General features: G+C 44.0%; 1 protein-coding gene across 1 annotated transcript; it reads right to left on the reverse strand.

Moving 5' to 3' along the window:
* Window positions 1-31,230: 31,230 nt before the first annotated feature.
* LOC123731937 (tripartite motif-containing protein 16) lies at window positions 31,231-40,390 on the reverse strand. The gene is made up of 6 exons (XM_045711310.1): window positions 39,681-40,390; window positions 39,167-39,262; window positions 34,064-34,297; window positions 32,225-32,384; window positions 32,040-32,099; window positions 31,231-31,803 (listed from the first exon to the last, which is right to left on the reverse strand). The coding sequence occupies exons 1-6, from the start codon at window positions 40,275-40,277 to the stop codon at window positions 31,292-31,294; spliced, it is 1,659 nt and encodes a 552-aa protein (XP_045567266.1). The 5' UTR covers window positions 40,278-40,390; the 3' UTR covers window positions 31,231-31,291.
* Window positions 40,391-60,543: the final 20,153 nt, after the last annotated feature.

Genomic DNA, 60,543 nt, shown 5'->3' on the forward strand with positions numbered 1-60,543 from the left:
TATACACATGTCGAACCATAGTAAAAGTTATACGAATCCTTTAACTTCTTTGGGCTAGGGGGCAGTATTTTCACATCCGGATAAAAAACGTACCCGATTTAATCTGGTTACGACTCCTGCCCAGTAACTAGAATATGCATATAATTATTGGCTTTGGATAGAAAACACCCTAAAGTTTCTAAAACTGTTTGAATGGTGTCTGTGAGTATAACAGAACTCCTATGGCAGGCAAAAACCTGAGAAGGTTTCATGCAGGAAGTGGCCTGTCTGACAAGGTGTTGTTGTTCTTGCTTCTGTGTATTGAAGAGTCAGGATCTTAGCTGTAACGTGACATTTCCTAGGCCTCCAATAGGCTCTCAGAGCCCGGGAAAACCTGAACGATGACGCAGGCAGCCTCAGGCTGAAACACATTATCGCCTTTTCCAAGTGGCCCATCAGAGGACAATGGAATTAGGCGCGTGCCCGATTCGACCCGTGCAGTATTTTCCTTCGGCTGTTTAGCTAATTGCAGATTCCCGGTCGGAATATTATCGCTTTTTTACGAGAATAATGGCATAAAAATTGATTTTTAAACAGCGGTTGACATGCTTGGAGTACGGTAATGGAATATTTAGAATTTTTTGTCACGAAATGCGCCATGCGTGCGACCGTTATTTACCATTTCGGATAGTGTCTAGAACTCACGAACAAAACAACGCTGTTTGGATATAACGATGGATTATTTGGGACCAAACCAACATTTGTTATTGAAAGTAGAAGTCCTGGGAGTGCATTCTGACGAAGAACAGGAAAGGTAAGACCATTTTTGTTATAGTAAATGGGATTTTGGTGAAGGCTAAACTTGCCGGGTGTCTAAATAGCTAGCCCTGTGATGCCGGGCTATCTACTCAGAATATTGCAAAATGTGCTTCATCCGAAAAGCTATTTTAAAATCGGACATATCGAGTGCATAGAGGAGTAATGTATCTATAATTCTTAACCTGTTGGGTCTAGGGGGCAGCATTTGCACGTCTGGATAAAAAAATGTACCCGATTTAATCTGGTTACTAATCCTACCCAGTAACTAGAATATGCATATACTTATTATATATGGATAGAAAACACTCTAAAGTTTCTAAAACTGTTTGAATGGTGTCTGTGAGTATAACAGAACTCATTTGGCAGGCAAAACCCTGAGACATTTTCTGACAGGAAGTGGATACCTGATGTGTTGTATTGACTTTAAACCTATCCCATTGAAAAACACAGGGGCTTAGGAATATTTTGGCACTTCCTATTGCTTCCACTAGATGTCACCAGCCTTTACAAAGTGTTTTGAGTCTTCTGGAGGGAGATCTGACCGAACAAGAGCCATGGAACGATGATGTCCCATTAGACACCTGGCGCGCGAGTTCATGTTGGGTACCCTCGTTCCAATACGTTATAAAAGAGTATGCATTCGTCCACCTTGAATATTATTCATGTTCTGGTTAAAAAAGGCCCTAATGATTTATGCTATACAACGTTTGACATGTTTGAACGAACGGAAATATATTTTTTCCCCTCGTTCATGACGAGAAGTCCGGCTGGCTTACATCATGTGCTAACGAGACGGAGATTTTTGGACATAAATGATGAGCTTTTTTGAACAAAACTACATTCGTTATGGACCTGTGATACCTGGAAGTGACATCTGATGAAGAGAATCAAAGGTAATGGATTATTTACATAGTATTTTCGATTTTAGATCTCCCCAACATGACGTCTAGTCTGTATCGCAACGCCGTATTTTTCTGGGCGCAGTGCTCAGATTATTGCAAAGTGTGATTTCCCAGTAAGGTTATTTTTAAATCTGGCAAGTTGATTGCGTTCAAGAGATGTAAATCTATAATTCTTTAAATGACAATATAATATTTTACCAATGTTTTCTAATTTTAATTATTTAATTTGTGACGCTGACTTGACTGCCGGTTATTGGAGGGAAACGATTTCCTCAACATCAATGCCATAGTAAAACGCTGTTTTTGGATATAAATATGAACTTGATAGAACTAAAAATGCATGCATTGTCTAACATAATGTCCTAGGAGTGTCATCTGATGGAGATTGTAAAAGGTTAGTGCATCATTTTAGCTGGTTTTATGGTTTTGGTGACCCTGTCTTTGACTTGACAAAACATTACACACAACTCTTGTAAATGTACTGTCCTAACATACTCTAAATTTATGCTTTCGCCGTAAAACCTTTTTGAAATCGTAAAACGTGGTTAGATTAAGGAGATGTTTATCTTTCAAATGGTGTAAAATAGTTGTATTTTTGAAAAATTTGAATTTTGACATTTATTTGGATTCAAATTTGCCGCTCTTGAAATGCACCTGCTGTTGATGGAGTGCACCACGGGTGGCACGCTAGCGTCCCACCTAGCCCCAAGAGGTTAAAATAATTGTTATGCTTTTTGTGAACGTTTATCGTGAGTAATTTAGTAAATTGTTAGTAAATTCCCCGGAAGTTTGCGGGGGTATGCTTTTTCTGAACGTCACATGCTAATGTAAAAAGCTGTTTTTTGATATAAATATGAACTTGATTGAACAAAAAATGCATGTTTTGTATAACATAATGTCCTAGGTGTGTCATCTGATGAAGATCATCAAAGGTTAGTGCTGCATTTAGCTGTCTTCTGGGTTTTTGTGACATTATATGCTAGCTTGAAAAATGGGTGTCTGATTATTTCTGGCTGTGTACTCTGCTGACATAATCTAATGTTTTGCTTTCGCTGTAAAGCCTTTTTGAAATCGGACAGTGTGGTTAGATAAAGGAGAGTCTTGTCTTTAAAATGCTGTGAAATAGTCATATGTTTGAAAAATTGAAGTAATAGCATTTCAAAGGTTTTGAAAATCGCGCCACAGGATTCAACTGGCTGTTACGTAGGTGGGACGAATTCGTCCCGCCGGTCCCATAGACGTTAAAGACATATGGTTATTCAACATAAAGTTCAACTGGGTTCTCCTGATCAACACCTCGGTGCTTAACTGTGTGACAGTAGCAATACTGTCAATGTCTTCTTCCTCACACCCCTCTGAAAGCCTCAGCCCATGGATGAGTTTTGTGTATATGTCCCAGAGTGTTGGTCCATAGAGTATGGTGATTGAGAGATGTCCAGTGATTTCACCTATGTTATCAGAGGGGCTCTGGATCAAGACTTTGACGTGAGGCCTATTTTCGTCTACAATGGCAATGTTGTCCGGCGTACTCACTCATGGTCTGGTACACTGCGGTGACGTATTTCATCCGCATATGGGATGACAATGCCCCACCATATATGTGTCTATGAGGGAAAGATGTACAGTCGAGGTCTTGGAAGGCTCGCGGGCTTGCCATTGCCATCTCCTGAGTGACTCTGTGGAGAATCCCAAGGTCGTCAAGGCAGGCAGATCGCAAAGAGCTAGGACATTTCTGAGAGCATCATAGTCCTTGTCAGTGCTGAGGTGATGAGAAGGTATGCAGACGTAACTGTCTGCACACTGGGGAAAAGAAAAGGATGATATTCCACTGGGTCCCATGATAACCCTGGCAAGACCTATTGTTGAACACCTGTGCGGCATGTGAATTGAAACTCCCCTCGGGCAGAAGCAACTAGAATGTCTAAAGCTCCTTTTGCGCTGTCCGATGCCCAGAGACTGTTTGACATCATGAAGGCTAAGACATTGATGAGAGCCTGCCTGTTGTCGTCATCATACACAGATAGGGTTCGATTGAAAGGAACTGTGTCTGTGCCAGCTATCTTGATACAGGAGCCACCGTTAATGTCAACGTTCCACTGGGATGAACGTTTAGATGGATCGTTAGTCAGGACCCTTGTCTTGTTGTCATTGAGGACAGTGAACTTGGCTGGTATTTTGTCGAAGGTGCCTTGCTTGTATGCGGTAACTGTCATGTTGTCAATGATGAACAGAGTGCTGCAGTCTCCAAAGGGTATGAGCCCTTGCAAGTCAATCTTGAACATGGTAGGCTGATGTGCTTCACTGACCTTGTACATTGTGTGGGTGAATACATACTCCTTCTGACTGAAAGACATCTTTATCCGTGCTTGGGATGCTAAAGGTAAACTATCACCAGTCTGTACTCGATGCATGTATACGAAATGGTATATACGGTAATTTTTGTCTCAGTCTACGTTCAGGCAAATGTTGAATAGTGTCACCGTTGAGGAGAGCGATGAGCAATGCCAGGCCGGGTAAGGATCACGAGAGCCACCGTCTTTCATTGACAAACCGTCTTATCCGTCTCTTCTTGTCTTCGCCGTAGACACGCTGGATAAGCCTGTGAACGGGGATATTGTTGGTGAACAGGTCCTTGTAGAAGTTTTTACAACCTGTGCAATGATACGTAACCACCCTGCTGCAGTCAGAGAGAGGACGGCTCCTCTTTCCGAGCTTAGCCCGGACAGGGGCGATCCACTTTTTCTCTCTAAATGTCTCGATCCAGGTTCTCATGACTTTTGTGTCGGCGCAACAGTACGGCATGATGCAAAGAACAGATTCTGGGTACATAACGGGCCCAGAGCTGAAAGCGTCAGGGGTCTGTATCTGCAACATGAGTACAGTCTGATACAGAAGGCCTGCCAGGTCAACTAGAGTCCTCTCGCACAGCTCGCTTCTCACTATGGAAATCCTACCGGTAGTAGAGTATGTGATCCCAGCGTCTCGCAACATGACAATCGGCAATGAAAGCAAGATGGAGGCGGCAGAGTAAGAGTCGTTGTCGACAAGGGACAGTATGCCTTCCGGTATGGCTTCCGTGAGCCTTTCCCCAAGTGAGGCACTTAGGTTCCTGTAGACATCGCTGGGCTGTAGGGATATGTCCTTGGTGATTACATTGCTGCAGACCTCGAGTTTCTCACCGGGCAGACGCACCACCATTTCCCTGTTTATCCTTAGGTGCTCCAACTCACTAGTACCGCAGACGGGTATCATGTTTTCGGGGCAGTTGTTCATAACCGAGTTGAAAGCCATGGTTGCCCTCTTCAACCTCTGTCTGACTGAGGTGATTGAGGTGAGCAAGTGCTCTTTGCAATCGTCCAGGCTGTGGGAGCCAAGGGCAGAACTGTACATGTAGCGGGGTAAGCAGTAGTCTATAATGCAGTGAGCTAAAAGCTTTCCAGATCGGTTCACCAAGGTACAGTCTGCATAGTGAGCTATCAGCACCCTGGATTTGGCGAAACATTTGTTGAAAGGCTGGTAGGGGTGTGAAATGATCTCTGTGTAAGACGAGGAATCGATTTGGGTTAGGGGGACCTGGTTGTGATGATCCTCCGTGTTGGCATCTCTAACGTGAGTGGAGCCATGTTCATTATCACCGTCAGACGCCTTGCTTGTGTCAGAACGCTTGGCCTCGCATATGAGCGATCCACCGAACATGGCCGTGATACACCCTGTGTTAGCCTGGAGGTTCAAGGGGTATCTGTAGAAGGCTGCTTCGCAAGGGTTACACTTGTGATACTCGGGGCATTCGACTGGCTTGACAGAGAGTCCTGTAATGTGCTGTAGTCACGTCTTCACCGTTTCTAGGTAGGTCGTTTTAACACTGGAGTTGGCTACCTTCAAGCGATCCAGCGTTTGTTGACTAAAGTGCTTGTTCTTTGCTGATTTGATGAGACTGCTCCAAGGAAATAACCCGGCTGCCATCTTGGACGAGATGAGTTGCGATGCTTTGCACGCTAACAGGTCTCTGAGGATGGCTTCCTTGCGCGAGAACATGTGGTTCATGCAGTATTTCCAGTCCTTGTACAGTGTTCTCACTGTGATGGTGTCGCTCGACGCAGACCCGTAGCCCTGTACGTGGACCAGTGTCGTAGAGACAGCAGAGAACCCAGAGTCCAGCTTCAAGGTTATAACATCGTCCACTCTGTAAGAGGTGAGGAAGGAGCTAGCTCGATGTAAGTCTAACCACTGCCCGACATCGTCCAGGATCGGTTCCCTCTCCAGGTATAAGATTACATCTCCGGCCTTGAGCTGGTGCCAGGGAGAGGTTGAAAAGCAGGATACCATGTCAGTCTCCAGTTTGACACAGTCTCCCCTCATCACGCAGGATATGAAGGTGTCCGTCACGGCAGAATCACAAGGGGAGCGCATACTTTTGAAGGCCGACAGCCCCTGACCTTTACGTAAATCGAAGACAGAGCACCCTTGTCGTCTAGGTTGTGACTGGGAGCCACGTAGGTCTCCTTAGCTACGTGACAGTAGACCGAGCAACTGTTTTCATACTCCAACTTGACTCTCCTGTCTTTAACGAAGGGCCCTGTTATGTCCGCAACTTCTTCGGACCCAGGGACTCCTGCCACAAAGATGGGATATCCTTCCTTGGTGAATGTTCCTTTCGGGTCTCTGACTACATTTCTGTGTGTGTTACCTCTGCATATCATGTACATCCTCCCGAGAGTGTCCTCAACCAAGGCAGTGTGCAAGTAGTCCAGAGAGGCAGGCACCTGGGAGCCAGCCCTCTTAACCTGTTGGGGATAGGGGGCAGTATTGAGACGGCTGGATAAAAAACGTACCCGATTTAATCTGGTTACTACTCCTGCCCAGTAACTAGAATATGCATATAAGTATTGGCTTTGGATAGAAAACACCCTAAAGTTTCTAAAACTGTTTGAATGGTGTCTGTGAGTATAACAGAACTCATATGGCAGGCAAAAACCTGAGAGGATTCTATATGGGAAGTGGCCTGTCTGACAAGTTGTTGTTCATCTGGGCTCTTTTTATTGAAGACTGAGGATCTTTGCTCTAACGTGACACTTCCTACGGCTCCCATAGGCTCTCAGAGCCCGGGAAAAAGCTGAACGATATCGAGGCAGCCTCTGGCTGAAACACATTATCGCTTTTGGCAAGTGGCCGATCAGAGTACTATGGGCTTAGGCGTGTGCCCGAGTCGACCTCATGCTTTATTTTCTTTCATCTGTTTACCTAAATGCAGATTCCCGGTCGGAATATGTTCGCTTTTTTACGAGAAAAATGGCATAAAAATGGATTTTAAACAGCGGTTGACATGCTTCGAAGTACGGTAATGGAATATTTAGAATTTTTTTGTCACGAAATGCGCCATGCTCGTAACCCTTATTTACCCTTTCGGATAGTGTCTTGAACGCACGAACAAAACGCCGATATTTGAACATAACTATGGATTATTTGGGACCAAACCAACATTTGTTATTGAAGTAGAAGTCCTGGGAGTGCATTCTGACGAAGAACACCAAAGGTAATAACATTTTTCTTATAGTAAATCTGACTTTGGTGAGTGCTAAACTGGCTGGGTGTCTAAATAGCGAGCCCGTGATGCCTGGGCTATGTACTTAGAATATTGCAAAATGTGCTTTCACCAAAAAGCTATTTTAAAATCGGACATATCGAGTGCATAGAGGAGGTCTGTATCTATAATTCTTAAAATAATTGTTATGCTTTTTGTGAACGTTTATCGTGAGTAATTTAGTAAAATGTTAGCGAATTCCCGGAAGTTTGCGGGGGTATGCTAGTTCTGAACGTCACATGCTAATGTAAAAAGCTGGTTTTTGATATAAATATGAACTTTATTGAACAAAACATGCATGTATTGTATAACATAATGTCCTAGGGTTGTCATCTGATGAAGATCATCAAAGGTGAGTGTTGCATTTAGCTGTCTTCTGGGTTTTGGTGACATTATATGCTGGCTTGAAAAATGGGTGTCTGATTATTTCTGGCTTGGTACTCTGCTGACATAATCTAATGTTTTGCTTTCGTTGTAAAGCCTTTTTGAAATCGGACAGTGTGGTTAGATTAACGAGAGTCTTGTCTTTAAATAGCTGTAAAATAGTCATATGTTTGAGAAATTGAAGTAATAGGATTTTTAAGGTTTTGAAAATCGCGCCACAGGCTGCAAGTGGCTGTTAGAGGATATGTTTGAGAAATTGAAGTAATAGCATTTCTAAGGTATTTGAATACGCGCACACAGGATTTCACTGGCTGTTACGTAGGCGGGACGAAATCGTCCCACCTACGTAACAGCCAGTGGAATCCTGTGGCCCTAGAGAAGTTAAATAGCAAGGTCTGTTCCTAGGATATGAACACACTTAGCCTGTCTCAGCACGGGGAAGAACAGCAAGTGTCTATTGGAAATGGCTGGAATGTAGAGTCACTGGGTGACAACTGGTGGGGTTCTGTGTCTGAGCAACAAAGTACATCTTTTCTGAATAGACCCGATGTGAATGCTGGAGCTTTTGCCATATCGGAATACTGTGGAGCGGTGCCCGGAGGAGTGTGTTCATGTATGATGAAGACAGATGATTATGTTATTATCTCATTCGGCATATATGTCATAGGAGGTCGTTACAAATGTACCGACTTCCTAAAATGTGAATACAGTCAACCTGCAAACATTATAGAGGACATGATTGCAAAATACCCAGGAGGGTACCTGATGGCTAGACCGAGATCCATACCTGGTGGTCAAAGTGAGTTCCCTTGCATACGTGTAGTGGAAGAGATGCATGCCATGATACAGTCACTAAGGAGTGCATGGTGGGGACTGTCTTTTGGGCAGTCACCAAATGGAAGGTCCTCAGGGTCATGTGAGCACACTGCCTTGTTAAACAACCTAAAAAGTATGCAAATGGAAAAAGCAATCCTGCTGCAGCAATATGTTACATGGATGAACACTGCTCTGGATACCTCTTTGACATTGTAACAGGGAAAGGAAAGGGATACAAAGTGATGTTCGACAGGTCTGGGTTTTGATGTGGGGCCAATCTACACTTCTCCAATATACGAGAGTTGATGGACTACATGACAAGGGCTAAAAATGTACAGTCGAGGTCTTGGAAGGCTCGCGGGCTTGCCATTGCCATCTCCTGAGTGACTCTGTGGAGAATCCCAAGGTCGTCAAGGCAGGCAGATCGCAAAAGAGCTAGGACATTTCTGAGAGCATCATAGTCCTTGTCAGTGTTGAGGTGATGAGAAGGTATGCAGACGTAACTGTCTGCACACTGGGGAAAAGAAAAGGATGATATTCCACTGGGTCGCATGATAACCCTGGCAAGACCTATTGTTGAACACAGGCCGCATGTGAATTGAAACTCCCCTCGGGCAGAAGCAACTAGAATGTCTAAAGCTCCTTTTGCGCTGTCCGATGCCCAGAGACTGTTTGACATCATGAAGGCTAAGACATTGATGAGAGCCTGCCTGTTGTCGTCATCATACACAGATAGGGTTCGATTGAAAGGAACTGTGTCTGTGCCAGCTATCTTGATACAGGAGCCACCGTTAATTTACATTTACATTTAAGACATTTAGCAGACGCTCTTATCCAGAGTGACTTACAAATTGGTGCATTCACCTTATAATATCCAGTGGAACAACCACTTTACAATAGTGCATCTAAATCGTTTAAGGGGGGGGTAGAAGGATTACTTTATCCTATCCCAGGTATTCCTTAAAGAGGTGGGGTTTCAGGTGTCTCCGGAAGGTGGTGATTGACTCCGCTGTCCTGGCGTCGTGAGGGAGCTTGTTCCACCATTGGGGTGCCAGAGCAGCGAACAGTTTTGACTGGGCTGAGCGGGAACTGTGCTTCCTCAGAGGTAGTGATGCGAGCAGGCCAGAGGTGGATGAACGCAGTGCCCTTCTTTGGGTGAAGGGCCTGATCAGAGCCTGAAGGTACGGAGGTGCCGTTCCCCTCACAGCTCCGTAGGCATGCACCATGGTCTTGTAGCGGATGCGAGCTTCAACTGGAAGCCAGTGGAGAGAGCGGAGGAGCGGGGTGACGTGAGAGAACTTGGGAAGGTTGAACACCAGACGGGCTGCGGCGTTCTGGATGAGTTGTAGGGGTTTAGTGGCACAGGCAGGGAGCCCAGCCAACAGCGAGTTGCAGTAATCCAGGCGGGAGATGACAAGTGCCTGGATTAGGACCTGCGCCGCTTCCTGTGTGAGGCAGGGTCGTACTCTGCGAATGTTGTAGAGCATGAACCTACAGGATCGGGTCACCGCCTTGATGTTAGTGGAGAACGACAGGGTGTTGTCCAGGGTCACGCCGAGGCTCTTAGCACTCTGGGAGGAGGACACAAGGGAGTTGTCAACCGTGATGGCGAGATCATGGAACGGGCAGTCCTTCCCCGGGAGGAAGAGCAGCTCCGTCTTGCCGAGGTTCAGCTTGAGGTGGTGATCCGTCATCCACACTGATATGTCTGCCAGACATGTAGAGATGCGATTCGCCACCTGGTTGTCAGAAGGGGGAAAGGAGAAGATTAATTGTGTGTCGTCTGCATAGCAATGATAGGAGAGACCATGTGAGGATATGACAGAGCCAAGAGACTTGGTGTATAGCGAGAATAGGAGAGGGCCTAGAACAGAGCCCTGGGGGACACCAGTGGTGAGAGCACGTGGTGCGGAGACAGATTCTCGCCACGCCACCTGGTAGGAGCGACCTGTCAGGTAGGACGCAATCCAAGCGTGGGCCGCGCCGGAGATGCCCAGCTCGGAGAGGGTGGAGAGGAGGATCTGATGGTTCACAGTATCAAAGGCAGCAGATAGGTCTAGAAGGATGAGAGCAGAGGAGAGAGAGTTAGCTTTAGCAGTGCGGAGAGCCTCCGTGACACAGAGAAGAGCAGTCTCAGTTGAATGCCCAGTCTTGAAACCTGACTGATTAGGATCAAGAAGGTCATTCTGAGAGAGATAGCAAGAGAGCTGGCCAAGGACGGCACGTTCAAGAGTTTTGGAGAGAAAAGAAAGAAGGGATACTGGTCTGTAGTTGTTGACATCGGAGGGATCGAGTGTAGGTTTTTTCAGAAGGAGTGCAACTCTCGCTCTCTTGAAGATGGAAGGGACGTAGCCAGCGGTCAAGGATGAGTTGATGAGCGAGGTGAGGTAGGGGAGAAGGTCTCCGGAAATGGTCTGGAGAAGAGAGGAGGGGATAGGGTCAAGTGGGCAGGTTGTTGGGCGGCCGGCCGTCACAAGACGCGAGATTTCATCTGGAGAGAGAGGGGAGAAAGAGGTCAGAGCACAGGGTAGGGCAGTGTGAGCAGGACCAGCGGTGTCGTTTGACTTAGCAAACGAGGATCAGATGTCGTCAAACTTATTTTCAAAATGGTTGACGAAGTCATCCGCAGAGAGGGAGGAGGGGGGAGGGGGAGGAGGATTCAGGAGGGAGGAGAAGGTAGCAAAGAGCTTCCTAGGGTTAGAGGCAGATGCTTGGAATTTAGAGTGGTAGAAAGTGGCTTTAGCAGCAGAGACAGAAGAGGAAAATGTAGAGAGGAGGGAGTGAAAGGATGCCAGGTCCGCAGGGGAGGCGAGTTTTCCTACATTTCCGCTCGGCTGCCCGGAGCCCTGTTAATGTCAACGTTCCACTGGGATGAACGTTTAGATGGATCGTTAGTCAGGACCCTTGTCTTGTTGTCATTGAGGACAGTGAACTTGGCTGGTATTTTGTCGAAGGTGCCTTGCTTGTATGTGGTAACTGTCATGTTGTCAATGATGAACAGAGTTGTCAATGATGAACCGTGCCACTTTACTATTAGATACCCCCTTTCCCTTTGTTTGCCTAGTCCAATGGTCATCATAATTTCCCTTTACGAGAGTGGTCTTCCTACACTTGGCGCAAGACGCAGATGATATCTTACGTAGAGTCTTGCACACATCAGGGTTGACAAAGGAACTGCTGCATACCACACAGCCCTGAGTCAACATCTCACTAAGGCCACACAGATCCTTTTGTGTGAACTCGCCAGGCTTAAGCTTTTCCAACAGCGACATCAAACTGCTTTCCAGCCGGAGTCCCTCCTTGGGATCCATAATGCACACCGTGATCATTCCGAGCAGGCAGCATACAGCGATGCACTTCCAACTCTTGAAGCGTAACAACCTAATGTCCAATGCACATTTAGAGAACAGCTTGGCAGCTACCAGTTTGACACTTTCATTCAGCACATGGATAGGTGACAGGGTACGGGACGTGTGTTCTCGAACATGTTCCAGGATGAGATACTTGCACAGTATACTGATCATGTTTTTACTGTGTGCGGGGAAAACGGATCCTTTCAATTTGGTAATTATCCACTTCTCGGCCTCTTCTATCCCTTGTACATCTGACAAGATGTACACGTTGAATCTGGAAGATTCTGTAACACATGCCTTGTTTACCCAGTCCCTGTGCTTGACAATTCCCTTTAGATTACAAATTGTGTTCACACTATGCATCTTAATCGAGAGCGATAGGCATGCAGCTCGGATGTTAGAGATGTTTGTCAGCAGCTGATACAGGTCCTCTCCGAGGTCTACACAGGTGGTTATGTATCGGTCCATGACATTCACAGCCGGCATAAAGACAGAGTGGTGCTTCTGGGTGTAGATCATGTCGACCGGTATCATGTTAGCAAACCAGCTAACGGCCGCTAACCGATGGTTCTGGTTGTCGGTGAAGGTATCATTGGTTAGCTCCTGTGGATTAGGGTGATCCACCCCTGTCTCGTTTGCAGTGTTTGTACTGTGCAGAGACAATTGGTCCACCAAGGCTCGCTCCAGTTCAACCTTACCCATCTCTGGCATACCAAAGTCTAATTTTGGAAATTTGAACACGTGGCGATCCAAAGGGGTGAACGGAGTGCAGTCTTGCTCGTACCTGAACAGCATACGGGGGACAAGGTGCTGTTTCCTCCTGGACTTGATCTGAGTAACTGTTGTTGTTGTTGCAGTTACAGTACAAGACTGTGCTTGTTGACAATATCCATTAAGGGGTTCCATTTCAATATCATCAGACCAGGTGATGTTGAGTGTAAGATCTAGTTCACATCCTCACCCTTTATAACCATTTTGGATATTTCATTTTACCAGTTGCATCAAGCAACGACTAGCCCTTCCGACCTCGAGCTACACAGCCGACCAAGCCTAATGGCAATAACCTCTGGTTCAGATAGACTTGTGAATGTCTGAGGGACGATGTGTGTTGCCTCAGGACTTGGAATTGTCCTTGTACTCTGTTAGTGTGTCAGGGGCTGTGACATAGCAACTACGGCTATTCCCCACTAGCAGTAGGAAATGATATGTACTCAATGGGACTACCAACACAGAAAGGAATAAAGACATGTCACAGGTCTACATTGAGTCACAATTTCTTTATTCATTGTACAAAGCATTGTATAAACTAACTTAAATGCATATACATGCCACAAATAACATAGGTGAACAGCATATCTGGTTCAATAAAGATTCAAAGGTTACACAGAACAAGTAAACAAATCATCTGTGAGGTTAGTTGTTAGTTACAAAACATGGTGCAAAATCACGCCTGGTTAAAGGGTTATCGGGCTCCCTTTTGTGATTGCAGCATTCCGTCATCGTCACACGGGACCATGGGATAGATTTTCCAATGATAGAGAATATGGAGCCCCTGAAGGTCTGCAGGGTTGTATAATCTGCGGCCGTGATATACATCCCGAGAGCCTATATGATGTTCACGGCAAGGTCCTTATTCTGACCCTTAAACCTCTCGACATTGTACATGTCCAGCCAGGTTTTCACATTTGTGTGTGCCGTGTTTCTTTCGAATATACAGGCCAAGCCATCGACGATTGCTTCCACCAGGTTCATATCGTCGATCTCATCCTGATGAAAGTGCTCAGGGTGATGGGGGTTCTTCTCATAATGGTGCTTGAATCCAATGTTTGCCATGGCTGACATGTCATCCGTGTTGTCAATATACAGCTTCTCCAGTGAGCATGCTTGCACTACTTCTTCGGTCTGGTTACCTCTGTAACGTTTGTTGAGCAGGATCCGTTTCTTCTTGTTTACAGCCGCGGCTTCCTTGTCCATGTGTACGGCCATGATACCAGAGTACGCAGCTGCTTCAATTGCACTTGTCTTGCTAGAGTCGTGACACGCAATGCTTCTCACATAGTAGCGATCGGCAAGCAGGTCCAGAGTGTCTTCACAAGTCCTGGTTGCTTGTTCTAGAGCTCTGGCAACCACAGCGCCGATCACGGTCACAAACATGTTGTGTGAGAGGAAGGCTTTGTGGTGTTCTCTCAAGGGGAGACTATTCACCAAGGCTTTCTCACATTCGGGCTCCAGACGTTGGCATCTGAAGCGGCGCACAGGACATGCACCAGTTTGACAGTGCCGTACTTGGTCGTAGGGATCTCAATCTTCACCTTATTGGCACGTGCTCTCGTTACGATGTCATGTACGAAGGAATTCATCGGGGCTGGCTTGTAGACATATTTGTTATGCTCGGGGATCAAGGGTAGTGGGTTCGGTGGTACACCAGTAACCTTAGCAGGGGCTCTGTTTCTGGCATTAGGAGGTTTAGCAGAAGCCATTCTATGTCTCCCGAGTGGAGTCCTAACAAGATGTAAATGTACAAGTCAGGGACGCAGGTGGTATCTTATGCAGGATACGGGAGTTGAAGCTAGCAAGGTTAATAAATAGAGATGAACCAAACTATAGGTCCTATAGCCAGTGGGAAACTGGCTGCTGTCAGACGTGGTGATGTGTTTACAGGGGCAAACACATTAACATGGGCAAAAACATTAACATGGGATCCAATGTGTACTTTCCTCGCAACGGTGCAATTTGAAACAGAGAAACTGTGCACTTCATTGATGTAGCCCACTCTAGCCGACCTCTTACACTGGTAGGTTGCAGTGTGGTTGCACGTGTCACCATATATCATTAAGGTGTCTTTACTTGTTACGTTATGGGTAACCTTCATCCCTGACTGTATATTGAACCAGTCCTTCTATTTGGAGACATGGCCCCGTTGCTCGATGCGATATAACCTGTACATTATGTCCTCCTCTGTCAAGATAAGCCAGCTAGTGGTCATAAAGTGGTGAGGATTCGAGTTTGGACATACAAGTTGCAGAGGTGTAGCAGTGCGGTTGGGAAGAGCCTTAATCCTTGGGACTGAAGTGAAAGTAGTAGAAAGAGGCTCGGTGGTAACATCCTTGATCTTGGCCTCTGTGTGAGGTGTAAGGAAATTAAGGGCCGTGGCCATATCACCACTGGCATCCACAGTCTCAGTTGTAGTGCCAACATTCCAAGGTCAGGTTGTAAAGGCTGCATGTTTGGTTACTGCCATACTAGGCCTAATTGCTAGATACCCATATGTGTTGGGTAATGAAGTAGCAGAGACTGGTAGCTGATCCTCTGCAGACAGGATCGTGGCAGTTGATAGGGTAACAAGTAGATAGCTCAAGGGTATAGCTGACAATGCCATGGTTGTAACAACCAACACTGGAGATGATGTGGATACCTCAGACCCGTAATAGGCTAAATATGGATATACCCAATACCCCTCTAACTACTACTTTAGATATACAACCTAGTTTCTCTGACATATCAGTCTTTGGATGGAGCAATAACAAGATGGTCCGTTAACCTCTCTAGGCTAGGCGGGACGAATTCGTCCCACCTACGTAACAGCCACTGCTATCCTGTGGCGCGATTTTCAAAACCTTAAAAATCCTATTACTTCAATTTCTCAAACATATGACTATTTTACAGCCATTTAAAGACAAGACTCTCGTTAATCTAACCACACTGTCCGATTTCAAAAAGGCTTTACAACGAAAGCAAAACATTAGATTATGTCAGCAGAGTACCAAGCCAGAAATAATCAGACACCCATTTTTCAAGCCAGCATATAATGTCACCAAAACCCAGAAGACAGCTAAATGCAGCACTCACCTTTGATGATCTTCATCAGATGACAACCCTAGGACATTATGTTATACAATACATGCATGTTTTGTTCAATCAAGTTCATATTTATATCAAAAACCAGCTTTTTACATTAGCATGTGACGTTCAGAACTAGCATACCCCCCGCAAACTTCCGGGGAATTCGCTAACATTTTACTAAATTACTCACGATAAACGTTCACAAAAAGCATAACAATTATTTTAAGAATTATAGATACAGACCTCCTCTATGCACTCGATATGTCCGATTTTAAAATAGCTTTTTGGTGAAAGCACATTTTGCAATATTCTAAGTACATAGCCCAGGCATCACGGGCTCGCTATTTAGACACCCGGCAAGTTTAGCACTCACCATAATCATATTTACTATTATAAAAGTTTGATTACCTTTTGTTGTCTTCGTCAGAATACACACCCAGGACTGCTACTTCAATAACAAATGTTGGTTTGGTCCAAAATAATCCATCGTTATATCCGAATAGCGGCGTTTTGTTCGTATGCGTTCCAGACACTATCCGAAATAGTAAAGAAGTGTCGCGCGCATGGCGCAATTCGTGACAATAAAATTCTAAGTATTCCATTACCGTACTTCGAAGCATGTCAACCGCTGTTTAAAATCAATTTTTACGACATTTTTCTCGTAGAAAAGCGATAATATTCCGACAGGGAATCTCCTTTTCGGCAAACAGAGGAAAAAATCCCAAAGGCGGGGGCGGTCGGGGTCACGCGCATAAGCCAGTGTCCCTTGATCGGCCACTTGAGAAAGGCGATAATGTGTTTCAGCCTGGGGCTGGGATGACGACATTCTGTTTTTTCCCGGGCTCTGAGCGCCTATGGACGACGTGGGAAGTGTCACGTTAGAGCAGAGATCCTTAGTAAATGATAGAGATGGAAAACAAGTTCAAGAAATGGTCAGACAGGCCACTTCCTGTAAAGGAATCTCTCAGGTTTTGACCTGCCATTTGAGTTCTGTTATACTCACAGACACCATTCAAACAGTTTTAGAAACTTTAGGGTGTTTTCTATCCATATGTAATAAGTATATGCATATTCTAGTTACTGGGTTGGAGTGGTAACCAGATTAAATCGGGTATGTTTTTTATCCAGCCGTGTCAATACTGCCCCCTATCCTAAACAGGTTAATCCAACTGAGCTTAATGATGAATCACTTAACCGTTTGGTAAAACTATAGATGTTAAACTGGTCTGTCTGCTATATAAGGATGTAGAGACCCTACAGTAATAAAATGTGTTTAAAGTAGAAACATGTAGATGACATGTATGATACATGGTAACATACATAATGAATACTGGTTATTGATCATTGATCCACATAGTGGAACCACAACAGGTCAGTGTTGTAGAACACGCTGTATTACTTCTACAACTAATAGAAGGACAGTAACTAAGGAGACGGGAGTAGAAACTAACGTGGCCATTGTTTCATCACAGGACAAAACATTCCAAGGATTCCAATGTACATAAGCAGGGGGGCGTTACAGGTGCCCTAAAGGGACAAACTACAATATCAATATACAGTCACCGTATATAAGGGTTGTGCTCTTATTGTCTCTGTTGAGCAGTATCTGAGTATTCAATATATATGTTGTGTATATGATGTCAAAACCATTACATGTGACCATGTTGTCTGGACTGTCACACTCTGACCAGGTGAACTCGGGTATTTTGGGTCAGGGTGTGTCATGTTGGGTATTTTTCCTTGGTTTGTTTTCTATGTTTGCGTTATAGCCTGGTGTTAGCTCTATGTGGTTTATTTCTATGTTGGGTTCTGTCGATTCCCAATCAGAGACAGCTGTCGCTAGTTGTCTCTGATTGGGATCACATTTAAGTTCCTTTTTCCCCCACGCTGTTTGTGGGGTGTTGCCTCTTTGTGTTTTGAGCAGTTAACGTATCGGCATTTTCTTGGTTTTGTGTACGTGTTTATTTCAGTGTGAAGAATAAACATGTGTTCGCTCCCAGCTGCGCTTTGGTCCGCTTCCTCATCACCCGACGACGATCGTTACAGAACACCCCACCAAACCAGGACCAAGCAGCGGGAGGATAAGGAGCACGAGAGATGGGCTCGCGAGTGGAAGGAGTTCTGGACCTGGGAGGAGATCATGTCGGGGAAAGGACCCTGGCGGAAGGATTCCCAGGTCGAGGAGGTAATGCCAGCCGGTGGATGGAGTCGCAGGCGGCGGTCGAGGAGGCCCGGAAGACACCCCCAAGAAAATGTTTTGGGGGGGCTAATGGGGTGGTCCGGAAGGGCAGTATAAGAGCCCAGACCACTGCTCTCGTGGGGGATGACGGCGGAGGAGGAGACGAAGATGAGGCGGTTGATTGAAGCCAGTGGTGCGTGTTCCCAGTCCGGCCCGGCCCGTCCCTGCTCCCCGCACCAAGTCAGCGGTGCGTGTCCCCAGTCCGGCCCGGCCCGCTCCTGCTCCCCGCACCAAGCCAGTGGTGCGTGTTCCCAGTCCGGCCCGGCCCGTCCCTGCTCCCCGTACCAAGTCAGTGGTGCGTGTCCCCAGTCCGGCCCGGCCCGTTCCTGCTCCCCGCACCAAGCCAGTGGTGCGTGTTCCCAGTCCGGCCTGGCCCGTCCCTGCTCGCCGCACCAAGTCAGTGGTGCCTATCCCCAGTCTGGCCCGGCCCGTTCCTGCTCCCCGCACCAAGCCAGTGGTGCGTGTTCCCAGTCCGGCCCGGCCCGTCCCTGCTCCCCGCACCAAGCCAGTGGTGCGTGTTCCCAGTCCGGCCCGGCCCGTCCCTGCTCCCCGCACCAGGTCAGTGGTGCGTGTCCCCAGTCCTGTCCGGCCCATCCCTGTTCCCCGCACCAAGCCCACGGTGCGTGTCCACAGTCCTGTCCGGCCCGTTCCTGTTCCCCGCACCAAGCCCACGGTGCGTGTCCATAGTCCTGTCCGGCCCGTTCCTGTTCCCCGCACCAAGCCCACGGTGCATGTCCACAGTCCTGTTCAGCCCGTTCCTGCTCCCCGCACCAAGCCAGTGGTGCGTGTTCCCAGTCCGGCCCGGCCCGTTCCTGCTGCCCGCACCAAGCCAGTGGTGCGTGTTCCCAGTCCGGCACGGCCCGTGTCCGGTCCACCGGTGCCCAATCTTGTTCCGGTCGACGGCTCAGCTCCGGAGCCTGAGCATGCCGCTCCACAGTGGTCCAGCCCGGGCCAGAGGGGTAGGGCTAAGGTGGAGGCGGGGGAAAGAACACGCCCGGGGCCAGAGCCTCCACCGAGGGTGAGGCGCCCACCCGGGTCCCCCCCCTAATAGACTTAAGTTTGATTTCACAGAAGTGTGATTGACTTGGAGTTACATTGTGTTGTTTAAGTGTTCCCTTTATTTTTTTGAGCAGTGTATATATATATAAATTTAATTTTCATACATTTGCAAAATATTCTAAAAATCTGTTTTGCTTTGTCATTATGGGGTAGTGTGACGTCATTATGGGGTAGTGTGACGTCATTATGGGGTAGTGTGACGTCATTATGGGGTAGTGTGACGTCATTATGGGGTAGTGTGATGTCATTATGGGGTAGTGTGTAGATTGATGAGGAAAATTATTTATTTAATCAATTTTAGAATAAGGCTGTAACGTAACAAAATGTGGAAAAAGGGAAGGGGTCTGAATACTTTCCGAATGCACTGTATGTATGTTAATAGAATTTGTTCTCCCCAATAGTAAAGTTTGTCCAACTATTTTTTTTCGATACCTCTAAATACCATCTTATTAGATGGAGACATTTCCCCCCATTAGTTTGGGATTGAGACCTGCAGTCATCTTGATTTCAGACCACTTTGGAGACATATACATACAGGAGTGAAACCTTACTCCTGCTCTGACTGTGGAAAGAGTTTCTCTCTACTGGAAAACTTAAAAAGACATGAACATATACACACGGGAGAGAAGCCTTAGTCCTGCTCTGACTGTGGAAAGAGTTTCTCTCGACTGGCCCAGTTAAAAAGACACCAAGGTAATCAGAAAGGAGAGAAGCCTTATCACTGATCTGACTGTAGATTTAGTTTTTTATCAACAGCTGAACTAAAAGGGTCATCAGAGAACACACAGAGGAGAGAAGCCTTACTTCTTCTCTTAATGTGGCAAGAGTTTCTCTCGATTGGGCAATGTAAAAACACACCAACGGATACACACTTGAGAGAAGCCTCATCACTGCACTGACTGTGAGAAGAGATTCTACAGATTGGTGTCTTTTTAAATGGCCCAATGTATACATAAAGCAGAGAAGTCTCATCAGTTTTCTCAGACCAGCTAAGATTAGTCACTCCACTTAATTCTCATCCCATAAAATAATTGTCAACTTTGAATTGGATCAGATGAAGAAAGCGTAGAACACTCTTGTAATCCTGTTGTTTTCACTGTGAGAACCGTGCAGAAAAAAGGGATCATTCTAGAATGTTAGTCTCTCTTCTCTTTACTGATCAGCACCTTGTTGATATTGACATCTTGGATTTGCAATGATGGTTGAATATCCTCTGTGAGGCGTCTCACAATGGAGTCTGATGGTTGACTGGGTGGTACTGCTTCCCTCTGCAGTTTTCTGTGGGAATGAGCTTGTAGACACAACATATACTGAGTGTACAAAACATTAAGGACACCTGCTCTTTCCATAACATAGACTGTTTCTGTACAGCACTTTGTGACATCGGCTGATGTAAAACGGGCTTTAGAAATACATTGTGATGATGATGATATTAGCAAACTTACCAAGTGACCTGTGATGAAATCTATTGTAGAATAAATGGAACCTGGATCCATTTCAGTCTACTAACATGGTTGATGTGTGTTATAGCAGTAATGGGGTTAAACTGATATTAAAATGACAACTCCATAGGTGGTACCAGGTCAGGGGAGATCATCTCTGCTCCCAGCATCCCTGGGACAGTACTGATCAACATAGCTGACCTGATGCAAAGGTGGACCAGTGATGTTTTCCTCTCAGTGGTGAGACTTGCCCTTCCATTTGAAACACCTTTACCTGAGATCGTACAAGACGTTACAGGCTTATTGCGTGTGGAAACAGACCTGCGTTCAATTACTATTTAAAATAATGTTGAATACTTAATAAGCAGTGGTTGATTGAGTTTGTTGTAATGGAACCAATAGAAACATCTTAAAAGTACAAACAAACCCCTCCCACCTGGAGGACTAAAGGAAATGCTCAAAGTATTTGTAAGAATTCAAATTGTATTCGTTAGGGCACACTGTAGCAAAACATTTAGCAACAGAAAATGAAAACATTTATTTTCTTAAGTTCAGTTAGTCCCTCCCTGTTTGAGTTCAGTTTGGTGCCTAGTGAATATGACTCAGGTCTCTGTGGAAACATCAATATAAATTCACCTTTGATTTATACTCCTCACTTTCTCTTTCAGGTCCATAGGGTTTTACTGCCCCCTGCTGGAGACTGGAGCACACTGCAGTCCCTGGCTTTGTGCAGCTGGACCAGGAGGCCTTCATCACCATTTCAGTGGCAGTTCTAGACCATTTCAGCTGGGGCCAGTTGTACTGTTAGAGCCCCCCCCCCATGACCGCTAGTGCACCAGTTGTGACGGGTCCAACAAATATTCCCCGGTGAAGGCAGGGTCCTATCTCATCCAACACTTCAATGACTCTTACAGGAGGAAGAGAGCCTTATCTATCTAACATGAATTATGTTGTGTAATTACTTCAGTGATAAAGAATGTCAGTAATGAGAGAATAAATAAGTAAAACCTTTTGATGTTACCATACTCTCTCTACGTTAACAAAGGGCTTTCCAAGAGTCCACTCTGTAGAGTGGAGAGAAAAGGGGGAAAGGTATTTATGGGGGGGTCATAAACCGCCCCCAACAGGGCAACTTCATGACAGTATACAGCAAGAAAGCTACATAGACATGCTTCATTGTTTTGGTTCCTGTCTGGCACCGTCTCCTATCTTATAGAACATGCTTCACAGGGTTGGTTCCTGTCTGGCACCGTCTCCTATCTTATAGAACATGCTTCATTGGGTTAGTTCCTGTCTGGCACCGTCTCCTATCTTATAGAACATGCTTCACAGGGTTGGTTCCTGTCTGGCACCGTCTCCTATCTTATAGAACATGCTTCACAGGGTTGGTTCCTGTCTGGCACCGTCTCCTATCTTATAGAACATGCTTCACAGGGTTGGTTCCTGTCTGGCACCGTCTCCTATCTTATAGAACATGCTTCACAGGGTTGGTTCCTGTCTGGCACCGTCTCCTATCTTATAGAACATGCTTCACAGGGTTGGTTCCTGTCTGGCACCGTCTCCTATCTTATAGAACATGCTTCATTGTTTTGGTTCCTGTCTGGCACCGTCTCCTATCTTATAGAACATGCTTCACAGGGTTGGTTCCTGTCTGGCACCGTCTCCTATCTTATAGAACATGCTTCATTGGGTTGGTTCCTGTCTGGCACCGTCTCCTATCTTATAGAACATGCTTCACAGGGTTGGTTCCTGTCTGGCACCGTCTCCTATCTTATAGAACATTCTTCACAGGGTTGGTTCCTGTCTGACACCGTCTCCTATCTTATAGAACATGCTTCACAGGGTTGGTTCCTGTCTGGCACCGTCTCCTATCTTATAGAACATGCTTCACAGGGTTGGTTCCTGTCTGGCACCGTCTCTTATCTTATAGAACATGCTTCACAGGGTTGGTTCCTGTCTGGCACCGTCTCCTATCTTATAGAACATGCTTCACAGGGTTGGTTCCTGTCTGGCACCGTCTCCTATCTTATAGAACATGCTTCACAGGGTTGGTTCCTGTCTGGCACCGTCTCCTATCTTATAGAACATGCTTCACAGGGTTGGTTCCTGTCTGGCACCGTCTCCTATCTTATAGAACATGTTTCATTGTTTTGGTTCCTGTCTGGCACCGTCTCCTATCTTATAGAACATGCTTCACAGGGTTGGTTCCTGTCTGGCACCGTCTCCTATCTTATAGAACATGCTTCACAGGGTTGGTTCCTGTCTGGCACCGTCTCCTATCTTATAGAACATGCTTCACAGGGTTGGTTCCTGTCTGGCACCGTCTCCTATCTTATAGAACATGCTTCACAGGGTTGGTTCCTGTCTGGCACCGTCTCCTATCTTATAGAACATGCTTCACAGGGTTGGTTCCTGTCTGGCACCGTCTCCTATCTTATAGAACATGCTTCACAGGGTTGGTTCCTGTCTGGCACCGTCTCCTATCTTATAGAACATGCTTCATTGGGTTAGTTCCTGTCTGGCACCGTCTCCTATCTTATAGAACATGCTTCACAGGGTTGGTTCCTGTCTGGCACCGTCTCCTATCTTATAGAACATGCTTCACAGGGTTGGTTCCTGTCTGGCACCGTCTCCTATCTTATAGAACATGCTTCACAGGGTTGGTTCCTGTCTGGCACCGTCTCTTATCTTAATTGAAGATATTCTGGGCGTTCTGCCAAAAGGTCTGAGGAGGAGGTCATGACCGTCTCCCCGTCATATCTTTACCCTGCACCTACAGGAACCAATGATTGTGTGAGACAAGTTGTACAATTAATGGCTATATATTCAGACAACAACATTTCTGTTACACTGTGAAAACTGTAAAACATGGATACTTCCTTGAATGAACTTATCTTGTAAACTGCAATTATGTTATTTAGATAGAAGAAGTCATTAATGAGAGAATAAATAAGTCCAGTCCAACCATTACCTCTCTCCTCTTTCACATCCCTCTATCATCTCTCCATGGGGGAGTACAACCATTACCTCTCTCCTCTTTCACATCCCTCTATCATCTCTCCATGGGGGAATACAACCATTACCTCTCTCCTCTTTCACATCCCTCTATCATCTCTCCATGGGGGAGTACAATCATTACCTCTCTCCTCTTTCACATCCCTCTATCATCTCTCCATGGGGGAGTACAACCATTACCTCTCTCCCCTTTCACATCCCTCTATCATCTCTCCATGGTGGCGTCCCAATAATCTCTCCATCCTCATGAAGTGTAGCTTTCCTTCTCTACTCCTCACACATTTCAAATCATTGGATTGGTGTTGACATGGAGTAGAGGGAGTTTACATATACCAGTCATTTCCTTTAAATCCATGAAGGGAAGTGGAAGAGAGAGAGAATCAGATAAAGTTGTGGAGATAAAGGAATATGTGAGCAGAAACCCTCCAGGTACAGATACTGTATGTAGAACCATAGTAAAGCCCAGTATGGACTATCAATACAGATACTGTATGTAGAACCATAGTAAAGACCAGTATGGACTATCAATACAGATACTGTATGTAGAACCATAGTAAAGTCCAGTATAGACTATCAATACAGATACTGTATGTAGAACCATAGTAAAGCCCAGTATGGACTATCAATACAGATACTGTATGTAGAACCATAGTAAAGCCCAGTATGGACTATCAATACAGATACTGTATGTAGAACCATAGTAAAGCCCAGTATGGACTATCAATACAGATACTGTATGTAGAACCATAGTAAAGCCCAGTATGGACTATCAATACATATACTGTATGTAGAACCATAGTAAAGCCCAGTATGGACTATCAATACAGATACTGTATGTAGAACCATAGTCCATACTGGGCTGTACTATCAATACAGATACTGTATGTAGAACCATAGTAAAGCCCAGTATGGACTATCAATACAGATACTGTATGTAGAACCATAGTAAAGCCCAGTATGGACTATCAATACAGATACTGTATGTAGAACCATTGTAAAGTCCAGTATGGACTATCAATACAGATACTGTATGTAGAACCATAGTAAAGCCCAGTATGGACTATCAATACAGATACTGTATGTAGAACCATAGTAAAGCCCAGTATGGACTATCAATACAGATACTGTATGTAGAACCATAGTAAAGCCCAGTATGGACTATCAATACAGATACTGTATGTAGAACCATTGTAAAGTCCAGTATGGACTATCAATACAGATACTGTATGTAGAACCATAGTAAAGCCCAGTATGGACTATCAATACAGATACTGTATGTAGAACCATAGTAAAGCCCAGTATGGACTATCAATACAGATACTGTATGTAGAACCATAGTAAAGCCCAGTATGGACTATCAATACATATACTGTATGTAGAACCATAGTAAAGCCCAGTATGGACTATCAATACAGATACTGTATGTAGAACCATAGTAAAGTCCAGTATGGACTATCAATACAGATACTGTATGTAGAACCATAGTAAAGCCCAGTATGGACTATCAATACATATACTGTATGTAGAACCATAGTAAAGCCCAGTATAGACTATCAATACAAAGTGACCATTTAGAATGAGGCCCAGTTCAATGAGAGGAAGTCTTAACAGAACTGGGGGATGACAGACATGAAGTGGGAGGGTAGAGATCTAATATTTTTTTGTGCCAAACACTAAAGCATGTTATTGTAATAAATCTACACCCTCTTCCCTATGTAGAACACTACTTTAGACCTGGTCAGAAGCACCGTAGTGCACTACGTAGGGAATAGGGAACTGTTACGGCTACAGGCATCCTGTGTGTGTATTTCTTTTCTCTCCTTCTCCCCTCACAATAATCATTCCAATCAGTCACCAATCAGAAGACACCTGCTCCTTTTGACTTACCCTATCACAGCACCTTTCCCTTGGTTTAAAAACCCAGCCAGTTGTTTTCTCAACAATTCAATCTCTCTCTGGAGGCTCAAGCTCTCTGAACTCAAGCTTTCTCTCGCTCTTTCTTTCCGTATGCATTGATCTCTCTTTTGGTTTTAGGGCCTACATGTCACTTTGTCCCCACCTGAGTATTGTTGTTGTGCCTGAATGTTTGTTTGTTGGTGGGAAAAGGGGATAATAGACAAGTCGCCCATGGTCCTACATTACCCGGGAAAACAAAATAAATACACTAGTTAGAACTGGACCACCCACTGTATGTTTTTGGTTAGCTAGCTGTTTTTACAGCAGGCTAGACTAGCTTTGGGGTTGGTTTGGATACTGCAGGGCCAAAGGGATTCGTAACAGGAACCATTTGCAACAGAGACACTAACTCCTGTATGAAAATCTTTCTCTCCCTAATCTGTCTGATATATCTGCCCATTTCCCCTCCTATCCTCCCTTTTCATTCTATGCTATCAGCCACACCACTAGCTCACCTCCACACAATCCATTTACAAGTTAAAGACACACCTTGGAATAAATAACAAAGGAAAACTATTACTAGATGAAGTTTAGTGTTGTATTTTTATTTCCCATCACCATAAATCATATTTAATCACTGAACAGTAGCAGACCTAACTTCATCTGTTCCTGACTCTGGATAGTGGATTAAAAAGACCATCATTCTCCAATGATATTAAAGTACTATTCTGAACATTACTGATATACTGAGTGGCAAGTCAAGATATCTGCTGGTTTTATTGTTTGGTCAATAGCACCACCTGCTGGACAGGTTTAATGTTGCTGGACTGAGCAGTATGGGAGGATGAAAGATGACACATTTAGGGCCGGTTTCCTGGACATCTACATTGAACATGCTTTTTAGTGCAGGACTAGGATTAATCTGTGTCTGGGAAACCAGACTATATACTTTAGTAGAAAGTAAGTGATTCCAGCTTGTAGTGGGCTGACTAGTCCTGAATTGTCCTTTTGTTCCTGGACCATTTTCCATGCAGCTCCAGGTGACAGAGAACACATCAATTAGGGCCGAGCCTACAAGCTGATCAATGATACTGAGGAGAATTACATAGAGACAGAGAACCAACTGAGAAAACATATCAATGGTTCTGAATGACAACCAATATACATCAACACCATACATCATGATTCATAGAAATGTACAGATTAAAACATTGTATCATATATGAACACCTTAAAATTCAAATCAGTCAGAAAAATCAAAGTGAAAATATATATGTACAATTCGAAATGAAAGTATTGAATTTTAATTCAGAACATCTGAAGATCAAATCAGTTATAGACTACACCAGCATGACTAGTATCTATGTGGACCCTACTACAGTTTAACCAGCTCAGCTATAGACTACACCAGCATGACTAGTATCTATGTGGACCCTACTACAGTTTAACCAGCTCAGCTATAGAATACACCAGCATGACTAGTATCTATGTGGACCCTACTACAGTTTAACCAGCTCAGCTATAGACTACACCAGCATGACTAGTATCTATGTGGACACTACTACAGTTTAACCAGCTCAGCTATAGACTACACCAGCATGACTAGTATCTATGTGGACCCTACTACAGTTTAACCAGCTCAGCTATAGACTACACCAGCATGACTAGTATCTATGTGGACCCTACTACAGTTTAACCAGCTCAGCTATAGAATACACCAGCATGACTAGTATCTATGTGGACCCTACTACAGTTTAACCAGCTCAGCTATAGACTACACCAGCATGACTAGTATCTATGTGGACACTACTACAGTTTAACCAGCTCAGCTATAGACTACACCAGCATGACTAGTATCTATGTGGACCCTACTACAGTTTAACCAGCTCAGCTATAGACTACACCAGCATGACTAGTATCTATGTGGACCCTACTACAGTTTAACCAGCTCAGCTATAGACTACACCAGCATGACTAGTATCTATGTGGACCCTACTACAGTTTAACCAGCTCAGCTATAGACTACACCAGCATGACTAGTATCTATGTGGACCCTACTACAGTTTAACCAGCTCAGCTATAGACTACACCAGCATGACTAGTATCTATGTGGACCCTAATACAGTTTAACCAGCTCAGCTATAGACTACACCAGCATGACTAGTATCTATGTGGACCCTACTACAGTTTAACCAGCTCAGCTATAGACTACACCAGCATGACTAGTATCTATGTGGACCCTAGTACAGTTTAACCAGCTCAGCTATAGAATACACCAGCATGACTAGTATCTATGTGGACCCTACTACAGTTTAACCAGCTCAGCTATAGACTACACCAGCATGACTAGTATCTATGTGGACCCTACTACAGTTTAACCAGCTCAGCTATAGACTACACCAGCATGACTAGTATCTATGTGGACCCTACTACAGTTTAACCAGCTCAGCTATAGACTACACCAGCATGACTAGTATCTATGTGGACCCTACTACAGTTTAACCAGCTCAGCTATAGACTACACCAGCATGACTAGTATCTATGTGGACCCTAGTACAGTTTAACCAGCTCAGCTATAGACTACACCAGCATGACTAGTATCTATGTGGACCCTACTACAGTTTAACCAGCTCAGCTATAGACTACACCAGCATGACTAGTAACTATGTGGACCCTACTACAGTTTAACCAGCTCAGCTATAGACTACACCAGCATGACTAGTATCTATGTGGACCCTACTACAGTTTAATCAGCTCAGCTATAGACTACACCAGCATGACTAGTATCTATGTGGACCCTACTACAGTTTAACCAGCTCAGCTATAGACTACACCAGCATGACTAGTATCTATGTAGACCCTACTACAGTTTAACCAGCTCAGCTATAGACTACACCAGCATGACTAGTATCTATGTGGACCCTACTACAGTTTAACCAGCTCAGCTATAGACTACACCAGCATGACTAGTATCTATGTGGACCCTACTACAGTTTAACCAGCTCAGCTATAGACTACACCAGCATGACTAGTATCTATGTGGACCCTACTACAGTTTAACCAGCTCAGCTATAGACTACACCAGCATGACTAGTATCTATGTGGACCCTACTACAGTTTAACCAGCTCAGCTATAGACTACACCAGCATGACTAGTATCTATGTGGACCCTACTACAGTTTAACCAGCTCAGCTATAGACTACACCAGCATGACTAGTATCTATGTGGACCCAACTACAGTTTAACCAGCTCAGCTATAGACTACACCAGCATGACTAGTATCTATGTGGACCCTACTACAGTTTAACCAGCTCAGCTATAGACTACACCAGCATGACTAGTATCTATGTGGACCCTACTACAGTTTAACCAGCTCAGCTATAGACTACACCAGCATGACTAGTATCTATGTGGACCCTAATACAGTTTAACCAGCTCAGCTATAGACTACACCAGCATGACTAGTATCTATGTGGACCCTACTACAGTTTAACCAGCTCAGCTATAGACTACACCAGCATGACTAGTATCTATGTGGACCCTACTACAGTTTAACCAGCTCAGCTATAGAATACACCAGCATGACTAGTATCTATGTGGACCCTACTACAGTTTAACCAGCTCAGCTATAGACTACACCAGCATGACTAGTATCTATGTGGACCCTACTACAGTTTAACCAGCTCAGCTATAGACTACACCAGCATGACTAGTATCTATGTGGACCCTACTACAGTTTAACCAGCTCAGCTATAGACTACACCAGCATGACTAGTATCTATGTGGACCCTACTACAGTTTAACCAGCTCAGCTATAGACTACACCAGCATGACTAGTATCTATGTGGACCCTAGTACAGTTTAACCAGCTCAGCTATAGACTACACCAGCATGACTAGTATCTATGTGGACCCTACTACAGTTTAACCAGCTCAGCTATAGACTACACCAGCATGACTAGTAACTATGTGGACCCTACTACAGTTTAACCAGCTCAGCTATAGACTACACCAGCATGACTAGTATCTATGTGGACCCTACTACAGTTTAACCAGCTCAGCTATAGACTAGACCAGCATGACTAGTATCTATGTGGACCCTACTACAGTTTAACCAGCTCAGCTATAGACTACACCAGCATGACTAGTATCTATGTAGACCCTACTACAGTTTAACCAGCTCAGCTATAGACTACACCAGCATGACTAGTATCTATGTGGACCCTACTACAGTTTAACCAGCTCAGCTATAGACTACACCAGCATGACTAGTATCTATGTGGACCCTACTACAGTTTAACCAGCTCAGCTATAGACTACACCAGCATGACTAGTATCTATGTGGACCCTACTACAGTTTAACCAGCTCAGCTATAGACTACACCAGCATGACTAGTATCTATGTGGACCCTACTACAGTTTAACCAGCTCAGCTATAGACTACACCAGCATGACTAGTATCTATGTGGACCCTACTACAGTTTAACCAGCTCAGCTATAGACTACACCAGCATGACTAGTATCTATGTGGACCCAACTACAGTTTAACCAGCTCAGCTATAGACTACACCAGCATGACTAGTATCTATGTGGACCCTACTACAGTTTAACCAGCTCAGCTATAGACTACACCAGCATGACTAGTATCTATGTGGACCCTACTACAGTTTAACCAGCTCAGCTATAGACTACACCAGCATGACTAGTATCTATGTGGACCCTACTACAGTTTAACCAGCTCAGCTATACACTACACCAGCATGACTAGTATCTATGTGGACCCTACTACAGTTTAACCAGCTCAGCTATAGACTACACCAGCATGACTAGTAACTATGTGGACCCTACTACAGTTTAACCAGCTCAGCTATAGACTACACCAGCATGACTAGTATCTATGTGGACCCTACTACAGTTTAACCAGCTCAGCTATAGACTAGACCAGCATGACTAGTATCTATGTGGACCCTACTACAGTTTAACCAGCTCAGCTATAGACTACACCAGCATGACTAGTATCTATGTGGACCCTACTACAGTTTAACCAGCTCAGCTATAGACTACACCAGCATGACTAGTATCTATGTGGACCCTACTACAGTTTAACCAGCTCAGCTATAGACTACACCAGCATGACTAGTAACTATGTGGACCCTAGTACAGTTTAACCAGCTCAGCTATAGACTACACCAGCATGACTAGTATCTATGTGGACCCTACTACAGTTTAACCAGCTCAGCTATAGACTACACCAGCATGACTAGTATCTATGTGGACCCTACTACAGTTTAACCAGCTCAGCTATAGACTACACCAGCATGACTAGTATCTATGTGGACCCTACTACAGTTTAACCAGCTCAGCTATAGACTACACCAGCATGACTAGTATCTATGTGGACCCTACTACAGTTTAACCAGCTCAGCTATAGACTACACCAGCATGACTAGTATCTATGTGGACCCTACTACAGTTTAACCAGCTCAGCTATAGACTACACCAGCATGACTAGTATCTATGTGGACCCAACTACAGTTTAACCAGCTCAGCTATAGACTACACCAGCATGACTAGTATCTATGTGGACCCTACTACAGTTTAACCAGCTCAGCTATAGACTACACCAGCATGACTAGTATCTATGTGGACCCTACTACAGTTTAACCAGCTCAGCTATAGACTACACCAGCATGACTAGTATCTATGTGGACCCTACTACAGTTTAACCAGCTCAGCTATACACTACACCAGCATGACTAGTATCTATGTGGACCCTACTACAGTTTAACCAGCTCAGCTATAGACTACACCAGCATGACTAGTAACTATGTGGACCCTACTACAGTTTAACCAGCTCAGCTATAGACTACACCAGCATGACTAGTATCTATGTGGACCCTACTACAGTTTAACCAGCTCAGCTATAGACTAGACCAGCATGACTAGTATCTATGTGGACCCTACTACAGTTTAACCAGCTCAGCAGTACCATTGAGCCTAAACCCAGGATAGAGGGGCTGAGTGAATGTGGTCTGGACTCTGTGGAGGAGGGTCATTGTGTCAGAGACACTGTAGAAGGACAGAGTACCTGCCTTGTGATCCAGGTACACTCCTACTCTGGAGGACTGAGGGCCTGATACTTTAGTCACAACATTATTGTGTCTGAACCAATAACCACCTCTATAGCACAGTAAACTCCAGGACTTGTTATTGTTTCCAAATCCACTATCTGACCCTGTTCTGCTGATGTCTTTATATGAGACTGCTGTAACAACCCTGTCCCTAGTCCACTCCACCTCCCAGTAACAGCGTCCAGACAGACCCTTTCTACACAGAACCTGGTACCAGTTGGTGAATCTGTCTGGATGGTCAGGATATGGTTGGTCTTGGTCTGTAAAGGTCACCTTTCTGTTCCCTTTAGACAGAGAGAGGTGTGTGCGTGCTGTGTTTGGGTCCAGTGTGAGCTGACAGGAATCTGGGAGAAGAGCAGAGCAGAGACCAATGAGGGGAGTCAGAACAATAAGTTAAGTCAGATACTGTATCTACCCTGTCTTTGATTAGAGCACAGCAGAGATCAAATCAGAGAAATATGAGGAGTCAGATAGATACCCAGTCTTTGATTAGATCTACTATTGCTATATATTTCTAGAGGGATTGTTAGGAGTGTCAGTAAAAAGTGACTGTTAGTTACTTCACAATAAAGAGACTCACATTGTAACAACTGTTCTCTGGTCTTGGGCTCTGGAGGCAGTAAAACATCCACTATATTCACTACAGACACACAAACACATTGACAGAGAGAGGGAATGTTATCATCATACCATATTCCACATGTATATGACTAGTAGGGAACTTTCAATGGTCTAAAGTTGATGTTCTTATTGTTTTCAACACACCTGTAGTGGAGATCTTGGTCCATTCTCCTTTAAGGAAGTCTTCTAGTTTCTCTCTCAGTTCAGACACAGTCTTACTCACATCTCCAAAGTACTGAAGAGGACGGACAACAATTCTGGGTAAGTCTGAAGATACACTGATACTGGAGAGAGACTGATAACTCTGGAGAGAGAGAGAGAGAGAGAGAGAGAGAGAGAGAGAGAGAGAGAGAGAGAGGGGGACAGAGAGAGAGACAGAGAGGGACACAGAGAGAGAGGGACACAGAGGGACAATGAGAGAGGGACAAAGAGAGAGAGGGACAAAGAGGGACAATGAGAGAGGGACAAAGAGGGACAAAGAGGGACAATGAGAGAGGGACAAAGAGGGAGAGGGACAGAGAGGGAGAGGGACAGAGAGGGACAAAGAGGGAGGGACAAAGAGGGACAAAGAGGGAGAGGGACAGAGAGGGAGAGATGGGGACAGAGAGAGGGAGAGAGATGGGGACAGAGATAGGGACAGAGAGAGAGGGGGCACAGAGAGACAGGGGGACACAGAGACAAGGACACAAAGAGAGGTGACAGAGACAGGTACACAGAGAGAGGGACAAAGACGGACAAACAAAGAGAGGGACAAAGATGGACAAAGAGAGACAAAGAATGAGAGGGACAAAGAGGGACAAAGAGAGAGAGGGACAAAGAGAGGGAGGGACAGAGAGAGGGAGAGAGACACACAGAGAGAGGGACACAGAGAGAGGGACACAGAGAGGGACACAGGGAGACACAGAGAGAGGGACAAAGAGGGACAGAGAGGGACAAAGAGAGAGAGGGACAGAGAGGGAGAGGGACAGAGAGGGAGAGGGGGACAGAGAGAGAGAGGGGGACAGAGAGAGAGGGGGGACAGAGAGAGAGGGGGGGACAGAGAGAGAGGGGGGGACAGAGAGAGAGGGGGACACAGAGAGAGGGGGGGGGACACAGAGAGAGGGGGGACACAGAGAGAGGGGGGGACACAGAGAGAGGGGGGACACAGAGAGAGGGGGGGACACAGAGAGAGGGGGGGGACACAGAGAGAGGGGGGGGACACAGAGAGAGGGGGGGACACAGAGAGAGGGGGGACACAGAGAGAGGGGGGGACACAGAGAGAGGGGGGGGACACAGAGAGAGGGGGGACACAGAGAGAGGGGGGACACAGAGAGAGGGGGGACACAGAGAGAGGGGGGGACACAGAGAGAGGGGGGACACAGAGAGAGGGGGGACACAGAGAGAGGGGGGACACAGAGAGAGGGGGGACACAGAGAGAGGGGGGACACAGAGAGAGGGGGACACAGAGAGAGGGGGACACAGAGAGAGGGACAAAGAGAGAGAGGGACAAAGAGAGAGAGGGACAGAGAGGGACAGAGGGACACAGACAGAGAGAGGGACACAGACAGAGAGAGGGACACAGACAGAGAGAGGGACACAGACAGAGAGAGGGACACAGACAGAGAGAGGGACACAGACAGAGAGAGGGACACAGACAGAGAGAGGGACACAGACAGAGAGAGGGACACAGACAGAGAGAGGGACACAGACAGAGAGAGGGACACAGACAGAGAGAGGGACACAGACAGAGAGAGGGACACAGACAGAGAGAGGGACACAGACAGAGAGAGGGACAGAGAGAGAGAGGGACAGAGAGAGAGAGGGACAGAGAGAGAGAGGGACAGAGAGAGAGAGGGACAGAGGGACAAAGAGGGACAGAAAGAGAGAGGGACAGGGAGAGAGAGAGAGAGGGACAGAGAGACAGACAGGACAACATAATGATTGAGATGAATAGTTTCACATTAAGTTAATTTCATATCACATGTAACAAGACAGTTTAGTTACCTGGAGGAAATGGATGTGATCCTCTGTGTGTGAGAGCTGCTCCAGCTCAGTGCTTCTCTTCCTCAGCTCAGCTATCTCCTGCTTCAGTTGCTCCAGGAGTCCTTCAGCTTGACTCACTTGAGCCTTCTCTTGGGCTCTGATCAGCTCCTTCACCTCAGAGCTCCTTCTCTCAATGGAGCGGATCAGCTCAGTAAAGATCTGATCACTGTCCTCCACTGCTGCCTGTGCAGAGCGCTGTTAAGAGAGAGACAGAGAGACAGAGACAGAGAGAGACAGAGACAGTAGGTAGTTACCATTTTAGAAAATCATGGGACATTGTCTTTGGTTGCATGCTATTTTATGTCAATCATATTGCTCCTTGTAGCCTATTACTGATGCTACGTGGTCTTATGCTGCCATCTATTGGAAATATTTACCAATTAAAAGTTATTAATTCACGTAAAGACATTGGTGAGGCAGCTGAGAAATAAAGTGTATTTAATTAGAGAGATCAGTCTCAAACCTGCCCCACCTGTCCCACGCCAATTGTTGGACTTTCACATAGAGGTTACTATGTCACCCAGTTCAAACCACATTTAACATATAAAACAAATGAGTCTTGTTTATCAAGTGTTCTGCCTTGCAATAATAAATATAATAAAATAACTAATAAAAAGCAAATGCTTACATAGGTTTTATTTAAAAAATAACAAATGTTATTTAGTACTAAAACGGTATTTACTAACATAATATTATTACTAAAATAGTTGTAGGCTAACCTACCCTAGAATTAGGGTTCAGGCTAAAATAGGTTATACGTAGGGTTAGAGTTTCTGTACAGCACTTTGTGACATCTGCTGATGTAAAAAGGGCTTCATAAATACATTTGATTGATTGTTAGGTTCAGGGTATTTAAAGAGAAAAACTGTATGGGTTTATATCTCTCTTGCTCCTCCCTGTGGTCTTCTGTGGGTACTACATACCTCATTCACCACACTTGATAGGCTCATAATCTGAGGTAGCAACTGAGTCAGAGCTACAAATCAATGAGCTCCACCTATCCATTTGGTTTACAACTCAGTGAACCTGCGCAGCAATCTCTCTATTTGATGTCTACGAACCAACAGATTTCAACGATTATCATATTACCCAGCAGCCATTTAGAAACAACAAATCTGTTTAAATCGGGACATCTTGAAAAAGAGGACAGGGACATACGTTTTGTTTAGGTTTTAAACCTTTTTCTGAAATACAATATGTTTAAACATGTTTAACGTTTGATGTCTTTGCACCAACCATCTGTTCTACTCACTAACACTGTAGGTCACTACAACGTGTAACCAGGTGAACAGTGAGCTTCCTCACCAAGTAGCTGTAACCTAGTTAACAATAAGTTACCTGAGGTAAACCTACAAGGTTAACGTGGGCTGGAAGAGATTTACTTCAAAACCACAGCAAACAGCTGGGACATATGCTAATATTATATCACTGGGCTCCTTGGCGGATAGTTTCATCAGAAAATATTTGTAAAAAATGTCCACACTATCTGTGCTAACAAACCCTGTGTTCCACCCCTCCCCTGTTTAACCTTGAATTTAGTTCAGAAAACCACTTGGAAATGGACCAAAACGAACCAACTCTTTACGGATCTGTTCGTCCGTAATAAACGGAGGCAGATTAGACACCACTACTCTTGTTGAAATCAGCACCAACACACCCCTCACATAAATCATACTGGTAACTAGCCGGGCAACAAGACCCACCTTTTACATTACCACAACCACCGCCTTGTTCATTCTGGATACAGAGTGTATATGTTCCTCTCCCACCTGTTCACCGACCATGATCAATAATTCCTCCACACCATTCTCCAGAACGCACCTGAAGAGACAGTGTTTCTTCTCCACTCGGTTGAGGACATCACACCTCCCAAACAAACTACCCTACTCCCCCCTCAACTCTAACCGATAAACAGTGGAAACTAACAAATAAACCCTTAACAACTACAAAATACATTTGGAAAATACGCAAAAAGAATAGTAGCCCTCCTCAGGAACCACAACACCTTCTTCTTCTATGATATAATGGCGGTCCGCAAATCAACGTTAAAGGTGCATGGCGCCACCTACTGTGCTGGAGTGTGTTCAATCACGGTTTACACCATTTCTAAATCCTCCTACCTAACCCAGTACTTCTGAGAAAATAAAAAAGAGTCCTACTAACTTCTAATAGACCCTCCCCCATCCCCCAAATCCCTTCCAAACCCCCCAACCCCATCCAACCTCAATGACCCTACACTTCAATCTTTCCCTCTCTTCAACATCCTTACAACAATATAACAACACATGCTCCACCTCTTCATTGACAATACCCTCCAGACACAAACCATTCACATGCTGCCAACCAGATGTAAGGACCAGTTCAATATACAATGTCCTAAACACAATTGAGTAAACACCACCTCTTCCTTCCTAATCTGACCTTTGAACCTTGGTCCACCAACCTTTAGAGGACATATAAATGCCGTCCCTTGTGCTCAGAGTCCCATCTCTTCTGCCACACATCTATCAAAATGTCTCTGATCTTACATTTGTCCTCACCTCTACCCTGTGGAACATTAATATATATTATATCTTGTTTTAAAGCTCTTTTAGCTAACTGGTCTACAATTTCATTCCCTTCCACACCTGAATGTGCTGGGACCCAGCAAGAATCGCACTACTACACCCATTCTCTCATTTCTCCATAATAACATTGATACCTACAACTGTCCAACCAAAACCACTGCCTTGTCTACTAGTATATTCCCAACAGTCATCTAGAACAGTAGCAGTGGGATGCTAATGACAATTTATTACGCCGTATACCCAAAGGCATCTCACCTGCCTCCACTAGTAAGACACATACAGATGTTGATTTAAATGCACCAATACATATCCTTAAAGCTATATACTGGATTCTGTCCAGCTTAAGTGTTTGCCGCTGTTCCATAAACTATACACCCGTAATCAATTGTCGTCCTGATCAGAGCTCAATAAATATCCATCAACGATTGTCTGTCAGCACCCCATTCATAACCAGAGACCCACACAACCAACTACCACGAAAGTGATGGAATGAGAGAGAGAGACATCGTTACAACACTGTAAATAGACATAATAAAACGTTTCTTCTTCTTTGGAGTTTAACGGCGGTTGGCATCCAATATGTTGTATTATCGCCCCCAACTGGACTATAATATAAATCTATTTTACTTTGTGATACAAAATGGGAAAAGGAACATTTCATATTTTTTCAAGTAAAACAACACCCTTCCAACTAACCCTACACTCATTAAAAACCCACTACCCCATTCCACTACTTTGACCCTATCTGCTCCTGCACCATGCCAACTAACCCTACACTCATTAAAAACCCACTACCCCATTCCACTACTTTGACCCTATCCGCTCCTGCATCATGACAACTAACCCTACACTCATTAAAAACCCACTACCCCATTCCACTACTTTGACCCTATCTGCTCCTGCACCATGCCAACTAACCCTACACTCATTAAAAACCCACTACCCCATTCCATTACTTTGACCCTATCTGCTCCTGCACCATGCCAACTAACCCTACACTCATTAAAAACCCACTACCCCATTCCACTACTTTGACCCTATCTGCTCCTGCACCATGCCAACTAACCCTACACTCATTAAAAACCCACTACCCCATTCCACTACTTTGACCCTATCTGCTCCTGCACCATGCCCATGACCTGGGAGGACGGGACACCACCACTCAACACACCCTGGAACTCTTCTGAAGTCAAATCTCATATGACCAAATACTTCTCTGCAGCTGCCACCACAACATATATTGTCTGTGATTTACATTCCATTTCTGAGGTACAGTTGATAACCATTGCTTTGAACTCTAAGAAGCCAACCTTACTGAAGCATATATCACTCGTTGGCCAATTCCTCTGTGCTGGAACAGATCTACTACTCACAGGGATCCTCTCAGGATCATCACCCTTGACCCATCCTCCTCTACTTTCTTCACTGCCTCAGCATACGACACCTTCTGCACTACTCTGACTCTAGCCACCTCAACCTGCCTCTCTCTCACCAGACACCTCTGATCCCCAGCAACATGTGTACCCCTACAGTTGACACAACTTTATCCACCGAAACTACACAGTCCTCTATCCCATGACCTCCTGCACACTTCCCACATCCTGGAATCTCCCTCCTACAAAGTGCTGCAACATGACCATAAACGTTGCACCTGAAACAGCTCAGTGGATTCAACACAAAGACTCTAACAGGATAACTGATATATCCTAACATGACTTTGTCGAGTAAAGACTCAAACGCTGACAGTGACTCCTCTGTTTCACCACGCTCCCCACCTGGTCTGCTTCACACCAAACGGTGGGCATCACAAACACCAAGAGCCTTCAACTTCAATTGCTCCACCTCCACACTAACGCTACCCCAGAAATCACTCCTTTCAATGGTGCCCTGTTCCTAAGAGCAAAACAAGAAACAGATCTTGACCCAAGTTGCGTGACACGGAGCGCCCACTCTCTCTGGTCAGAAGAAACACAAACAAATATTGATAGTCCCACCCACCGTGAAACCACAAAAAAACTCTGTTTTCCAATTGAATTATAACATTTGAAATGTCTCTTCCTTTGAAACTTTTGTGAGTGTAATGTTCACTGTTCATTTCTGTTCATATGTAAACATATGTTTCCCATGCCAATAAAGCCCTTTGAATTGTATTGAGAGAGAGAGAGAGATCCATGTTAATGTATAGGGGACATGAGTCAGTCATGGTTAGTCATGGTTATGTGATGAGGTAGCCCCGCCTGCGACTTCTAAATCAGTGTCGGCCCAATAGGGAATGTCCTCTTGGTGTAATGGTCAGAATGTTGGTTTATCCCACGGTAGACCTGGGTTCATATCCCGTCAGTTACATTAAGCAGTCTATTCTCTGAAAGGGGTCCAGACAGCCTGTTCTCAACGGTGGGGTCAGTGGGATTGGATAGGGACCTCTCTACCTCTCTCCCTCTCTCTGACTGGAGGAGAGATGTGAAATGGTGTGTCTCCTCTGGTCAACAATACTCACCTTGAGAGACTTCACAGCCTGTTGGAGCTCCTTCAGCTTCTTCTCTCTCTTCTGGAATCTCTGCTGGACCTTCTGCTGACTCATCCCCAGCTGCCTCTGTGGAGAATCACTCTTCAATGACCTATCAAGCTTTATTTGTCCAGCAGATCAATGTATAGTAATGTGATATAGGACCCATAGAGAGGAAGGTCTACAATCCTGAGGAAGTCCTTTTACAATATTATATTATGTTGCTATGTGAATTATTATAATTTTTATGGTAGGCCTACATGTATCAAGGGGTTGAGACTGAACTTTGGACTCATAAAAGAGGATTCAGAATGATAATAGTGTTTGACATTAGAAAATGGTGATACATTTGGAGAATCTGGGTTAACATATCTATATACTCAAGGTTTGTGTTCATATTTGTGGATCCATTTCATTTGAATGATCTCATATTCAAACAGCCTTAGTTCCTACTGTATCTTTAATTCTTTGTCAGACAGTCACAAACAAGTTGTTCTGGTCTTACCTGTTTCTCAGTCCTCTCTGCTGCAGCTGATACTGTATCATGGCCTTTATGTTCATCCATTGTACACAGATAACAGATACACTGCTGATCGGTACGACAGTAAACCTCCAGCAGTTTGTCATGATGAGAGCAGATCTTCTCCTGTAGTTGTGCGGTGGCTTTGACCAGCTTGTGCTTCTTGAAAGCAGGAGATTCGTAGTGAGGTTGGAGGTGAGTCTCACAGTAAGAGGCCAGACACGCCAGACAGGACATGAGGGCTTTCTGCTTTCTGGTCCCAGTACAGACATCACACGCCACATCTCCAGGTCCAGCATAGCATAGAGCAGGAGGGGGAGCAGCCTGGAGTCCTGTCTTCTTCAGTTTCTCCACCATATCAGCCAACATGTTATTTTTCCTCAGATTAGGCCTTGGAGTGAAGGTCTCTCTGCACTGAGGACAGCTATAGACCCCTTTCAGAACATCCTGATCCCAGCAGCCCTCAATACAGATTCTACAGTAATTGTGTCCACAGGCAGTAGTGACCGGCTCCTTCAGTAGATCCAGACAGACAGAACAACAGAACTGGTCCTGGTCCTGCAGAACTCCCTGCTGAGCCATTTGGACAGTTGTTCACTCTCACACAGACAGACAACACAGAGACTCAGATCAGTTTCGTTTCCTCAGAAAATAGTTTGCGAAGGGGAGGGACTTCCTGGTTCTGCCAGAGGGGTGGGGTTAGAGGAAGGGAGTGAGAGAGGGAGGGGTTAGAGGAAGGGAGGGAGAGAGAGAGACAACTGCATGCAACATCGAGAAGGAGACTAATATTTTAGTTCCTAGGTTAGGGCCCTTAATATGGAATAAATCTAACAAATGTGAGTTGTTAGAATATATAAAGGTTAACAGTTTCTATGAAGTACATATTATAATTATTGATTTGATAGTGATACAATGTTCTGTAGTTGAAATGAATACTGTATGTATTGACTGATCATTGAGAATGAGGTAATACTTTACATTACAGTGTGGTTATTACTGTCATAGTAAACAACATCTGCCTGCCTGCCTGCCTGCCTATTGCAACAGCTGTAGACTCAGCCAAATTCTCTGCTGTGGTTGTTGTTGCTATAAGTGTTCAGGTACAAAGTGATTGACCTCACTGTGACCCATATACAGAGTTCATCCACTCTGATAGAACTCCATCTAGGAACAGAACTCACCAGGCTGATAGAACTCCATCTAGGAACAGAACTCACCAGGCTGATAGAACTCCATCTAGCAACAGAACTCACCAGGCTGATAGAACTCCATCTAGGAACAGAACTCACCAGGCTGATAGAACTCCATCTAGGAACAGAACTCACCAGGCTGATAGAACTCCATCTAGGAACAGAACTCACCAGGCTGATAGAACTCCATCTAGGAACAGAACTCACCAGGCTGATAGAACTCCATCTAGGAACAGAACTCACCAGGCTGATAGAACTCCATCTAGGAACAGAACTCACCAGGCTGATAGAACTCCATCTAGCAACAGAACTCAACAGGCCACCCAGAGGAATACATTGAAAGTTTACAAATCACTTCATAGTTTATATCCCATATTGTTTGTAGCTCTGATTTCACTGTCTTAACACAACTCTTCCTGGTCTATAGAAATGGCCATCATGGGAAGGAGTGAATAGACTCTGTGAGACAACCATTACCTCTCTCCTCTTTCACATCCCTCTATCATCTCTCCATGAGGGAGTACAACCATTACCTCTCTCCTCTTTCACATCCCTCTATCATCTCTCCATGGAGGAGTACAACCATTACCTCTCTCCTCTTTCACATCCCTCTATCATCTCTCCATGGGGGAGTACAACCATTACCTCTCTCCTCTTTCACATCCCTCTATGATCTCTCCATGAGGGAGTACAACCATTACCTCTCTCCTCTTTCACATCCATCTATCATCTCTCCATGGGGGAGTACAACCATTACCTCTCTCCTCTTTCACATCCCTCTATCATCTCTCCATGGGACGTCCCAATAATCTCTCCTTCCTCCTGAAGTGTAGCTTTCCTTCTCTACTCCTCACAAATGTAAAAGCATTGGATTGGTGATGGAATGGGGTAGAGGGAGTTTACATATACCAGTCATTTCCTTTTAAATACATGAAGGGAAGTGGGAGAGAGAGAATCAGATAAAGTTGTGGAGATAAAGGAATATGTGAGCAGAAACCCTCCAGGTACAGATACTGTATGTAGAACCATAGTAAAGCCCAGTATGGACTATCAATACAGATACTGTATGTAGAACCATAATAAAGCCCAGTATGGACTATCAATACAGATACTGTATGTAGAACCATAGTAAAGTCCAGTATGGACTACCAATACAGATACTGTATGTAGAACCATAGTAAAGACCAGTATGGACTATCAACACAGATACTGTATGAAGAACCATAGTAAAGACAAGTATGGACTATCAATACAGATACTGTATGTAGAACCATAGTAAAGACCAGTATTGACTATCAATACAGATACTGTATGTAGAACCATAGTAAAGCCCAGTATGGACTATCAATACAGATACTGTATGTAGAACCATAGTAAAGCCCAGTATGGACTATCAATACAGGTACTGTATGTAGAACCATAGTAAAGACCAGTATGGACTATCAACACAGATACTGTATGTAGAACCATAGTAAAGCCCAGTATGGACTATCAATACAGATACTGTATGTAGAACCATAGTAAAGCCCAGTATGGACTATCAATACAGATACTGTACGTAGAACCATAGTAAAGCCCAGTATGGACTATCAATACAGATACTGTATGTAGAACCATAGTAAAGACCAGTATGGACTATCTATACAGATACTGTATGTAGAACCATAGTAAAGCCCAGTATGGACTATCAATACAGGTACTGTATGTAGAACCATAGTAAAGCCCAGTATGGACTATCTATACAGATACTGTATGTAGAACCATAGTAAAGCCCAGTATGGACTATCAATACAGGTACTGTACGTAGAACCATAGTAAAGACCAGTATGGACTATCTATACAGATACTGTATGTAGAACCATAGTAAAGCCCATTATGGACTATCAATACAAAGTGACCATTTAGAACGAGGCCCAGTTCAATGAGAGGAAGTCTTAACAGAACTGGGGGATGACAGACATGAAGTGGGAGGGTGGAGAGCAAATGTATTGTTGTGCCAAACACTAAAGCATGATATTGTAATACATCTACACTCTATTCCCTATGTAGAACACTACTTTAGACCTGGTCAGAAGCACCATAGTGTACTACGTAGGGAATAGGGAAGCATTTGGAACAGAGACAGTAATTCCCCTGAACATCTTTCTCTTCCTGGGGTTTATTATGGATCCCCATTAGTTCCTGCCAAGGCAGCAGCTACTCTTCCTGGGGTTTATTATGGATCCCCATTAGTTCCTGCCAAGGCAGCAGCTACTCTTCCTGGGGTTTCTTATGGATCCCCATTAGTTCCTGCCAAGGCAACAGCTACTCTTCCTGGGGTTTATTATGGATCCCCATTAGTTCCTACCAAGGCAGCAGCTACTCTTCCTGGGGTTTATTAAGGATCCCCATTAGTTCCTGCCAAGGCTGCAGCTACTCTTCCTGGGGTTTATTATGGATCCCCATTAGTTCCTGCCAAGGCAACAGCTACTCTTCCTGGGGATTATTATGGATCCCCATTAGTTCCTGCCGAGGCAGCAGCCACTCTTCCTGGGGTCCAGCAAAATTAAGGCAGTTACACATTTTAAAAACATTGCAATACATTCACAACAGATTTCACAACATATTAAGTGTGTGCCCTCAGGCCTCTACTCTACTACCATATATCTATAACACAAAATCCATGTGTATGTGTTTGTGTTGCTTCCCATAGTCTGTTATGGACTTGGGGACTGTGAAGAGACCACTGGTGACATGTCTTGTGGGGTATACAGACAGCTTGGTGCATTCAACATGTCAATACCTCTCATAAATACAAGTAGTGATGAAGTGAATCTCTCCTTCACTTTGAGCCAAGAGAGATTGACATGCATATAGTTAATGTTATGTCTCTGTGTACATCCAAGGGCCAGCCGTGCTGCCCTGTTCTGAGCCAATTGTAATTTTCCTAAGTCCCTCTTTGTAGCACCAGACCACACGACTGAACAGTAGTCCAGGTGCAACAAAACTAGAGCCTGTAGGACCTGCTTTGTTGATCAACTTGTTCAATATCCACATTATCTATTACAAGATTTAGTTGAGGTTTAGGGTTTAGTGAATGATTTGTCCCAAATACAATGCTTTAAGTTTTAGAAATATTTTGGACTAACTTATTCCTTGCCACCCGCTCTGAAACTAACTGCAGCTCTTTTATTCAGGATGTACCATCCAGCTTCCTGTTGCAACCTCATTGTGAAACATTGTGAAACAGCACTCACCTGGCTTACTGGTGTTCTTCCATGCCGTCCATGGGAGGGGTGTGTCACTTGAGTGGGTTGAGTCACTGACGTGGTCTTCCTGTCTGGGTTGGCGCCCCCCCCTTGGGTTGTGCCATGGCGGAGATCTTTGTGGGCTATACTCGGCCTTGTCCTAGGACGGTAAGTTGGTGGTTGTAGACATCCCTCTAGTGGTGTGGGGGCTGTGCTTTGGCAAAGTGGGTGGGGTTATATCCTGCCTGTTTGGCCCTGTCCGGGGTATCATCGGATGCGGCCACAGTGTCTTCTGATCTCTCCTGTCTCAGCCTCCAGTATTTATGCTGCAGTAGTTTATGTGTCGGGGGCTAGGGTCAGTCTGTTACATCTGGAGTATTTCTCTTGTCTTATCCGGTGTCCTGTGTGAATTTAAATATGCTCTCTCTGATTCTCTCTTTCTGTCTTTCTCTCGGAGGACCTGAGCCCTAGGACCATGCCTCAGGACTACCTGGCATGATGACTCCTTGCTGTCCCCAGTCCACCTGGCCGTGCTGCTGCTCCAGTTTCAACTGTTCTGCCCTCGGCTATGGAACCCTGACCTGTTCACCGGACGTGCTTGTTGCACCCTCGACAACTACTATGAGTATTATTATTTGACCATGCTGGTCATTTATGAACATTTTAACATCTTGACCATGTTCTGTTATAATAGCCACCCGGCACAGCCAGAAGAGGACTGGCCACCCCTCATAGCCTGGTTCCTCTCTAGGTTTCTTCTTAGGTTTTTGCCTTTCTAGGGAGTTTTTCCTAGGGAGTTTTTCCTAGCCACCGTGCTTCTTTCAGATGCATTGCTTGCTGTTTGGGGTTTTAGGCTGGGTTTCTGTACAGCACTTTGAGATATCAGCTGATGTACGAAGGGCTATATAAATACATTTGATTTGATTTGATTTTGATTTGATTTGATTTGACCTGTGATCACCACCAACCCAGGCTCCACATCGGTAGCCTTGGACACCCAGGCTTCACTCAAGATCAACAAAAGGACATTTGGAAGGATCCCATTGAGCAAAGTAAACAAAGATGTGTTTTTTCAACGTCTTTTGCTCGTAGGGATGGTCTCCCGAGAGAGCACACCAGGCAGCAGGGAGTGCTTTGATGTGATTGGTTGGTCAGCAGGAAGTTTCATCTGGCTACACAGAAGGGGAAAAAAAGACAATTATATACATGGAATAATTTGATTAGTCAAGGTACAGAGTTCCTCTGTCCAGTGTCTGTGTTATTTTGCATATCTTAATCTTTTCTTTTTATTGGCCAGTCTGAGATATGGCTTTTTCTTTGCAACTCTGCATAGAAGGCCAATTTGACATTTCTACGTGACCCCAAACGTTTGAACGGTAGTGTAGTGTACGATAGTAGTGTACACTACCCGTGAAAAGTTTGAACACATACTCATTCAAGTTTTTTTTTTAAAACTGTTTTCCACATTGTAGAATAATAGTGAAGACATCAAAACAATGAAATAACACATATGGAATCATGTAGTAACCAAAAAAGTGTTAAACAAATCAAACTTTCTTTTAGATTCTTCAAAGTAGCCACCCTACGCCTTGATCTATTAGATGCTATAGACTATGTGTAGTTTGATAATAGGACTTTAGTATAGGGGCTTAGAGATGGTAAAGAAATCTCTGCTTATAGGAATAAATAAGGCATATTGCTGTGCACATATGGAGGAGTGAAACTATAGTTTAACCACTTCCCCCGACTGGGGTTGGTTCCTCTCTTCCACGTTCACTCCCCGCAGCTGGTCTAGGCATGTGGTTAAACTGGTCTAGGTGTGTGGTCAAGTACATCGAATAGAGATAAACTTGAGGAACAGAATAGACCTGTATTGTTTTCAATCATGTTTGCTTCTGAGTAACTTGGTCACACTGCATAAGACAAAGAGCCTCTGAGAGTGACCACAGTTCTTCAGCCCATCCTGTTATTATCGTATTTTACAGGTGGCACATCTGTGTGGAGATATGAAGAGAACAGAGGCTAGCTTGGTAGAGAAAGGACTAACGGATCTGACATTATCACTTGTTTTTGCGCTATGACCTCACAGACCTGATACACATAACCACAAGAAGAAAACAAGGTAGCTCATGATGCTCCGATCTGCCGGGGAGGGTGGAACCAACAACGACTAAGCTGTTTTGTATTTTCTGTATTATTGGGCTCTCAATGATCACCTACGGGAGGTCGTTGACCAGCTCCATTATTGCAATAATGAATCAATATTAAAGGTTGATTGTTTGAGGAAATTGAAAGTCTCTTCTCCCTTACTTGATTAGAATTTCCTTGTGTCCAAGCGTTTGACTGGTACTGTATAAATGCTTATTGGTTATTTACAAGCTATGCAGATGCATCATCCAGTGGGCTGAATAAACCTGGTTTGAACTTTTCTCTGATGACAAAACACAAAGCAGTATCTTTAACAGCACCATTTCTAGACAGACAACAGAGGATGTTCATGATGTTTTGATCAACAGACTATTAGAATAATAATTCAAGTTAATATAAACGTTTCCTCTTCAGTTAACTAAAGTTATATTACAGTGCATGTAAATGAACATTAATTTCAATTAATTTGTTAAAATCTATTCAACAATTGCCTTTCTCTCTCTTTGAATCAACTATCACCACATTTTATACACTGCAGTGCTAGCTAGCTGTAGCTTATGCTTTCAGGAATAGATTCATTCTCTGATCCTTTGATTGGGTGGACAACATGTCAGTTCGTGCTGCAATAGCTCTGATATGTTGAAGGACGATCCGTCCGGAAGTTGTCATAATTACTGTGTAAGTCTATGGAAGGAGTCTCCTAGGTTTGTAATTGAAGTCAATATACCCAGAGGAGGACGGAAGCTAGCTGTCCTCCGGTTAGACCATGATGCTACCCGACAGAGTGCTGTTGAGGCTACTGTAGACCTTCACTGCAAACCAGTATGTTTAAATCAGTTATTTGGTGACGTTAATATTTTTGTATAGTTTTTTTCTAAAAAGTTTAACTTGAAAAAATATTTCACTCTAAAATAATATCTGAAATTCAGGTAGGATGGTCCTCCCGATCCTCTGAGGAGCCTCAACTGCATTCTATCACGTACTAATTACGTACTGTACATCTGGATATTCACCCTTTTCAAACTACTCAAGGCATGGCATTCAAGACACAGAATATTTAAAATATCTAAAGACAATAACACTAACTATAAATTAGTCTGATAACTCACCATCTAAGAGATTCTGAAGCCATAGAGTCCCCAGAGTGACCCAGACGAGGATTCAAAGTTGAGATTTCGCCACCATTTCGCTTTTCTGAACGTATAACTCTGATTGCATGATGGTTTCAATGCCTCCCATCATTGTATAATCTAAACTGCTGTGAAATATATTTTTCATAATCAAAATATAGGTTTTTCAGCTGTTTGAAGCTGATGTACCAAACCGAAAGTAAAAGATGCAAAAACTAAACTTAAGAACGGGAAGCATAGAAATAGGCACATAGTACAGGTCTACCGCTTCTTAGACTTGCTTTCAATGAGAATGACAGATCTATAACACATATTTCTTTGTGCATTTTTTATTTTTATTTTTATTTTAATTGAACATTTATTTAACCAGGAAGGGCTAATTGAGATTTGAAATCTCTTTTTCATGAGTGACCTGGCCAAGATAGGCAGCACCAAGTCATTACACAATTACACACAGACAACATTAAACACTACAAGTAATCTAGTAAAAAACATAGCATTCAAAAGAGTATTATAAAATCATAAAACAGCTAATTAAAAACAGGTCAGGGAATCAGCTTCAAAATCCTTCATCAGTGATTTAAAAACACCAATCGGGACAAGTTCTTCCAGTTTAAAAGTATTTTGTAAGGCGTTCCAAACCGATGGTGCAGAGTACATTAAAGCCCTTTTACCAAATTCAGTTTGGACATTTGGAACAGTTAGCAGGATAAAGTCCTGCGAATGAAGAGAGTACCGACCACATTTCTGAACAATAAAAAGGCCCAAATAAAATAGTAGTAAACCCAAAATGGCTTTGTAAATAAAAGTATACCAGTGACTGAGCCTACGAGTGACTAGAGAAGGCCAGCTAACCCTGGTATATAAAGTGCAGTGGTGCGTAAGGGTTTTGCAGTTTAAAATAAATCTCAATGCTCCATGGTAAACGGTGTCAATTGATCTCAAACACTGAGCAGAAGCATTCATATATAAAATATCCCCATAGTCTAGTAAAGGCATAAATGTATCTGATACTACCCTCCTTCTAGCCTCCTCCTAGTTCCCAACTGGCCTACCTGGTTAAATAAAGGTGAAATAAAAAAAATAAAAACAGGCCTTATTCCTAAAATAAAATCCCAACTTCAGCTTACATTTTTTTGTAAGTTGTTGAATATGCAATTTAAAAGAGAGGCCATCATCAATTACAATTACAAGATATTTATATGAGGTTACAGTCTCAATCTCATTGCCCTGACAGGTAGTAATAGGTGAAAGGTTCAGACGTCAATTTCCTGCTTTAGAAAACACCATTAGTATAGTTTTGTCAGTATTGAGGATAAGCTTCAATTAGACCCATTTAGATTGTGGGTACAGTCTGACACCGTTCTCCACTAACCCATTTAGATTGTGGGTACAGTGGGCTGGAGGGGACATGCTTGAAACCCTACAGCTGATCAAAATCACTGAAAGATGAACAGCTGAACTGTGAGGTGTTGTCCATACAGACTACCTCTGAGACCCCATGACGAGCAAAGAATGACTCAATGTGAGTTACCAGCTGACTAGCAGTGGTGTCCTGCAGCAAAGCTCTCTGAGTAATGAGAGTAATAGTCCATCAGTAGAACATCGTTCTCTCCCTCCAGAGAACAGAGATCCTCTGTACCTCTTCTTCCTCAACCCTCATTGGCTCTTTGCTCTGTTTTGACCTGCATTTCTTGCATGTTCCACAGGCTCTGACTTTATCAGCATTCATCTTGGGTCAGAATAACAGTGCTTCTGTACGTCGTTTTGACTTTTCCATCCCTGGATGGTCCTGGTGTATTTTGATCAGCATGTTTTTCTGTAATTCATGAACCCTTAAACAGAATTCCATCCAGTACAGATATCTCATCCCTGTATTGACCATAATGGTAGGGTATAGGTCAACTCCCTCCAGTACAGATATCTCATCCCTGTATTGACCATAATGGTAGGGTATAGGTCAACTCCCTCCAGTACAGATATCTCATCCCTGTATTGACCTTAATGGTAGGGTATAGGTCAACTCCATCCAGTACAGATATCTCATCCCTGTATTGACCATAATGGTAGGGTATAGGTCAATTCCCTCCAGTACAGATATCTCATCCCTGTATTGACCATAATGGTAGGGTATAGGTCAACTCCCTCCAGTACAGATATCTCATCCCTGTATTGACCATAATGGTAGGCTATAGGTCAACTCCCTCCAGTACAGATATCTCATCCCTGTATTGACCATAAGGGTAGGGTATAGGTCAACTCCCTCCAGTACAGATATCTCATCCCTGTATTGACTATAATGGTAGGGTATAGGTCAACTCCCTCCAGTACAGATATCTCATCCCTGTATTGACCATAAGGATAGAGCTTGTACAGACCACCTGCATGTTATGGCTTCAATCACCTTTAACAAACACTCATCTTCTGCAGCAGCATGTGAAATAACTGTCCACATTTCATCTGAGACAGGGCAACTCTTTCTGATAAGGTTTACATGTATGGTGTCGTCCTGCTCGTATATCTGGTTTGGTTCTGAGCTGTCAAAAGCTCTGGACAATGTGTCTGCCACTAACAATTCTTTCCCTGGTCTGTACTCCAGTTGCAAGTCATATTTGTGGAGTTTTAGAAACAGTCTCTGTAGCCTTGGTGGTGTGTATGTTAGACCCTTCTTTACAATAGTAACCAAAGGTTTCTGATCTGTTTCTGCTCACACTGTTTTACCATAGATAAACACATGGAATTTATCACATGCATATGACAGTGCCAATGCCTCTTTGTCAATCTGATCATAGTTCCACTCAGAAGTTGTCAGAGCCCTGGAGTCATATGTGACTGGGCGCCATCTAGTGTCATACTGCTGTAACAACACTGCACCTAAACCTGCTTCAGAGGCATCTGCTGAGATGTTGGTGTTGAGCTTTTCATCACAGAACCTCAGTACTGGAGCATGCATGATCAATGCCTTGAGCTGCTCCAACTCTTTCTGCTGATTACTGTTCCAACACCACTCTGTAGTTTTACACAGTACACTTCTCCCTTTGTACACCCTCTTGATCGGTAGGGGTGGCATGTTCTTGATGGCCGTCACTTTGCTCTGGTCTATCTGAACACCTTCACATGTTAGTTTTTCACCCAAGAAGGTTATTTGTGTCTTTTGAATTGCCATTTGTCTGTGTTTATGTTTAGTCCGTTATCTCTGGTTAGATCAAGTGCTGCTTTCAACCTGGCATTGTGTTCTTCAAAAGTCTGACTCCATATTAACACATCATCAATGGACACTGTGGTGCCTGGCACACTCTCAAATATCTGTTGGACTGTCCTATGAAAGACTTCTGGTGCTGAAGTGAGACCAAACGGGAGCCTTTTAAATGAGAACCTACCAGAAGGAGTATTGAAAGTAGAAAGCCTTGTACTCTCCTTGTCTAGACTGATCTACCAAAACCCTGATGAGGCGTCTAGCTTTGAGTAGTGTTTATCCCCTGTTATGTCCCTGAATATCTCCCCTCTGGAAGGCAGCTGAAAGTGTTCCCTTTTTACATACTTGTTTATCTCTGTTGGATCCATACACAGTCTGAGAGAGCCGTCTTTCTTCTCCACTATTACCGGTGAGTGGACCCATTCAGAAGGCTCTTCTACTTTGTCTAGGATATCTAAGGCCTCTAGCCTCAGTAACTCTGCTTTTAGCTGGTCTCTTAGTGATAATGAGACCTTTCTAGGTACAAGGATCACTGGTCTACAGTATCTCTGCTTTTAGCTGGTCTCTTAGTGATAATGAGATCTTTCTAGGTACATGGATCACTGGTCTATCTGGCTGTTCTAACTCCATGTTGTGCTGCAGCTTCCCATCTTCCCTGAAAAACATCAGCATCTGCATCCTCAACATGAGTCATTTACCATATGAACTCGTTTCACTAGACCCAGTAAGTTACATGACTTTAACCCAATGATGGCTGTTTTTTCTCATGTTACTATGACAAACTGAACCTTGTGAGATGTATCATCTCCCTCCAGCACCAATGTTCATGTCCCTGAAGTGACAATTGCTTCACCACTGTAATCTTTCAATCTTCTCCTTTGTTTTGTGTTTCCCACTGGTTTTACCTGAAACTGTAACAATTCAGTCTCTGGAATGATGTTGACCTGTGATCCAGGGTCACGTTTAAACACAATGTAAGTTACATTAGTCTTGTAGGTAGCAGTCCAGTCCTCCTCTGGTCCTGTAAGTGCTACTGTTCCCACATAGACATCAAGTATGTCCAGTCTTCAGTCTTTTACATCTTGTCTCTCAGATGAGAGAGACAGAAATGGTTGTGTGTCCCTGTGGTGTTTTTTAGATAAAGACTTTCTAGTCCACCTGGTAAAGAATGACCCAAGGTTACGCTACACATGTGACCAGGCTCTTCAGCAGCCCTGGTAGAGTGAACACACACACCTTCTGGTACATATTGTTGTCCTCCAGCCTGGCCCTCATGTCTCTCTCACTCCCTCAGGATTGATGGAGACACAGCCCTGGATCAGAACATCCATGAGTCTGTCAGCGCCCAGATCAACAAGAACTTCACCAAGAGCAAACGGAGGGTGGGCAACTCTTACTGTCCTCTCCTGCTATCAACTGTTATACCTTCATGGAACATTTTGGCAGCTTTATGGTGCAAAATGGCATTTTACAACAAGGGTCTCTTTACAAGTGGGTTATAAAAGGTTTATAATTAGTTTATTAATGGTGAATGAATCATTTATAAATGCGTAAGTCTCTGATGGAAATGTGTTTGGTCCTGCAGCAAGTGTTTAATGCCACAGCGGTGGTCCGTCACGAAGAGTCTCCAGCTTGGGACCAGTCAGACCACCCTGCCCAGCCCTGTAGAAGAGACTCCCAGCCAGACCACCCTGCCCAGCCCCTGTAGAAGAGACTCCCAGCCAGACCACCCTGCCCAGCCCCTGTAGAAGAGGCTCCCAGCCAGACCACCCTGCCCCTGTAGAAGAGACTCCCAGCCAGACCACCCTGCCCAGCCCTGTAGAAGAGGCTCCCAGCCAGACCACCCTGCCCCTGTAGAAGAGACTCCCAGCCAGACCACCCTGCCCAGCCCTGTAGAAGAGGCTCCCAGCCAGACCACCCTGCCCAGCCCCTGTAGAAGAGACTCCCAGCCAGACCACCCTGCCCAGCCCCTGTAGAAGAGGCTCCCAGCCAGACCACCCTGCCCAGCCCCTGTAGAAGAGACTCCCAGCCAGACCACCCTGCCCAGCCCTGTAGAAGAGGCTCCCAGCCAGACCACCCTGCCCAGCCCTGTAGAAGAGGCTCACAGCCAGACCACCCTGCCCAGCCCTGTAGAAGAGGCTCCCAGCCAGACCACCCTGCCCAGCCCTGTAGAAGAGGCTCCCAGCCAGACCACCCTGCCCAGCCCTGTAGAAGAGACTGGGTCATATTATTGAGGGAGTGGGACAGAGTTTAGACAGTGTATTCCTGGGTCATATTATTGTGGTAGTGGGACAGAGCTTAGACAGTGTATTCCTGGGTCATATTATTGTGGTAGTGGGACAGAGTTTAGACAGTATTCCTGGGTCATATTATTGTGGGAGTGGGATAGAGTTTATACAGTGTATTCCTGGGTCATATTATTGTGGTAGTGGGACAGAGCTTAGACAGTGTATTCCTGGGTCATATTATTGTGGTAGTGGGACAGAGCTTAGACAGTGTATTCCTGGGTCATATTATTGTGGTAGTGGGACAGAGCTTAGACAGTGTATTCCTGGGTCATATTATTGTGGTAGTGGGACAGAGCTTAGACAGTGTATTCCTGGGTCATATTATTGTGGTAGTGGGACAGAGTTTAGACAGTATTCCTGGGTCATATTATTGTGGTAGTGGGACAGAGTTTAGACAGTGTATTCCTGGGTCATATTATTGTGGTAGTGGGACAGAGTTTAGACAGTATTCCTGGGTCATATTATTGTGGTAGTGGGACAGAGCTTAGACAGTGTATTCCTGGGTCATATTATTGTGGTAGTGGGACAGAGTTTAGACAGTATTCCTGGGTCATATTATTGTGGTAGTGGGACAGAGCTTAGACAGTGTATTCCTGGGTCATATTATTGTGGTAGTGGGACAGAGTTTAGACAGTGTATTCCTGGGTCATATTATTGTGGTAGTGGGACAGAGTTTAGACAGTATTCCTGGGTCATATTATTGTGGTAGTGGGACAGAGTTTATACAGTGTATTCCTGGGTCATATTATTGTGGTAGTGGGACAGAGTTTAGACAGTATTCCTGGGTCATATTATTGTGGTAGTGGGACAGAGTTTAGACAGTGTATTCCTGGGTCATATTATTGTGGTAGTGGGACAGAGTTTAGACAGTGTATTCCTGGGTCATATTATTGTGGTAGTGGGACAGAGTTTAGACAGTGTATTCCTGGGTCATATTATTGTGGTAGTGGGACAGAGCTTAGACAGTGTATTCCTGGGTCATATTATTGTGGTAGTGGGACAGAGCTTAGACAGTGTATTCCTGGGTCATATTATTGTGGTAGTGGGACAGAGTTTAGACAGTGTATTCCTGGGTCATATTATTGTGGTAGTGGGACAGAGCTTAGACAGTGTATTCCTGGGTCATATTATTGTGGTAGTGGGACAGAGCTTAGACAGTGTATTCCTGGGTCATATTATTGTGGTAGTGGGACAGAGCTTAGACTGTGTATTCCTGGGTCATATTATTGTGGTAGTGGGACAGAGCTTAGACAGTGTATTCCTGGGTCATATTATTGTGGTAGTGGGACAGAGTTTAGACAGTATTCCTGGGTCATATTATTGAGGGAGTGGGACAGAGCTTAGACAGTGTATTCCTGGGTCATATTATTGTGGTAGTGGGACAGAGTTTAGACAGTGTATTCCTGGGTCATATTATTGTGGTAGTGGGACAGAGCTTAGACAGTGTATTCCTGGGTCATATTATTGTGGTAGTGGGACAGAGTTTAGACAGTGTATTCCTGGGTCATATTATTGTGGTAGTGGGACAGAGTTTAGACAGTGTATTCCTGGGTCATATTATTGTGGTAGTGGGACAGAGTTTAGACAGTGTATTCCTGGGTCATATTATTGTGGTAGTGGGACAGAGCTTAGACAGTGTATTCCTGGGTCATATTATTGTGGTAGTGGGACAGAGCTTAGACAGTGTATTCCTGGGTCATATTATTGTGGTAGTGGGACAGAGCTTAGACAGTGTATTCCTGGGTCATATTATTGTGGTAGTGGGACAGAGTTTAGACAGTGTATGTACTCTGGCTTTTTAAAAATGGTCTGCTTGTTTTCATCTCTGTATTTGTGTTGTTTTTAATGGTCATTATCCTTCTGTGCTTATAATAAACGTAACAGATTTATTTAATGTTCTCCTGAACACATTCCAGTCGACCTTCTCTCTACAGTGTCTTCAGCCCATCTCACCAAAACATCATTGAACTTTACCCGCCCTTTCATCTCGTAATCCAATCACTTCAATACAAGAACGGAAACCCCATTGTCATTTGTTAATTCAAATAACTCAGCCCCTGCATACATATATATATTTGCATGATTTCAAATGGTATTTGAATCCAGGGTCGTATTAGTTAGGGAACACTGTAGCAAAATATTTAGTTCATTTTCTTACGTTCATTAGTCACCTCCTAATTTCAGTAAATTTTCTTCAGTTTGGTGCCTAGTGAATATGACTCAGGTCTCTGTGGAAACATCAATGTAAATTCACCTTTGCCTCCTCACTTTCTCTTTCAGGTCCATGGGGTTTTACTGCCCCCTGCTGGAGACTGGAGCACACTGCAGTCCCTGGCTTTGTGAAGCTGAAGGATGAGGTCCTCATCACCTGTTGTGATGGGTCCAACAAATATCCCCAGGTGAAGGCAGGGTCCTATCTCATCCAACACCTCAATGACTTTTATAGGAGGGAGGGAGCATTTCCAATGTTAAGCTATGGAATGAACTGTACATTTTATGGTGAATTTTAATACAGATTTACTTTAATACAATAATTCCTTGAATGTAATTAGTTTGTATTGTAATTATGTTATTGAGACAGAATAAGTCGGTAATGAGAGAATAAATAAGTCCAGTCCAACCATTACCTCTCTCCTCTTTCACATCCCTCTATCATCTCTCCATGGGGGAGTACAACCATTACCTCTCTCCTCTTTCACATCCCTCTATCATCTCTCCATGGGGGAGTACAACCATTACCTCTCTCCTCTTTCACATCGCTCTATCATCTCTCCATGGGGGAGTACAACCATTACCTCTCTCCTCTTTCACATCCCTCTATCATCTCTCCATGGGGGAGTACAACCATTACCTCTCTCCTCTTTCACATCCCTCTATCATCTCTCCATGGGGGAGTACAACCATTACCTCTCTCCTCTTTCACATCCCTCTATCATCTCTCCATGGGGGCGTCCCAATAATCTCTCCATCCTCATGAAGTGTAGCTTTCCTTCACTACTCCTCACACATTTCAAATCATTGGATTGGTGTTGACATGGAGTAGAGGGAGTTTACATATACCAGTCATTTCCTTTAAATCCATGAAGGGAAGTGGAAGAGAGAGAGAATCAGATAAAGTTGTGGAGATAAAGGAATATGTGAGCAGAAACCCTCCAGGTACAGATACTGTATGTAGAACCATAGTAAAGCCCAGTATGGACTATCAATACAGATACTGTATGTAGAACCATAGTAAAGTCCAGTATGGACTATCAATACAGGTACTGTATGTAGAACCATAGTAAAGTCCAGTATAGACTATCAATACAGATACTGTATGAAGAACCATAGTAAAGCCTAGTATGGACTATCAATACAGATACTGTATGTAGAACCATAGTAAAGCCCAGTATGGACTATCAATACAGATACTGTATGTAGAACCATAGTAAAGCCCAGGATGGACTATCAATACAGATACTGTATGTAGAACCATAGTAAAGCCCAGTATGGACTATCAATACAGATACTGTATGTAGAACCATAGTAAAGCCCAGTATGGACTATCAATACAAAGTGACCATTTAGAATGAGGCCCAGTTCAATGAGAGGAAGTCTTAACAGAGCTGGGGGATGACAGACATGAAGTGGGAGGGTAGAGATCTAATATTTTTTTGTGCCAAACACTAAAGCATGTTATTGTAATAAATCTACACCCTCTTCCCTATGTAGAACACTACTTTAGACCTGGTCAGAAGCACCGTAGTGCACTACGTAGGGAATAGGGAACTGTTACGGATACAGGCATCCTGTGTGTGTATTTCTTTTCTCTCCTTCTCCCCTCACAATAATCATTCCAATCAGTCACCAATCAGAAGACACCTGCTCCTTTTGACTTACCCTATCACAGCACCTTTCCCTTGGTTTAAAAACCCAGCCAGTTGTTTTCTCAACAATTCAATCTCTCTCTGGAGGCTCAAGCTCTCTGAACTCAAGCTTTCTCTCGCTCTTTCTTTCCGTATGCATTGATCTCTCTTTTGGTTTTAGGGCCTACATGTCACTTTGTCCCCACCTGAGTATTGTTGTTGTGCCTGAATGTTTGTTTGTTGGTGGGAAAAGGGGATAATAGACAAGTCGCCCATGGTCCTACATTACCCGGGAAAACAAAATAAATACACTAGTTAGAACTGGACCACCCACTGTATGTTTTTGGTTAGCTAGCTGTTTTTACAGCAGGCTAGACTAGCTTTGGGGTTGGTTTGGATACTGCAGGGCCAAAGGGATTCGTAACAGGAACCATTTGCAACAGAGACACTAACTCCTGTATGAAAATCTTTCTCTCCCTAATCTGTCTGATATATCTGCCCATTTCCCCTCCTATCCTCCCTTTTCATTCTATGCTATCAGCCACACCACTAGCTCACCTCCACACAATCCATTTACAAGTTAAAGACACACCTTGGAATAAATAACAAAGGAAAACTATTACTAGATGAAGTTTAGTGTTGTATTTTTTATTTCCCATCACCATAAATCATATTTAATCACTGAACAGTAGCAGACCTAACTTCATCTGTTCCTGACTCTGGATAGTGGATTAAAAAGACCATCATTCTCCAATGATATTAACCTGTTAGGGCTAGGGGGCAGTATTTGCACGGCTGGATAAAAAAAATGTACCCGATTTAATCTGGTTACTAATCCTACCCAGTAACTAGAATATGCATATACTTATTATATATGGATAGAAAACACTCTAAAGTTTCTAAAACTGTTTGAATGGTGTCTGTGAGTATAACAGAACTCATTTGGCAGGCAAAACCCTGAGACATTTTCTGACAGGAAGTGGATACCTGATGTGTTGTATTACCTTTAAACCTATGCCATTGAAAAACACAGGGGCTGAGGAATATTTTGGCACTTCCTATTGCTTCCACTAGATGTCACCAGCCTTTACAAAGTGTTTTGAGTCTTCTGGAGGGAGATCTGACCGAACAAGAGCCATGGAACGATGATGGCCCATTAGACACCTGGCCGCGAGTTCATGTTGGGTACCCTCGTTCCAATACGTTATAAAAGAGTATGCATTCGTCCACCTTGAATATTATTAATGTTCTGGTTAAAAAAGGCCCTAATGATTTATGCTATACAACGTTTGACATGTTTGAACAAACGTAAATATATTTTTTCCCCTCGTTCATGACGAGAAGTCCGGCTGGCTTAGGTCATGTGCTAACAAGACGGAGATTTTTGGACATAAATGATGAGCTTTTTTGAACAAAACTACATTCGTTATGGACCTGTGATACCTGGAAGTGACATCTGATGAAGAGAATCAAAGGTAATGGATTATTTACATAGTATTTTCGATTTTAGATCTCCCCAACATGACGTCTAGTCTGTATCGCAACGCGTATTTTTCTGGGCGCAGTGCTCAGATTATTGCAAAGTGTGATTTCCCAGTAAGGTTATTTTTAAATCTGGCAAGTTGATTGCATTCAAGAGATGTAAATCTATAATTCTTTAAATGACAATATAATATTTTACCAATGTTTTCTAATTTTAATTATTTAATTTGTGGTACTGACTTGACTGCCGGTTATTGGAGGGAAACGATTTCCTCAACATCAATGCCATAGTAAAACGCTGTTTTTGGATATAAATATGAACTTGATAGAACTAAAAATGCATGCATTGTCTAACATAATGTCCTAGGAGTGTCATCTGATGGAGATTGTAAAAGGTTAGTGCATCATTTTAGCTGGTTTTATGGTTTTGGTGACCCTGTCTTTGAATTGACAAAACATTACACACAACTCTTGTAAATGTACTGTCCTAACATACTCTAAATTTATGCTTTCGCCGTAAAACCTTTTTGAAATCGTAAAACGTGGTTAGATTAAGGAGATGTTTATCTTTCAAAGGGTGTAAAATAGTTGTATGTTTGAAAAATTTGAATTTTGACATTTATTTGGATTCAAATTTGCCGCTCTTGAAATGCACCTGCTGTTGATGGAGTGCCCATAGAGGTTAAAGTACTATTCTGAACATTACTGATATACTGAGTGGCAAGTCAAGATATCTGCTGGTTTTATTGTTTGGTCAATACCACCACCTGCTGGACAGGTTTAATGTTGCTGGACTGAGCAGTATGGGAGGATGAAAGATGACACATTTAGGGCCGCTTTCCTGGACATCTACATTGAACATGCTTTTTAGTCCAGGACTAGGATTAATCTGTGTCTGGGAAACCAGACCATATACTTTAGTAGAAAGTAAGTGATTCCAGCTTGTAGTGGGCTGACTAGTCCTGAATTGTCCTTTTGTTCCTGGACCATTGTCCATGCAGCTCCAGGTGACAGAGAACACATCAATTAGGGCCGAGCCTACAAGCTGATCAATGATACTGAGGAGAATTACATAGAGACAGAGACCCAACTGAGAAAACATATCAATGGTTCTGAATGACAACCAATATACATCAACACCATACATCATGATTCATGGAAATGTACAAGATTGAAACATTGCACTATAATAAATATGAATACATTGAATGTTTATTTTAATTCAGAACATCTGAAGATGAAATCAGTTAAATCATTGTAGATAAAACAGAGTAGAATAAATCATCACATCTGGGGACCATCACCACCAGCATGACTAGTATCTATGTGGACCCTACTACAGTTTAACCAGCTCAGCTATAGACTACACCAGCATGACTAGTATCTATGTGGACCCTACTACAGTTTAACCAGCTCAGCTATAGACTACACCAGCATGACTAGTATCTATGTGGAACCTACTACAGTTTAACCAGCTCAGCTATAAACTACACCAGCATGACTAGTATCTATGTGGACCCTACTACAGTTTAACCAGCTCAGCTATAAACTACACCAGCATGACTAGTATCTATGTGGACCCTACTACAGTTTAACCAGCTCAGCTATAGACTACACCAGCATGACTAGTATCTGTGGACCCTACTACAGTTTAACCAGCTCAGCAGTACTGTAACAGAGATAAAACCCAGGATAGAGGGCCTGAGTGAATGTGGTCTGGACTCTGTGGAGGAGGGTCATTGTGTCAGAGACCCTGTAGAAGGACAGAGTACCTGCCTTGTGATCCAGGTACACTCCTACTCTGGAGGACTGAGGGCCTGATACTCCAGTCACAACATTATTATGTATGAAACAATAACCACCTCTACAGTAATATAATCTCCAGGACTTGTTATTGTCTCCAAATCCACCATCTGACCCTGTTCTGCTGATGTCTTTATATGAGAATGCTGTATCAACCCACTCCCTACTCCACTCCACCTCCCAGTAACAGCGTCCAGACAGACCCTCTCTATACAGAACCTGACAGTAGTTGGTGAATCTGTCTGGATGGTTAGGATATGGTTGGACTTGGGCTGTATAGGTCACCTTTCTGTTCCCTTCAGACAGAGAGAGGCGTGTTTGTGCTGTGTTTGGGTCCAGTGTGAGCTGACAGGAATCTGGGAGAAGAGCAGAGACCAATGAGGGGAGTCAGAACAATAAGTTAAGTCAGATACTGTATCTACCCTGTCTTTGATTAGAGCACAGCAGAGATCAAATCAGAGAAATATGAGGAGTCAGATAGATACCCAGTCTTTGATTAGATCTACTATTGCTATATATTTCTAGAGGGATTGTTAGGA

This window comes from Salmo salar, unplaced genomic scaffold (assembly GCF_905237065.1).
Source record: "Salmo salar unplaced genomic scaffold, Ssal_v3.1, whole genome shotgun sequence".
Classification (NCBI taxonomy): Eukaryota; Metazoa; Chordata; class Actinopteri; order Salmoniformes; family Salmonidae; genus Salmo; species Salmo salar.

Coding starts and splice junctions, on each gene's coding strand:
- LOC123731937 (XM_045711310.1), bottom strand. CDS start 40,277: ATGGCTCAGCAGGGAGTTCTGCAGGACCAGGACCAGTTCTGTTGTTCT. Junction 34,298..39,166: donor AGGCTGTGAAGTCTCTCAAG/GTGAGTATTGTT, acceptor CTCTCTTAACAG/CGCTCTGCACAGGCAGCAGT. Junction 31,804..32,039: donor CAGAGAACAGTTGTTACAAT/GTGAGTCTCTTT, acceptor CTCTTCTCCCAG/ATTCCTGTCAGCTCACACTG.